We start from the raw sequence: 57,344 nt of genomic DNA on the forward strand, positions 1-57,344 counted from the left end.
AATGGCTTGTGGTCGAAGACCAATCACCGCTGATGCAATGCTATTAGTGCCTAGGTTTTGGTCACACCCAACGCTTCTGTACAGAGAAGCTAACTTGTTTTCACTGTGGCGAATGTCATAAATATGACATATGTCCCAACAAGGCGAAAGAACCAACATGTTCAAATTGCAGTGGAGGTACGAGAAACCACCGGGCAACAAATCCAGCGTGCCCACTCTGGAAGCTAATGGATGAGCGCTTCAGAGAAAGGGTAGACTACGTGGGCCACTGTTAAAGGCAACATAAAGGAAAAAAAATGTTTCAGTATACAAGAATACACTACTATAAATTCCTGTATGCGTATTATGTACATGAACGCTAGAAGCATCAGAAACAAAATAGACGAAATCGAAGAAACCCTCAAAAACATTACACAAACAGTACATATTCTCGTGATTACGGAAACCTGGCTACGTAAAGGAGAGGAAACTTTTTTCAATATTGCTGACTATTCTGAAATCTTTGCTTCCCGCGAGATGGACCGAGGAGGAGGAGTCGCCATCTACATGCATAATACACTCAACAGTAAGAAGATCGAAAAATGCTGCACCGAAAATACCTTTCTAGGAATTACAGTCACGTCAAAAAGTATTAAACCTCTAAATTTGTATGTTTTTTACCGTAGGCCGAACTCAAATATAACAGATTTCTTTGAATCTTTCGAAATAATATTAAACAATAACAAACAAGACACATTACTTTTTGGAGATTTCAATATCGATATCTCAAAAGACACTGATACTACACGAAGATATATTCACACCTTGAAATCATATAATTTTTATTTATGTAACACAATGTTTCCCACAAGGGTAACTAATAACACCAGCTCGTTGATAGATCACATCATTACAAATAGGACAAATGTTTCCGGCACAATTTCAAACATTGATGATCCCCTCAGTGACCACAATATACTTATATTGGATTATGAAAATTCCTTGAAAAACCTTCCCAATAACAGATCCGCAATAAACCTCACAAATGCTTACAAAATAAATTATCAAAAATTAAATACTTCACTTAAAACTTGTAAATTTGATCATTCGTCTGATGATGTAAACAAAAATTATAATAATTTCGCTGACTATCTCCAGAATGCTATAAATTCAAGCAAAACAAAAGTAAAAACATATACAGGGGACAAAAGACCGAATAATACTCCATGGTTTGATGCTGAACTTGATACACTTATTAAAAAACGAAATAGTATATTTAAATTTGGAAACAAAATCAAGAAAGTATTCCTTTGACAATAGAAAAAAATAAAGCTCGTAATACTGTCACCAACTATAGAAGATACATTAAATCTAAATATTATACGAAATTGATTAATGAAAACATTAATAAGCCACAACGAACATGGAAAACAATCAATTCCATTCTATCAAATAGCTCGCGAAACCCAACAATAGCTTGTAAATCTCTAGTCATAAATGACAAAGAAGTAAAGGGACCAAAAGAGATTGCAACTGCATTTAAGACATTTTTCTCTCAGTTGGGGAAAGTTTAGCATCAGTCATAAAAACCTCAAAAACTGATGTAAATACGATCTACACGGAACCTCAAGCAAAATAATCTTTTAACATGATCAGGACAAATATAAAGGAAATCTTACGGATCATTTCTGACCTTAAGTCTAAAGCAGCAGCTGGTTCCGATGGTGTAACCTCTCTCCTTCTCAAAAACTGCAAGGGTGAACTGGTGGATGACCTCGTTTACTTAATAAATCTCTCTCTATCAAAGGGTATATTTCCAGATAAACTAAAAATTGCAAAAATTATTCCTGTACATAAAGATGAATGTAAAAAAAAATGTCCAAAATTATCGTCCAATCTCTATACTTCCAGCTATCTCTAAAATTTTTGAATGTGTCATTAAAGAAAGACTATTGAAATATCTCGAACACAACAAAATTCTCACGTCAAAACAATATGGTTTCAGACGACGATCTAACACTAAATGTGCAGCCTTCGATTTTATTTCAAATCTGCAGAAACATATAGATGACGGTGATTTTACGGCGGCAATATTTATTGATCTAAAGAAGGCGTTTGACACGGTGGATCATAACGTATTGATCGAAAAACTGAAGCATTTGGGTATTTTTGGTACACCTCTAGAGCTTTTCCGATCTTACTTATCAAATCGCTTTTCGGCAGTAGAATTTGGAGGAGAAATGAGTGAATTAGGTAAAATAAAATGTGGAGTACCGCAGGGATCAATTCTTGGACAGTTGTTATTCCTAATCTACGTGAATGACATAACAAAGTGGGGTATTAAAGGAACTAATACAACTTTATGCTGATGATTCGGTAATTTTTTAAAATAAACTGAACCTAGCGGAGCTTGAAACAGAGATGAATGCTGATATTTCCCATCTCACAAACTGGTTGAGAATAAACAAACTAACTCTTAACGTAAAAAAACCTATTATATACTTTTCGGTAACAAGAAAAATTTCAGCCTCGATATTAAAATTGGAGACAACTGCCTCGAAAAGAAAATGAACACAAAATATTTGGGTCTGATCGTAGATTCCCAACTCTCGTGGGATCTCCATATAAATCATATAAAAGAGAAAATTACCCCTATAACTGGTGTACTATATAGGCTTCAAGGATTACTACCCATTCCTTTACTAACTTCAGTATACTATGCCATGGTACATTCACACCTTTCCTATCTCTGCTGTATCTGGGGTTTTGCCTCAAAGAAATTGATAGCTGACCTGCAGGTGGTTCAAAACCGAGCTCTCAGAAATGTGTTTGAACTCCCATGGGACACTCATGTTAGGGACATCTATTCAGTTTCTGGTATCCTTCCAATTACAATCCTTCCTAAATATGAAATCACAAGCACCATCCTACAAATTACCCAAAAATTAACTCACACCAACATCAAGCCACTTTACAATCAAGACATCCACAACCACAATACTCGAAATAACAATAAAATCCGCATTCCTCAAACACACACTACAAAATATGAGTTAAAATCACTGAACTATATTGCCTATACACTATATAATTCGCTTCCAGATATATACAAACACATCCACCATAATAAAAAATTGCAAAGCAATGCTTTAAAAGAATATTTTTTAACTACATTTAAAAATGAAAATATGTAACTGTGTTGTCATTTCTTGTTGTATCTTATCTATGTTTTTTTTTTTTTTTTTTTTCTTTCTGTACTTGTTTTCTGTTGTTGTTTGTTCTACTTAACGTGTCATTATTTTAATTTTTAATTTTTATGCTGTATTGAATGTGAAACTTATATTTGATATCAAAATACCGTTGTAAAATTGTACTTACTACCTCCTACATATGAATTGTAAGTTCCTCCTGTCCTAAAATGAGTTTCTGTAATTGCTCTAGCAAGAAATAAACACAATAAAAAAATTTAAAAAATAGCTAGAAATATCGAGGAGAAGTGGAGTTCACTTTAAATAACCTAGTTTCACTGCCCGTAGAGAAGGGATAAAAAATATCATTATTAATTTGCTAACTACTCAACTAGCGCCATCTATGTTCTAAATCAGTTAATCTATATTAATTTTATAATTGATTTGAAATGGCTCTAGTCGTGTTTGTTGACTAAACCTAGCCAGGTACTCCGTACGGTTTATTTTTATGTTGACGAATACATTTTCTGTAACGATTTATAATGTGGCATTATCGATTTTCCGCCTAAACGAGATGACCAATCGGCCAACGTTGGCGACGCCGTTCACACGTTAGCGAGTTGGCACCAGCGTGGACTGGGCCCTTTATGTTTTATAAAGTTGGAGCTTTGCACGAAACAATAAATGGTTGTTCATTGGATAGTGGAGGGTCAGAGTTCCAGGAACAGTTTTAAACACCAGGGGGACTTTTCTAAATTTATTGCACTGAACGAAAAAGTGCTCAAGTTGTGTGATTTATACTGTTATGAAAGAAAACTGATGTCGCCATTATACACAAGGGCTTTTGAAATCAAATGAAATTTATCATACTTTGTAAAAGAAATATATATGAAAATGTTTAATAAGTACCTACCCAGATGTAAGACAGTGAGTATGGAACTGGAAGAGGAATGAATGCTGTACAAATGAGATTCCTGAGGCGTGTGTGTGGCAGATCCATGTATACTTAGATAAGCCTTGCAAATAATGCAACGCTGATGTAAGCGTAATGAGTTAGATTACGATAGGGACGCTTAGATGCACGGAGAAAAAAGAGTATTGCTGAATTATTAAAAATCTTTTTAAATTATTCGTAATCTGGTTAAAAACGGGATTGAAAGCCATTTCCTGATAAACTTTTAGTATATTCCTCATATATCGGAACACGTGTTCATGCACCTGATGTCTTGATAATATTTAATGATGAAATTCGAAATATTACGATTTTTATGAAAACGTGTTCCGACATCGTTATAATACATTCCTCTTTGACTAAACGTGTAACAGGAAACCTATCAATTCGTTCGTTAAGAGCCTGTAATCCCGTTTTGAACCGGATATAATTGAATAATTTGAACAGATTCTTAGTACTCATTTTTCTCTGTGTGGTTTGGACGTGAAAATAAGGCAAGAATAATATTTGATGCGAATGCGAATTGTAGAAGAAGTCAAGGACACACGAGGAAGACATGGCTCGGAAAAAGAACCAAATATGTCAAGAGTCAGAATAACAGAAGGGTATACATGAGATGAAGTATGCATGTGAATGAAGCAAGAAGTGTGCGTCAAGACCGATTTGTTTGACGGTCCATCCTAATTCAAGATATTACCTAATTACAGGGGTAATATATGTATGTTAACTAAATAAGTATAAAACAGTTGAGTTCGTTCCCTTTCGGAAGGATTCGGGCAACATCGACAGCCGCCACACACTCCTTCCTACTTCCCGCACGGGAACAATATTTCACACTGATTGTACAAGAAATGTAGACTCTATTTATACATATATAACTCAATGATATTTACCGCGGGGTCTACTGTTCAAAGAACTACTAGTTTATACTCTTATCAATATTATAAAATATAGTCTGTTTGTGCGCTTTGTTCTTCTAAACTACGCAACGGATTTTGCTAGGGTTTTTTTCTTCAATTTAGAAAATTTCTTCTGAAAGGTTTATATATAAAACATGCATATTATATTTATAGAAAGTAGCGAAAAGTCGATGTTTTATAATCAAGTCGTAAAAATATATTTTTGGACGCTTACATTGCTAAAGCTGGCTAAACCTTATGAGATACATCAAAATGATGTAGTACGGAATTGTACAACTTAAAAAGGCCTACAGAAAAGTCCTTAACGGTATATGTCTATCTCCTAAGGATAACCCCTAGCAACGCCGGTTACACGACAGCTAGTAACGAATAAAATTTAATCAAATGCTAAGAATTATTTAAAAATTGTTATAATGTAGTCGGGACTCCAGAGGAAGACACGAAACATCCGAGCGAGTCAAATCTCTCCACACAGCATACCCAAAAATGACTAAGGCCCTGAGGTAACTAATTTCACTCGCATGGAGTTAATACAAATATAATCAAACCAGTAAAAAACATTTTTTACTACTTATAAAACAAATATTTTTATAAATACATGCATTTCAAAATATTTAATTTTTGTTTTTGGTTTGACTGAGAATTGAAATTTTCTCCTCAGGGACTGGAGTCAACCGCGCTAACAACTGAGCCAAATCCCGATCGGGTAGGTCCGACATTTTTTTCGTATATTAACTGTTATATGTCATGTAATCCATTTTCATAGAAATGTGTATACGTATCCGCGAGTGTATGAGCGACTATCACCAAAGTTAAAGGAATGCATTGTCATCGACAACTGGTCTATGTGCAGAGTTTCAGCTCGATCGGATGTCGGGAAGTTAATTAATTTCCATTTTGAAGATATGCATTCATTAATTGAATTTTGAACCAATTTTTTTCATAGCTCAGAAATTAATTCAAGAGACAATAATTCATTTATCCGCTTGTCCCTGGACATAATTTAATCAATCATTAATTTCATTTAATCTTTGAGATTTGAGACCTTGTGCAATTTTGTAGTAATGAATTTCAAAAAGGTTTTAACTAATCTTATTATTTAGTTAATTACATCTTTCTATAAATTTTAAGTCAAGATTAATTGATTTTGTCTTTGAAGTGTCGATTAAAGATTTTAAATTTATTAATTGATTTTGGCTCCGAAGTGTCGATTAAAGATTTTAAATTTATTATTTTTTGTCTCTGAAGTGTAGATTAAAGATTTTAAATTTATTATTTTTTTTGTCTCTGAAGTGTAGATTAAAGATTTTAAATTTATTAATTAATTTTGTCTCTGAAGTGTCGATTAAAGATTTTAAATTTATTTATTGATTTTGTCTCTGAAGTGTCGATTATAGATTTTAAAATGATTAATTGATTTTGGCTCCGAAGTGTCGATTAAAGATTTTAAATTTATTATTTTTTTGTCTCTGAAGTGTAGATTAAAGATTTTAAATTTTTTAATTGATTTTTTCTCTGAAGTGTCGATTAAAGATTTTAAATTTATTAATTGATTTTGTCTCTGAAGTGTCGATTAAAGATTTTAAATTTATTAAATGATTGATTTTATCCCCCTGATTTAAAGATTTTATATAATTAAATAATCTAATTACAGAATGCAATAAATTTTTTGTTTACTTTATTTTGAAGTTCAATTAATAAAACATAGTTTTGCAAGATCCATCCATAAAATAATTAGCAATTATATAATAAATAACTTTATAATCATCCTTCCTACTGAGTATATCTAAATGTTGTTATCAAAACACTTAGATGTAAAATTATGTGTATTATTCCAGTAAACCTTAAATTTTCCATCTGCGGGATTAGTCTATTTCGTTTTCCACGAATCCTTACGCGAAAATTCGCGATCCTTGCCGAAGAGTGACGGAAATTGCCGATCGTAAGGGGTGCGTCTACAAGGGGATGAATTCTGCGTTATTTCGTCCTGGGGGTGGGGCGAAAACCAAAACATTGAGCTGCATTCCATACCCGTTAACCTATATTCTACAACACGGAGATTAATCTCATTCCAGAGCAACCCCTGGTCTATAAAGAATACGCCTGCAAAGGTTAGTAAAAACATCCTTACAAAATCTTCAACATATTTCTTTATGAAAACAATGGTTTTCCGACGCTATTAAACGTTTTTCAGTATACATTTGGTTGTTGGCTAAATAAAATTAAGTGTAAACGGTTTATGCATATTTTTAATGTTAATTCGTATAGTAATTTTCATTATAAAATTTGTGTTGATGTTTAGTTTGTATAAACACGTGTTTGGTGGTGACAGTTTTTGAATCTGCGAGTGTTTGTTGACATAACAGAGAAGTCAACAAGTGAAATTTAACAACATTGAAGATAATTGCTGGATTCTATTGAGTGTTTTCATGAAAATAATTTAACAATATTGTGCAAAAAAAATGGTAGTGCCTGCGTTAAAATACGTAAAACAATTCAATTAAAAAATAGTGGGTAACCAAATTATTTTATTTTATTTGGTTTGGTTGTAGGTGGATTATACAGAGTTTTCCAATAAGAGGTGTTATTTTGATATTCAATCGTAAAAGATCAATGGTTTCGTTGCTTGTGTGGCATGTAGCGCCGTCTTGTTGAAAGTAAACGTTGTCCAGATCAATACCATCCAATTCCGGCCATAAAAAAATCATTAATCATCTCTCGATAGCGTAATTCATTCACCGTAACTGTTGCTCCAGCCTCATTTTCAAAAAAGTAAGGTCCAATGACTCCGCCGGACCATAAACCGCACCAAATAGTCACACGTTGAGGATAGAAAGGCTTTTCAACAATAACTCTTGGGTTTTCCGAGCCCCAGATGAAGCCACCGAGGTGGAAATGGGCCTCATCACTCAAGATGATTTGCATTTGAATTAAGTGAATTTTAATAACTTCAATGCGTTGTTGAAGCGTGTATCGTTCCATTTTTATTAATGGCCTAGTTTCTACTTGTCAAATGTTAAAAAATGACAGCTTCAATAGTAACATCTACCGAAATAGCGGGCTATTCAAAATAACACCTCTTATTGGAAATCCCTTTATAATATACCAACGGTACTATAATTTGTAGGATTTAACAAAGTGTTGGTATAGATTACGCTTAATTCTATAAATTGTCTATTAAATATGTCAATAGTACCCCCAAAACTAGTTGCCTATATATTGGTTGGTGAGTATGTCTGATAGTTGGCTGTGTATGTATTACAGAAGAATGTTACATTTTGTCTTGTGTTCCTAGTCGGTACATAGAATTTAATAGTGGCGACGGTGGCAGGGTTAATAATAGATTAGGTTTCACAATATGTCACCCTTCCCACATTTTACATTGCTATATTTTGTGTTAAAACATAATACATGTACTGTTTTTCACAATTAATTAGTTTAATTAATAATTTACTTATTATTCAGATAGCTTATTATATTTGGTGCAAATCCCTATATTAACTGAAATCAGAAAACGAAATGAAAAATGTACAATGTTTGCGATTTCCCTCTTAAATTTGTTTATATTATAGCGTCGGAACGCGAAACAAATCGTTTTGTATTGAAAAGGTATTATGCACATCAATCAGCAATGACTGACTTGAGTTCAACTGAGTATTCTCTGTGTGTGCATATACACACTATTCAATGTCGGCTTCTTTCTAATGATAACTATGACCTGGCACCTGTAACTGGTGGCCATATTATGGCATCTGTCACTGTTGCAAGAACCACTGGTATCAATAATATGAAGAAATTTTATGATCATTTAATCTTAACCATAAAGCAGATGAACCTTTTTCCGTGTATGACTTAAAACTATCGGAAATATTGTACAGCTTCTTCTGTTTGATAATTCTGGGTAACCACAACTATTTCCATCCCATTTACCTAACAGTACATTGAGATATGGAATTTTTTAAAATACACGTATATTTCAAAGATGAGCAAAATAAATCGCCCAAATGGTTGTTCAAAGTTTTTCGATTGTTCGGTAAGAAAATAATTTCTTGAAACTCGATCTAAACCGTGATAATACTACCTATTTCTTCTCCGGATGCCCTCTCCTATTCAAGGTGGGTTATCATCAGGTCAATATTTTCAACCACTGATGAATTATAAGTGGCTCTTTGATTCCAATATTACTATGTATAGATTGAATACCCTCGGTGACATTGCGCAGCCTTGTTTAACACCTTTTGTGATATTAAACCACCCCGTACAACCTCCGTTTACCCTAATACATGTAACGTCTCCCACATACAGATACGCAATTGCCTAAGTGAGATTCGTATTCACTCCATACTTGGAAAACACCTTCCATAGATTTTTCTTGTCGACTCGGTCGTATTCTTTTTGTAGATCTACATAAGCACAGAAATGTTACTGTTTTTTTGCCAGAAACTTCTCAGCGAGCATATGCAATGAGAAGATCTGGACCATGTACCAACCTTCACTCATAAAAGCACCTTGCACATCCCAATAGTTTATCCTTTGTTTCCTTTCTTACCATTTCAATCAAAATTCCATCATACGGCTTGCCAACTGAACTAAGCAGGCAAATAGCCCTATGATTCCCACATTCCATACGTGATTCTTTTACCTTTGAATAACGGCATGATCACAGCCCTTCTCCAATCTAAAGGCGTGTAACCCTCCTTTAAACACCGGTTAAAAAGATTGCACAACCATGTGAGAATTATACGGCTATCCCTTTTAAAACATTCTTCATACATTTAATCGATCTTTTTATCTCATCCATGCTAATTTCGGTAACATTCACCCCATCATCATTCATATCTGATTCGCCGCTGGAATTACTGTCACTCAGGTAGCTGTATAAATCTTAAATATCCATTAAAAAAAATTATGTTCGTTTGTTAATAATCTTAAATCTCCTAAAGTTCTTAACCGATAGCTTTGAAATTTTGACACAACGTTGAATTCAAATACGCGTGTATTTTTATATACTTACATGATATTGATGTCACCTGTGACAGGTGAAAACATGCCTTTTCTAAAAACAGTACCATCTGTTGGAAAAACATGATTTTTTTCAATAAAAACAGCGGCATCTGGATGTAGAAGCAGTTATTGTTTCTCTATCCGCACAGACAGACTGAGCTACAGCAAAGCGTGGGGGGCACAGTTGGTCCCCGAATAAAAGTTTTTTTTAATATTTTAAACAGAACCTAGTACTTTACAAAGTGTGTAGCATTTAGTGCAACAAGTATCACATTGAATATTGATTTCATCTGCCACTTTGAGCTTGCTTGCATGTGATCGGAAAAGCATATTGAACCATCTGCCAGGAACATAGGAAGCTCTTCATAATGTACGTACCAACGTCCGTTAGTCTTTCTACCGTCACACACACTGGGAACGTCGTAACAACGTCAATCCATCACCACTGCACGAGAAACGAAGCAATGGAATTGTTTTCATCCTTTCTGGGTGTAATACAGATCAAAATGTACCCAGAAATCAATCTTTATCTGTTTGACAGGCACAATTGTCACATACGTCACTTTGACAGCGATTTTGGCGGGAAAGGGAGGAACTTGCGCGCGCGAACCGATTCTGAGCTCTCTAATTGGGTGGCTGGTTTGTGACATGCGCAGTAATCACACGGACCAACCTAACCCTTCTAATAGAGCCGAACTGTCACAGACTCCAATGACAGTTGTATTGTAGGGAACTGCCAGACCATTGATCAGTATTCCTTCTCTCGCCGCGGTGACAGTTCACTTTCGCGGCGCTTCTTCAAACAAAACGAACGAATTCAAATTCAAAAAAAGAATTATAGTTTATTTTTTTTTAAATAAACTTTATGGCTGTTGAGTTTAAACCGCATTTACGTCCAGTGAAGTGAAATATCCACTTATATTTTATAGTGTAATGGAAAGAATTTGTTTTATGCTAAGAGAAACATGATTTTTTTGGAATTGTGTTTAAATTAAAAGTGGTGTTTTTTTTAAGTTCTTAAAGGCGACGAGAAGATTGGCATTTTAGTAATGTGAGTTCAATTTTAAACTATTTTTTAAATGATTAACTAATATTTATGAGGCAAGGTTTTTATGCATTTTTTCTCGGGGGATTTTTTCAATTTGTATGTTACAGGCAATTAATAATTGCTTACTTCTCATCAATTGTAAACGTTTTTAAAAATCTTTGATATTCTAGTCTATCGCTGAACAGATAATCCCCAAAGAAAAGTGTGATTGATACTGATTTGAACGAAAACTGATGTCGCTAGTTTACCCAAGACCCTTCGACTCCCAGACCACAGTTGAATGAATTATTTTGGTAATTATACAGAAAATATGGACACCTTTAATACGAACATATCATTTTAAAAACACGTTGTAGTAGTTGGATAATAATGTGAAGTATTTTAGTTTCCTGATTAGAAAATAATGTATTTTAATATTTTCTTTAAAATTAAAACCGATTATTATTACTTGGCGGGCATTGAAATTGATAAATAATAATATTTCGATGATTTGTATAGCGCTTTTTTTGTGCGAAATAACCTCAAGGGCGCTGTACAAATATATAATACATTTCTACCACGATCTATGCTATTACTAACTATATATGGAGATAATATTTAGTACCATACTTACCTGGTAGGTCACTTAAGATTAACACTTAATTAACATTAATTAATTGTTTATTAGCGAAATCTAGATACAGGATTTAGGTTTCAGGACATAATTGTTTTAATGTTACTTTATTTCTTCTCTTATTTAAACCAAAAAATTATATATAAACTAAAAATGGTTCTTCGGTTTTCAGTTATGGTTTAATTAAAACATAAGTAAAATAAAAAAAAAATTGCATAAAAAAAATAATTCAAAATTAATGTCAAAATGTGGCGTGAACAAAAGACGTCAAATTATAATTTTTTTAACGAAATTGGTACTAAAATACATTATTCTCCATTTCCAGGAACCCAAATACTTACTTCTCATTATTTTTTCCATTAAAAGTGAGTATTAACCGTGTCCCTATTTTATGTATTATTTCTTCGATAAAGAATTTCAAAATTTTGAGAAAAAAATTATGAATTACACTAAAGTCAAGAAAATTTATCCTTACTTTGGACATACGTTCAAACAACACACTTTTTTCGTTTTATCTCCTCATTTTAGTACCTAGTACCTAATATTATTATAATAATATTTCGTATATTTATAATAAGTACATACATTTTTATTTCTCATATTATTATTCAGTACTTTTATCACATTTGTTCAGTTTGTAATGTTTTCTGTGTATTTAAAACGCTCTATATACAACTTTTTTTTTTTAATTTTCCGTAAAAACAAATACTATTTTAGAAACAAGATAAAATTATATTTCCTGTGTATGCATTTAAAATAAACATTACTATTTCTAAATATGATTTTTTTTAAATGTATTTACACATTTTTACTTATTTTTTTACTCCAATCATAGAAACATTGAGCAACTTCATATTTTGAAAACACGTTCGATTTGTTTGAGGAATTTGTAAGAAAATTGTACCTTCACTTTTATCTCGTTCAAATAAAATAAAATAATTTTTAAGTTAAACCGATTGTTACGAAAGCGGTGCGAAATATTATTATTCATTTTAGCTAATTTTAGGATTTTATTAATGGATTCCAGTATAAATATTTGAGGCAAACTGGAAAAAAATATTAATTCTTTTTCTAAATGTGTATTTACGCATTATAGAAAAAAAGATGAAAAATACTTTTATAAATATGGATGCCTGGTCATATATGACCCTCAAATGCTGGAAGGGTTAATAACGAGGTTTGGATTTCAGGCCAATTCAGTTCAGACGGAGTGTATTCCTAGCTCACCTGAAACTTCTTGGAAAGCATTTTCTAAAGTAAGTTCCTGAAATTATTTTCTTTCTCGTAACTTTCCGATTTTTAAATCAGTAAAACCAGCGAAAATATCTGCAAGTATACCATAATATTTTTCCGTGCCGTGTATATTGCCTGGCAGGAGTTCTTAAATTATGCACGGCTTCCGTAAACTGGCAGTACAATCGGAAAATGACCACTCTGCATTACATAGAGAACCCATTTTTTTATCGATACTTTTTTTGGCAACTAAAGGGTTAAAACACTTTTGGAGCCGGGTCGATGCTTCGACGCATTTCAAAAGACACTAAACAGCTGATATTAACTCCCTAGCCACCATTTTTTTAATATGTCGTAATATGTATTAAAAAATTAATGGACTGTAAAATATTATATATTAAATCAAATAAAACACTTTGTTTATTACTAAACTTTTAGTTATATTTCACATCCTGATGAAGCTCGACCGTAGCGAAACCGGTAGATGTAATAATAATAAAGTCGTGGTTAATAAACAAAGTGTTTTATTTGATTTAATATATAATGTCTAACCACAAAGTGATTGCTCCCTACGAAAAAAAAAAAAAAAATGTAAAATATTAATTGTGAACTTTGAAGTTGACATAACTATGGTTGGAGATGGTGAACATGGAGTAAGGAAGGAATCCGATTTACCCCTTTGATGTTCTTCAATGATGATGATGGTATGATTTCACTCACAGGAGATATGATTTCTCGCACAAGCTTCCATAACATCCAGGTTGGATAAGAAACACACTGAGGGAACCGAATATGTTCACTGCACAGTCCTTCTATCCTGAGTCGATATTAATAACAGCACTGATCACAATAGATGTTCATCAAACAGGCTCCATCAATAAAACTGGTTTGGCAGTAACTTTTATTGTTGTAAAATGTCACACGCACACGTGGGTATAGTCAGATAGTGATTGGTACTTGTAGGTAAAAATAGGATGGAAAAAATGCAAGGACAATGTTAAAGGAAGATTTAAATCGACTCAAAATGTGATGTAGATACACCAGTTTCACGCTTGTTCCACCAGTTTCCAGATACAGTGTATATTTAATAATTTTCTTGTAGGATTATTTTTGTTGTTAGTTTGTTGAAAGTTCAGGACTCCATACATTTTTTTAAAATAGGTAGGTACAAAAAATAATATTTTTTTGTAAAGTTTTTATCATTTGAATTCATTCGAATCCAGCTATAGCATGGTCAGTTTGATAATGGCTTCGAAATCAGAAACGTTTAAAAAAAACAAACTAGTTATTTTTTAAGGTTTAAATCTACTTTTGTTCTTCTTAAAATTCACTTAATCTGAAAGATACCTGACCCTAAATTGCATAGATTAATTATGAAAATCATTACTAATTTACAAAGTCTCCAATTGAATCATACGAAACCATTTATTTACTGATTTATTTATTAAAAAAAATAGTTTTTAACTTAACGCACTCCCAATTTCTACCGATTTATAACAAGTTTTTCGTCAATTATTTAAGTTTCCAAAATTCCAAAAAAAAGTTATTTCTGAAGATAATATCCAATCAATTGTTATGCCGCAACGTAAATTATATGAAATTCCCTCGTTAGTAAAAAATCGCAAATTAAGCTCCGAAAATGATTAAAAACACGTTTTGTTGTGTTATTCAATATGTTATAGGCATGAGAAAACTCATAGTGTATCTTTTAATGCAACTAAAGCATTTGTCGAGAGATTTTTACTCTACTTCAAACAAGTCGTGTTTTATGAAATATTTTCGCCTTTGTAAATTAGCGCGCTCCCTCTAACATTCGTATTTACAAATTTCTCTTTCGAACCATCTTTGAACGCTTACTACGGGGCCTTAAATAGAAAATTTATTGTATGATCAGACTTGTACGGTACGGTTACGAAAAATTTAGCACCAATCCTTCTCTTTTAGCGTGCTTAATTTTTGGGTTACAATGCCGTGTTGCGCTTCCTGCTAACTAACTAACTAACTAACTAACCATCCCGACGTTTCTCGGCTGAGTTAGGCAGAGAGTATGGACAAACAAACAACTCGGTGTTTGCACACAATCCTTACTTCACTCACATTCATGCGTCGTCTCATATGTAGGTACTCATCTGTTATTCTGTCTCTTGTCGTTGGCCACTGATCAAAATGAGTATGGCTGATTTATTCAAATCCTGTAAAAAACGTGAAGGCAAGACATTTCTTAGTAAAATATTAGTCCATTCGGAATATATCGTAACACGTGTTATGCAGCTGCGCTTTTCCTGATAAATGTAATTACGAAATGCGACAATATTAGAATATTTATGAACCTCCGATATCCTCATAACACATTCGTGTTAAAGGTCTGCAGTCCCGTTTGTAACAGGGAATACGAATAATTTGAAAAGATTTTATGTTTTGTCGTGCAGTCTTGATGTGAGAACCATCTGGACCTTAAAACGGTTCGGGAAAGTCCAATATCGTCAACCTTTATTGTGATTGATTTTAGGGCATTATGCCGTGCTGTACATTTTTCGTTTTTAGCCAAGTGGTTAACTACGTTCGGTTAACGGTTGTCCGGGTTCACGTAATGAGGTTTTCCTTGACGGTGGATGCATGTCTGTCCACCAAATCAGGAGAGGCGGCCAGTTGAGGAAAAACCTTTGACCTCTCCTGCCGGACTCTATCGACCAACTGCCTTGTACCGCAGAGGGAGTCAATCCTGGACATACTTCCCCCAGATTCTTACCCACCCCTAATATATTTTTCCTTTTCAGAACTTCATCTCCTTAATTTAAAAAGACCTTAGGCATGGCATCATCGGAGTTAACTTTAAAAAAAATCTCGAAATGTCAAGTTTCTCATTCGATTCCATTATTCCTTTTCCTGCTAGTTCCCTTAAAAACTAAATCGACGTAGTTTTCTTTACTTTAGCTCCATACAGGAGACCCTGAATAATAAAAATTCACTCGGGGCCTGTCATCTTTGGGGATGCTGTGCTAAGGGTGTTTTTTGGGAAACGTGAAGGAAAAAGGTATGGTGGGTAGGAATTTGGGGGTCAATGTATCAGGAGTGACGGACGTATGAACCAATCCCTCCCACTGCGGTGCAAGGCGATGGGTCGAGAGAGTCCGGCTGGAGAGTGTAATAATCAAAAGGTCTCCCTCAACCAGTCTCTTCCGATCCTACCACAATAAGACCTAGACAATGTTCACCCCATGAACCCGGGCACCCCTGCTAAGTCACCAAACGTTGCGAATCACTTGGGGTGATTGGGTATGGATATGGTAGGGGTGTTGGTTATCCAATAAATGGTACCTGGGGCGGCGGTACCCATACACACCTCCGAAATTGAAATTTTTGGTGTCGATCTGTTATTAATAATTATAAGATTTATTCCAGAATGTATGCAGGGGTAGTGCAATGCAATACATTCCATATTTTGAAATAATATACATATAATTCGAGTAAGATCAATTATTATAGGCACAAAAAACGGAAATTAAGTGAAAAAAGAAAAAAGATAAACTCAAAAATGAGTGTTAGCAGCTGTTTATGGAGGATATTTCTCCAGAGGGCCATCAGTGGGGATTCCATCCAGGCAACCATTGCAGTGATGATATTGTTACTTGATTGGCGTAGTCTGTGCCATAAGCTTCCCATGTGATGGCGGAAAAGCGCTCTGAAAGAGTGTACTCGTTCCTCCAGGAACGTTTCCGTGGCGCTGCAGTATCTCGGTAGGCGGAATAGTTGGCGATAAGCATTATTGTAAGCGACTTTTAGCTTATGCCATTGGGATACAGTGTAAACCACCCACAGTTCTGATGTGTACAGCGGAGTGCAAAATGCGTTGAAAAATATATTTTTTACGTTTGTACTGCAAAAGTGAAAACGCCTTGACAGCATACCTGCTCTAACGGATATCGCTCTTCTTTGCCTTTCCATATCCTCGATGTCTTTCAGGTCGTCTGTGATAATATGTCCCGGGTATTTGACGCTACGACTAACATTAATCCTATTTGAAATTGGGTACATGCATAGACATATGAATTCCTATGTCTGTGGGTACATGAGTATTTAAAAAAAATTAAAGACCCTAAAGAATGAAATCAGAGGTCGGTGAACAACATAAATATATGTTTTTTTTTATAAAGCGGAGATGGCTTACCACAATTCCTTTGAGCACTCACACCATGCTCTCTCCCATTTCACGTCATTCTTTTAACAGTAACCCAGTATCTTTGATAAATTTCACCATGGTTGTCATTGGATATTTGGCTGTATCCTGATTTCAAAATATGTCTTCCCATGTATTTATCAACCTTTTTCCCATCAAGGTGGAACATTGGCTCCATTGATGAATTAGAGTCTTTTCATTAGAGCCTTCACGATTCCTGTGTCTACTGGTGTTTTCCACTCCTAACCAGCTGAATGTGTCTCAAGAGATGGCAGTGTCCTGTTAGTAGTCCTACCAATTCCCTTAGTGATGGCCTTGTCCATTTTGAGTAGTTGCTTGGTTCGTCCAGGACAGAGATTCCCAAACTTTTTTTGCCCGTAGACCAAATATTGAATTTTCCTAAACCTATTAACTTCGAACATGTTTATCATTTATTTATTTTTTCGTAAGAAAATTCCCTTCCCTTGCCTGCCCAACAACCGGGTACCGATATAGTTATCTTTTTTACACTGTGCAGACAGGGGCGCCAGTTATTCTTGTCATATGATGTCCGATTCTTCAACGTTCCATTTCTACAGTCAGAAAGTCATCAAACCTAGTTTTGAAGTCTGTGCAAAGTACGTTTAAATGTTAAACGTAAGCCAAAACGTACCATGTAACCTTGTTAACGATAAGTTCGCTCCTTTCAATGTGCAATGTTTTGCTTCAATATACGAGTATTATTAATTCAGACAAGAAAAGGAATGTAGCCTCTATTTACATAACTCATAAAACAATTTCACGAAAGACCAAATAAGTAATTTCTATGTCTATTATTAGTATTATGTAAACTATGTTAACTGTTAACCTAACTAAAGGTGTATTATGTCTTTTACGGAATGTTTATGATGACTTAATATAAATGGAAGTCCGCTCCACTTACATTTCGTGGACCTCCTAATTATTTTCTCGCTGACATGGACTCCTATGCCGAAATCGACCCCAAGGGTTCCATATAGACCACTCTGGAAACCTCTGGTCTATGGTCTGGTCTGTTTGTGAGCAATTTGGATTTGGATTACGACGGCCTCCATGCTCGAGGGGTAAGGCTCTCGACTACTCAAATAAATTTTATTGATTAATTTGTGTTATTTCACAAATTATTCTTTAAAATTAATATATAGTATATTTGCGGCACGTTCCAGAGTGGAAGAAACCGCCCTGGTGTAAGACCACCTTTCAGAATTGAAACGTTACCTGAAATGGCAGTGTTTGGTGACCAGATTTTAATGGTCAGGTTCTTCCCCACTTTTCTCTTCACCATCTACTTCAACTCCCCACTACCTCCCGCCTCACACAATACCACAATTGGAGATAGTCTCATGCTCCGGACGGTTGGGAGCAGTTTAAAAAGCTTAAGTTTGTGCATTCTTAAGAGGAAGCTACAAGCCAAAAATGTGTATATTCTTGGAATACCTTATATTGTAGGTAATAGGCATTTAAATCGCTTGACAAACTGAGTCTACAAACATTCGATTTCAAGCGCAAAACTGGTTTTTATTTATTTTGTAAATAATTTTATAAGAAAGCAAAAAGTTAATCAAGTGAAACTGTCACAGATAATCTTAGCTATAATACTGTATTTATATAAAGTTTTTACCTTTACGCGTTCATACATTTATATTGAAAAAAAAATAAAATTTAGTAGTTAACATTTATATTTTTTATTGAGTAATTTATTTTTTATTTGTATTCTACTCAAGCGAAACGATAGGAAAACTTTCAATTTATCTAAAGCATATTTTTTGGTATACATAATGTATACCAATTCGTTATAAAGATTAATCAAAATAGTGATTTAGCATTAAGTTTTTTTATTAAAAAAACACAAAGAAGTGTGATCTTTACCGATTTGAAAGAAAACTGATGTTTCCAGTTAAAATAAGTTCTTTAGACTCCTAGGCCTCATACAGGTCAATAAAATTGATCATATGTTAAAGCTGTCGTAAAATGAACCTTACGAATCAGATGCCTGGCAGCCGATTTGCAATCAGAAATAATTTCCCCGGCTGTGACTCAATTGATGAGATGTATAGAAGACGGGCCACGTATGATGTAGCTAATTTGATACATCCATTTGGAACTTATTCATACGAATGCCATTATGATCACAATACGTGATTCACTCTTTCTTCCTCCGACTATACATAGACTCCATGTGACTCTTTATTTAGTATTTGCTTATCTTGTACGAAACGAAAGAGTCCGAGATTATGAACTCTAAAAAAATGTAGATAATTATCGTAGGCCGCTCCCAGCTAGCAAATAAATAATTAAATTAAGCAGTCAGAAGGGCAAAATAAACAGTACAATAATAAGTAAAATAAAAAATAAATAAAATCAAGTTTTAAAAATAATTCACCAAAGTTTGGTAATTAAACATAACTCGATTGACTGCCGTAATATAGTACCATATTATGAATACGAACCAAATTCATTTTTAGAAAATTAATTTTATAAAATATATTATGATAAAACTATACTAACAGACCGAACGATTAGTCATAATAGACCCGATATAGTTTTATATGACAAAATTAAAAAAATAACTTATATCATATCAAATTCCAGTAATATTCAAAAATCTGTTTCTGAAAAAAATAAGAAAATACACAGATTTAGGAAATGAGATTAAAAGAATTTGGCATTCTCAGACTATAAAAATATTACCATTTGTTATTTCGGCTACTGGCATTATACCTAGTTTTCTCATTCATAATTTAGGCATATTAGATCTGTCAAAGAATTTATATATAAAAATGCAAAAATCAGTCATTTTAAATACATGTAGGATTATGAAAGATTTTTTGAATATTTATATTGAGGGAACAGTAGGATTTATAGGTCCAGTTAGGAGTTTTACCGAGCCGAACCCTCTGATATGAAAATATCTGGAGTCGGTGAATTATTTTCCCATTTGATCTTCTGGTGATTTGACGTGTTGTTCTTGTATTTATTATGCTTATATAATGAACTTGCATAATGTTGATTGACTAGATGATTATTTGTGGAAAAGTGTGTGGAAGGGTTTAGTTTTTCCTGTGGGGAAGATTTAACCCGTACATAAAGTCGGAAAATACAAAAAAATTCTCCATAATGTATGCTGGTGTAGTGGAATGCAATGTGTTCCTTATTATGAAATAATAAATATAAGAAGAATAATAATACATAGATAGGCACAAAAATGCGGAATTTAAGTGAAAAAAGATAAACACAAAAATGTGTGTAAAAAGCAGCCGTTTATTCTTTCACATAGCAAAGGAGATACCGATCAATGTATTTTTTTGCGTAGGGTTAGCTGGAGGACTGGGAAAGGACATAGGCAACATTTTATCCCGGAAAAATATTTAATTCCCGGTAATTTCTAAAAGGAATACTTAACACAATATCTCTGCACTGAAATGAGACACGGAGTCGAATACAAATCAATATAATGTAGTTTTTATTTTAAAAACTCCTATAACTTTGAAGTGGTCGAAGAGTTTGCCTACCTGGGCTCCATCATAACGCAGGACAACGAAGACCCAGTAGAAGTAAGAAAGCGCATCACAGCCGCTAACAACACTTACTTCGCGTTGCTGCCAGTGTTCAAATCCCGAAACGTCCATAGGAAAACCAAAATAACCCTGTATAAAACAATTATTAGAACGGTCTTGGCCTATGGATGTGAGGCGGGAACACTGACAGCAAAGTCCGCGGAACGGCTGGACACCTTCGAAAGAAAGGTACTTGGAAGAATCTTAGGAGCGGTGCGAGAGGGAGAGGCATGGAGAATCCGCCACAATAAGGAGCTATATGACATCTACCAAGCTCCCAGACTCTCTACTCATTTACGGCTCCAAAGACTAAGATGGGCCGTACATGTGCACCGAATGCCAAGCACACGTGTACCAAAGAAGGTTCTAACAGGACACCCGGGAGGCAAACGAAAGGCGGGCAGACCTAGGCTGAGATGGGAGGACGATGTCAGGAAAGATGCCAGAGGACTACTCCATGTTGCAGATTGGAAGACGACGGCCGAGGACAGAGGGCGGCGGAGGCTCATGTTAAAGGAGGCCAAGGCTCGAAATGGGCTGTAGCGCCATTGAAGAAGAAGAAGAAGAAGAAGAATAATGTAGTTTTTAACAGTAACATTGTGGTATACAGTAGAGAATGGTGGAAGAAGTCACAGAAGGACACTCGAGAAAGACATTAGCAATACCGAAGCATTGTGGGATCCACTGGTAACATATATTTTGTTAAGGACTTAAAAACGATAAGTGTCCAAGGGAATTATGTCATAATTAGGTAGAATTTCGGCCATCGAAACTTATAAGTTGTAAAGAAGGAAGACAGAAATGTTTGCACAATTTCAAGTTACCGTAGAATATACGATACGATCGATAGAAATAGTATGGTCTTTGTAAAACTTCCACTCTTGCATACATTCATACATAGCTAGAAGAATTTAGAAAACAATTATGACGTCAATTCATTCTTGAGGCTAGTAATTTTCTAAGGACGGGTTGTTTAGTAGAATTTGAACAATTCATCCAATTTCAGCGTTCATTTTAAAGTTCTGTTCTTTATTTCAGTTCTGTCAAGCAACTAGCCTATAATGATATAATAACAGAACTTGAATAGGGCTTTCACAGAACCCGAAAATGAACGATGAATTTTTATGAATTGTTCAAATTCTCCGAACCAACTCGTTCTAAGTCTTTGAGAACTGATATACTAGTTAATTATTGAAGACAATATTAACGATTCCTCAACGAAAATATCAAACAGAAAAATCAGAAAAAGATACGGTCACTCGGATCCTAATAATATAAAAATAAGATATGTTTATCTAAAGACACTGTCTAGATTGCATTTAGTTCTGGTTGAATCTGGCGATCATACATAAAGATAGTTGCCAATAAAAAAGTGCGGTGAGAAAAATGAAGACAGTGTTGGTAGTTCTTATTCCAAGTATGATACAGTTAAATATGACCGAAGGAGATAACGTCCCATTAGCTCAGTTGGTAGAACGGTGCCCCGGCAAGGCAAGGGTTCGAGTCCTAGATATGCCCGTATCTTTTTCTGATTTTTCTGTTTCAGATTTTCGTTTAGGAATCGCTAATATTGTCTTCAATAATTAAATATTAGAATTTGAGGTTTTACTCACTAAGTTATTCAAAAACAATAAGATATAATATACCTGAAATATATTATAAAAACCTATCTGTTGTTCACAATTGATATTATCATCTTCTTTTTTTTCTTCAAAATTATTCCTCCCACACATTCGTTTGTTTATCCAAGCAGGATATTTCCAATTCATTGTTCAAATACAACTTTACTCATAAGAGAAGTTGAAGTAAGCGTCCTTAGCAAACGTAATTTGCCTGAACAAATTAAGTTATTAGTATATAACTGTTCAGTGAATGGGTGATGGTATGTATTTTTAAACATTTACGATTATTGAAATAATAAAAAAATAATATTAAATAAAAATATTTAATTTTCCTTAAAATATACTAAATAAATTTATTTTCTTAAAAAAAGTAATACTTTCTCTTAGACAGAAATCTATCTTTTTATTTTAATTTAAATTTTAAGACTTGATTTTTAACAAATCAAGCGTAACTTAATTCCCGTCGGCGGCATTTATTTTTTCTCGGGAGATTTTTTCAATTTCTATTTGTGTTTCAGGCTATTGATTATTGCTTATAATTTTTTATTTTATTATTATTTTTTTTATTAGGTACAATATTTTTTACAATTCAGGTTTTCCAGTAATGTAGGCCTCACTGGGTGGCTTGCCCGTGCTGAGGCCTTCATTTTATAATATGAAATATAAAGTACATAATACATTTAATGAGAAAAATTATACATTTAAAATTAAAAATACATAATAATATATTTATAATTTAAAAAAATAGTACATTGAAAATAATCTTGTGTGTTTGTGAGTGATGTGTTTTTATATTGGTTTTGTGTGTTGCGTGAAGGTTTTATTTGTATTTTATGCTTTGAAATTTTGGTAATATTGTCTTTTTGTTTTTTAATCCATTTTGTAATTTTGTGTGTGAATTTATTTTTATTTTCCTCAATTTTAATTTCAAGTTTTAAACTGTTGAAAGCTTTTATAGCATGGTATTGGTAGTGTCTTTGTCCAAAGCTTGAATTTACTGTCGGAGTTTTTATGTTTTCTTTGTACGCTTGTCTAACTGGTCTGTTAGTGCTATTTTGTGTATGTTGAAATTTATTTTTTTTGTCAAAAATGTAGTTTAGTAGTGTTTTAACGTATAATTGGCGCATATCTAGTACGACACAGCTGTTGAATATTTGGTCTGTATCAGTCAGTCTATGTTTTTTTAGTATTACCTTTTAGATCGTTTTCTGTGCGGTTTCTATGTAATTGATAGCCGAGTTTGTTGCTTAATAATTTGTTATCCTTTGTGCTTTGCATAAAACCTTGTCTTGTAAACATATGTTTACCTTTAATAAATATTACTTGATTTGTAAACTCAAATAAGTCAATTTTACATCAGCCGTGCAATGTCTTACGTTCATGCCCTTGTTTTGTTTTCGTTTGTGTCAATAACACAATAATCATAAATGTACTTTTATAGAATGTTGTCTTTTTAAATACGTCCATTTGAATTTCACATTTGATTTGGCTAATAAATGAATACAAATCTTGTAAGCGGAAATTGACCTACTTCCCGACATCCGATAGAGCTGAAACTCGGAAGATAAACTTGTTGTCGATGACACTGCATTTTTTTAAACTTTTAGTAGCAATCACAGGAACACACGCGGACATATTGGCATTTCTCTGAAATTGCATGACATTACAGCAGTGAATAAACGAAATAAAAATCAGTCCAAACGATCGGCATTTGGCGAAGTTTGTAGGGTTGTCGACGCCAGTTCCTGGGTAGGATAGTTCAATACTCTTTGCATACTTTTTAAAAGTTTTAAATGGATGCATTGTAGTAGTAATAATGCTATGTTTTTTATTGCGGCCTGATTTAAATAAATATTTTTTTTTAAAGACAGAAAATTCCCGGGTTACGAATAACCTGACGATACTTGAAAATCTTCTACTACCACCACAGTAATCGAAAAACGTTGTTTGTGTTGTGATGAAGGACTTAGCCAGCTGAGGAATTGAACACACTACGCCTGAACCTCGATTCTCGACGAAATCATTTCACTCGAACAACGAGTGGTTCGACCCACTCGTTGTCCGTGTGGAATGACTTTTGAGGTTTGGCGTAAGAATGTCGAGCAATGTATGCACTTTCGATGGCGATTGCGAGCGGCCTGGATTGGAGAATCGTTACCCTGGGTAGGACCCAAATGCGATGTCAACTCAGCCAGCATTAGTTACTTATTTGTATGTTTTGGCTTAAAACTTCCACTGAAAGTGTAATATTATACTGTTTTTATTTCACTAATTGTTGTGGACCAAATGGACACTTTAGTTTCATGTATTTTTTTCTGCAATTATTTCTGGATTTCACCTTTCAAGGGTGTTTTAGGCCATCATTTCAAATTATGGAGAGACGGAAGTTGAATTAACATATTATTTTTATTCAAATGGGCAAATTTCATTATTATGTAGAGGTTTGGAGTCAAGTTCAGACTTAGAAAAGATGAGATTTTGAACAAAGGGAGACAATTTTAGATAAGGCTTGATAGAAGAGAGGATATTTGTTTAGAGAGAGACAACCGAAAAGCATGTGATCTAAGGTACCCACTTTTAGATCACAGAAAGTACAGACAAGCACCTGCATTATTAAAAAAAAAAAATTTTTTTTGGGGAAAAAATGGGGAATTGTTGAAACCACAGATTTGATGGGATACTCCTTTGTATCGAGCTTCCTTGGAATTGGAATAAGTAAAATTCTTAAATCATAGAAATTTGATAATAAAAACCATAACAACACGCACAGGGATTATTTTGATAAGGTATATGTTATTTCATATTTGTAATAAGCATTAACAACTTTGTGGCTCGCCATAATTTACAATAAAAATATATGAATTTGTTTTAGACCACTTTAATTTTAATTACACTCTACCAGTTTTGGAAGCACCTCTCCTTCGTCAGGAGAATATTGAAACTAACCTATGATACAAAATATTGACAGATTTCACATATTGACATTCTACTATATATTGACAGTGAATATTTTTTATCATAGGTTAGATTTAATATTCTCCTGACGAAGGAAGGGTGCTTCCGAAACCGGTAGAGTGTAATTAAAATTACAAATTTACATATGGTTTTCCAATAAGAGGTGTTATTTTGAATAGCCCGGTATTTTGGTAGATGTTACTTTGAAGCTTTTTTATATATATTTACTCCACACAGGAGGCCCTGAAGAAAATAATTTCCCTCAGGGCCTATGTCATCTTTGGGGATGCTGTGTGGAGGTTCTTTTTGTGGAGAGGAAGAAGTGAACATGGGTCTTGAAGAGTCCCATGTTGTAGGAGGGAGGAAACACAGAGGCCGGCAGTTCGTTCCACAGTCGAGCTGTTGAACTTAAGAACGAATCGTAGAAGCGACCCGTTCTCATGTGACAAGTGTCAACTGTGTACAAATGTTGGGCGCGCGTTTGGCGTGTATCCCGACTACGCACCGGTGCCGAAGGGATCAATGACGCTAGTTCTTCAGAGCATCTTCCATTGTAATACCGATAGAATAAGGACAGCATACCTACCTGACGCCTGTGCTCTAAAGATTGCAGTCCGTTTGTTAAGATTGGGGAATCTATCAAACGGACCGCCCGTTTCTGCACAGAGTCAAGGGTTTTTTTCAGGTATTTTGGGGCTCCAGACCAGAGATGGCTGCCAAATTCGACAGTAGGGCGCACTTGCGATTTGTACAGGGTGAGCAGTTGTGTACTATTAAAGTATCTGCGGGCCCTGTACAGTACGCCCAGCTTCTGAGAGGCCAACTTTACTCTAGCTTCGATGGAGCCCCCGTACCTGAGCTGGTCACTTATAGTTACACCAAGCATATCAATGGAAGGCCTGTTCGGAAGATTGCTTCCGTTGAAGGAGACTAGATTATCATTTGGATCCCTTTTAGACGTAATCAGACAGGATTGGGTCTTTGAAACATTAAATTCGACGAGATTATTTTTACCCCAGGAGGAAATACTCTCGAGATAACCGTCCATTCTCTGCTTCAAAGCCCTCCGAGCCGTTGGAGTTTGTGTGCCCTTTGGGGGCTTGTCAAACAAAAAGCTATCATGAACTGTACTGTCATCCGCGTAACAATGAATCGGTGCACATGTCAAAAGGTCATTGATGTGCAACAAAAACAAAGTTGGAGACAGAACCGATCCCTGTGGGACGCCAGCATTTATGGAGTGCGAGGAAGAGGTGAAACCGTCAGCAACCGCCTGAATCGACCTATCCCTTAAAAAGTCAGCAATCCACGTACACAGGGATGCGGGAAGTCCGTAAGAATGCAATTTGTTGACAAGTCCTCGGTGCCAGACCCGGTCAAAGGCCTTGGATATGTCTAGTGCGACCGTTTGGGTCTCACCGTGACGTTCCAGGCACCGCCCCCAAACATGCGTCACATACGCGAGAAGATCACCGCACGAGCGGTTCCGCCGGAATCCGTATTGACGGTCGTTGATAATTTTGTTCTTCTCGAGGTATGTGAGCAGTTTGTCGTTGATCACACGTTCCATCACTTTGGACAGAACTGATGTGATCGCTATGGGGCGGTAGTTGGCCGGGTTGGAGCGGTCACCTTTCTTGGGAATAGGGTGAATTACCGCTTTTTTCCAACCAGAGGGCACAGTGCCACACTTCAGGGACATTTTGAAGAGCTTTGTCAAAACTGGAACTATTTCCGCAGCACACCTCTGCAATACCAGGGCAGGTATTCCATCAGGTCCACTAGCTTTGTTAACATCGAGCCCCCGTATGACGTGGAGTACATCCCGATGCCGGATCCTCAGCTTTTTCATATAGAAGCCGCAGTGAGGAACCGACGGCGGAACAGCACCCCCGTCGTCGAGGGTCGAGTTTTCCGCAAACATTTTCCCTAAAAGGTTTGCCTTTTCGGTGGCGGTGTTTGCTAGTGAGCCGTCAGGTCTGGTAAGAGGTGGCAAACTGGGTTTGCAAAAATTTCGACCTATTGAGCCCGCAAGCGACCAGAATGCTCTGCTGCCATGCGGGCAGGCAGCCAGCTTTTTGCTGATCTGCAGGTCGTGTTCGAATTTTGACCTATTGATGATTCTCTTGCATTCCTTTGCCGATTTGTTGTATGCTGATCTGCTTTCGGGCGTTCGAGATGTTTTGTAGGCTCGGTAAGCCGCGTTTTTTCGTCGAACTGCTTCGGAGCATTGTCGACTGAACCACGGCTTTGAGCCCACACCAGTTTCTTTAGTAGTCGATTGTATGAAGCCATCCATCGCCGAATTGATGACTTCACCAATCTCCTGGGCACATCTTGAAGGGTCCGAAGTCCGAAAACAAACAGCTGACCACGGAAAAGCATTGAAATGGGCCCGCATACCGAACCAATCTGCTGACCTATAGTGCCACACTTTTCTCCTCAGCCTCTCATTGGTTGGTCTGAGGCTAACGGGGATTGATGTCGTCACTAGGCAGTGGTCAGATGATCCCAGAGGCGCTGTGACGTCAATCTTATAACCGTGTGGCACAGTAGTTAAGAATAGGTCTAACAGATTGGAGCGGTGAGTCTCGATATCAGGAACCCTTGTAGGCTCCTGAACCAATTGCTCTAATCCGTAGCAAATGGCAAAGGATTCCGCCTGTCGGCCAGCCGAGTCCGTTGGGCCTGAGAACTTCAACCATGGTTCGTTATGAACGTTGAAGTCCCCCAGAACAACAAACTCGGCCGAAGGGTAGCGGGGCAAGAGATCATCAATAGTATCGCTCAAATGTTTGAAGAGCTCGGAAGTGTCTGATTCGCTATGGTTCGGTGAGCGGTATAGACATGCGTAGAATCTTGCCGTACTGGCAAGATTGACGCGCACCCACATTACGTCGAATCTGGAGTTTTCCAGACTCAATAGTCGCACACAGTTGACGTCAGCTCGACTATAGAGGCAGACTCCTCCTTTCAGCCGGAATTTGCTTGCGAGGGTAAAGCCCGGGCAGCCCAGATAGGAGGAGTCTGGCGGCTCGGCTATCTGAGTTTCGGATAGGAAAAGAAGGTTGGGACGTTGGGACAAAAGATGGTGATGGACGGAATTTAAATTTGTGTGCAGGCCGCGAATGTTGGCAAAATTTACCAACAGTTTTGGCCCGCACCGGGGACGCCTGCTACTCGCCGCTGTAAAGATGTTAAGTTTGTTTTTATGTATATTCATGATTTTAATTTTTTTGTTTTTTTTTTGTTTTTTTTTGTTTTTAAGGGTATGAAGTGAAAGGAAGGTCTGGAATGGAAAGGTATGAGGGGTGGGTAGGAATATGGGGTTCAGGCTGTCCAGGAGTGATGAGCGTTTGGTTCCAGCCCACCCACTGCGGTGCTAGGCGATAGGCTGGGAGAGTCCGGCTGGAGAGGGCATCCAATGCGCCCCAAACGCTGCTGCTGGGTCCCCTCCGGTCACGAACCGGCACAACAGCAGTGGCGGGGTTTTTTCACTCGCTGATGGGGCAGCCCACCCTTAGTCGTGAGCCTGAGGGTCGGGCCCCTGTACTATCGAGCGGCCCGGACAGCGGTAACCGGTTGTAAAGGGTCTCCCTCAACCAGCATCTCCCAACCGGCCCGCCACGCAGAAGGTGGGCCGACGCACCCGCCACCAAGACCTGGGCAAACCTTAACCCATGAACCCGGGCACCCCTGCTAAGTCACCAAACGTAGCGAACCACTTGGGGTGACCTGTGGCAGAGGTGTTGGTCATCCAATAAATGGTTCCCAGGGCGGCGGTACCCATTCCCGCCTACCAAATTGAAGCTGTCGTTTTTTGACATTCGACAAGTGGAAACTACGTTATTAATAAAAATGGAACGATACACGCTTCAACAACGCATTGAAATTATTAAAATTCACTTGAGTGAATCAAATGTAAATCATCTTGAGTGATGAGGCCCATTTCCACCTCGGTGGCTTCGTCAACAAGCAAAACTTGGGACTGGGACTCGGAAAACCCAAGAGTTATTGTTGAAAAGCCTCTCCATCCTCAACGTGTGACTGTTTGGTGCGGTTTATGGTCCGGCGGAGTCATTGGACCTTACTTTTTCGAAAATGAGGCTGGAGCAACAGTTACGGTGAATGGATTGCGCTATCGAGAGATGATTAATGATTTTTTATGGCCGGAATTGGATGATATTGATCTGTACAGCGTTCACTTTCAACAAGACGGCGCTACGTGCCACACAAGCAACGAAACTATTGATCTTTTACGATTAAATATCAAAATAACACCTCTTATTGGAAAACCCGTATTTATTGTGTATGTTTTTTATTTAAAAATGTATTTTTATAATTGTTCCAATGACATGTATCGAAAATTCCTATTTATTTTTTAAATCTTTAAAACTGGCAAAATTAAGTACTGCAATAAGAACATGAAATGTTAAGTTCTATTATAAAAAATATGGCTTAGTTGCATAGAGCGTAAGGAAACATATGTGTCTAGACAGTGTGGAGGTGAGCAACGCAATCTTAGGCATAAGCAAAACTGTAGGAGACAATATAAAAAAGCTGCTTTCTTCTTGGAAGGCTGGAAATAAATTGCCATGATTACCATCGGTCGACCGACGACGTTGCGCTGACGAGCCGGACCGATGTTTCTCTTAAGCAGTGCGGGGCACTATAGCTCTTCATTCATTCATTCACTTACATTAAATAAACTCATCTCTTCTATCTTCTCATAAGTCTGAACTCGACTCCAATCCTCCATTTTAATAAAATTAATACGTAAATTCACCTACTCTTTCTGAATAATCTGAAATTATGGCCGAGAAAACCCTTGATGGGTGAAAGCCAGAAAAAACTATATTTGAAAAAAAAAGAAATGAAATTGCCTCTCAAAATTAGATATTTCGATGTCACTAATCCATAGACTCTAATTGGACTTTGCTTTCGAAAATTTTAAGTATAACTTCTCATTTTACTTCTAATCTTTTGCTAAACCGTGTCTCTTTCTAAGAATTTGTTTGCTGTATGAGTATGAGGAGATAATGAAGTCACAGTTTAAACATTGTTTATTTTTATACATAATATCAATTTAAGTAAGGGAATTTGATTGTTTAAGTGGCAACAAACATCGTTGCGAGTGGCGAGAATGTCGGATGGTAATGCTGATCATAACTTTAACCTCAAACGAGGGGGAGCTGTCAAAATCAGATGATTCTGCTCCGCCATTTTGCGACCATTGAGTCGTGGTGTTGTCATACGATAAAATATATGTCAGTAGGAAGGTACTGGATGACTTCAAACAAACATTGCAAAGCTGCATCTTAAAAACTGCTTTTAATATCTCAATGCATTTGAACGGATGTCTAAAAAGGAACGCACAAATTATCTGTGCCATTAAAAGTTCGCCATTGCTGCTACACTAAGAAGTTAGTTGAAATCTCTTTGGATGGAAAAATTCAGCAGCAAATCCCAGCTTCCTATCCATCCCTTATACCCTTTCCTTCCCAGAACTTCCTTTCCACACATAACCTTATAGAAAAAAAAAATAACAAAAAGAAAACAATAAAATCACGAATAAACAACAAATGACAGATTAACATCCCTACAGCGGCGAATAGAAGAAGTCCTGGATTAGGGCCAAAACTGTTTGTGGATTTCGTCAACACCTGCACACAAATTTAAATTCAGTGCATCACCACCTTCTTTCACAAAGTCCAAACCTTCTTTTCATTTCCAAAACCCACATGGTCGATAGACTCTAGACGCCTCCTATCTGGACTGCACAGACTTCACCCTCGTCAGCAAGTTCAGACCCAAAGGAAATGTTTGTCTCCTTAGCTGAGCTGATATCAACTGTGTGCGACTGCTGAATCTGGAAAACTCCAGATTCGATGTTATGTGGGTGCGCGTGGTCTTGGAAATACGGAAAGATTCTACGCGTGTTTATACCACTCACCGAACCTTGGCAAATCAGGCACATCACAGGTGTCCAGACTCACCGCTCCAATCTATTGCCTATTTTTAACCACTGTGCCACACGGTTACAAAATTGAGGTTCCTTTGTCTTTAATCTCAGACTCCCAAACGAGAGGTTGAAGAGAAAAGTGTTGCACTAATAAATCAGCAGATTGGTTCGGTCCGCGGGCACGTTTTAATGCTTTCCCGTGGTCATCTGTCTGTTTTCAGACTTTGGATCCTTCCATATGTGGCCAGAAAATTATCACTTATCACATCCGCGATGAATGGCTTCATACAATGCACAGTTAAAGAAACAGCCGTGGGCTCAAAGCTGTGGTTTAGTCGACAATGTTCCGAAGCAGATCGACGAAAAAGTGCGGCATAAAACAATGCAGATCAGAAGAAGTTAGCGTTCTGGTTGCTTGCGGGCTCAATAAATCCAGTCTACTACCTCTTATCAGACCTGACGGCTTTATTCCAGAGATTTGAATTGATTCCGGAGGAATAAAAACGTGTACGTGGAAGTATTTTTATTTTATTTTAATAATCTGATCTGATTGCGAAACTTTGACGATAAGTATTTTGTAAAATGTGTACAAATAAAAATATATTTTTTAAATGATTTAGCGCTAAGGGATATTGAAAAACAAGAAATGAAATTGCAGGGGTTGTGTTGAGAGATTGATTGGGACGAGATGAGTGAAAAATCTTATTCGGGACTTGTACACACTTTGTACACTGCTTTGGAAAAATTGCGATGATCACCTGAAGGAATCAGAGTCAGAGATATATTGATTGTATTTTTTTCCGTGACACCTCACAAGGGCGCCACTTCTGTAAAGACAGGAGAGCTATGTCGACACTCGGTTGGGCAGCGTTTCAAGCCGGGTTAAGGTATGGTTTGTAGAAAGGGATTTATTGAAGGGGATGTTGAAGAGAGTGGATTATTGAAGGAGGAAAAACAGATGCCGGTAGCTCGTTCCACATACGAGCCGTCTTACACAAAAACGAGTCGAAGAAGCGGCCCGTTTTCATGGATCCAACATCATCTGTGAAAGGGTGTTCCGCTCGTGTACGTCGAGTTTCACGCACGTGCACCGGTGTACTGGGGATCAATGCCGCTAGCTCCTTAGAGCAGGCTCCACTAAAATACCTGTACAGCATTCCCACATTGCGTCTGTGCATTAGAGATGGTAATCGGTCTGTTAACAATGGATTGTCAATTAGACGGACCGTCAAATCAAATTGCACCAGACAGTTATTGATCTCCCTGATCTGCCAAAATCAGACACGCTTGGGTTTTTGAGTCGTTAAAACTGACCAGGTTGACCTTATCCCAGGCACAAACCTTCTCGAGGTGGTTAGCTGTTAAGTAGAAGGGGCTTGTCAAGAAGATAACCCTCGTGAACGGCGCTGTCGTCAGCATAGCAATGAATTGGTGCACTTTCAAAGATCTCGTTGAATATGCAAAAACAGCGTCGGCGACAGCACAGATCCTTGTGGTACCCCGCATTGATTTGGCACGGAGAGCAAGAAGACCATCAACCACGGTTTGAATTGTTCTTCCTTTGAGAAAGTCCTCAATCCAATTATGCAGGGTTGGATGGATCCCATACGATACTTACTTCCTGACAAGCGCCTGGTGACAGACCCTATCAAAGGCTTCAGAGATATCCAACCCGACGGTTTGAGTTTCTCCACGTTTGACGTTGCAAGTACCTTCCCCAAATGTGCGTCAACATGTAACCGGATAATTGAAAAATGGATACAGAGAAACACATTTCTTTGGACCTGCTACTATATACTCGCTAAGAGGAAACGCAGACAGGAAACGTACATTACAAAACTGTTGCTGTCACTGTCTCTGTTATCTGTTATCCCCCCTTGAGCAACAGGGACAACTGCACCTCAGGCTGATTATAAGTAAATAAAATTGTTAAAATCGAGGCTTCGCATTTCCTGCTTTCTCCTCATCAAAATTAACTAAACCTGTAAGTTTTTTTTAAATACCACGAAATTTAAAGATTTTTGGAGGGTCCTAAGTCCTACAAGAAGGAAAAGGTGGAGGCACACTGGTGGTCGATATCTGAATTATATAAAAAAATATATTTGCACTAGTGTCTAAATCCAGCGAGGAAATAGGGGAATACTTTTTGTGAACAAAACGCCGCCCTCGTTTCCTCAACTTCATAGAATAAATAAAAATACAAGACATACGATGTGGGGGTGTTTCTTGATTCGAATATCCTTCTTTGCTTAACTTTCAAATACTGAAATTTGTTTCGTCATCATTAAGAAATTTTCATTTCGATAAAATGTACGACGATATATGATGTCAGGCATTGTTAGAGAGACAGAGCACGTGCTAAGTGTGCCAGAATTAACATATACGTCATTAGCAGCAAAACCTTAATAACGGACACAGGCGTTAAATCAAAATTCAAAAAAGTTGGCGTCTGGTTAGGTAGTACAGATAAAATGATTAAGCTCCCGCATTCCCAATTTCTACCGATTTATACCAAGTTTCTTGTTAACTCTTTAAGTTTTCAAGTTACAAATAAAAAGAAGTTATATTTGAAGATAATATCTATACATTTGTTATGCCGAAACGTTAATTATATGAAATTCCCTGGATAGAAAAAAATCGCAAAGTAAGTTCCGAAATGTATTTAAAACACGTTTTGTTCTGTTATTTAATATGTTATAACCATGAAAAAATTCACAGTGTATCTATAAACGCAACTAAAGCATTTGTCGAGAGATTTTTGCTCCATTCTAAACGAGTCGTGTTTTATTGAATATTTTGACCATTTTCGCTTAATTATTATCGTTTTTTAATATTAGCGCGTTCCCCCTCCCTTTCAAACATCTTTTAATGCTTACCTTAAGAGGAAGCTATACGCCAAAAATGTGTATATTATTGGTATACCTTATATTTAGGGGTACGTAAATTTCGCAAATAAAAAATCGTGATTTCGCATTTAAAAAAACTCAAAATAGAAAATTTCGCATTTATTTCGCAAAAAAAAAATACAGTGTTAAAAACTCAATTAAAGGCTAGCATTGTTGTAATTTCTACATTTTCATCTTTCATTGTTTGCCTGCGATCAGTTACGACAATATTGTAGATACTAAAGTACCTCTCGGCATCAACACTATTGACAGGGCAATTGAGACATGGAATAGCTGCTTTTGCAAATCCAGGGTAGCAAGATTTTGATGTAACTAAAACTTGCATTACATCCACAGGAGCTTCTTGGCCGACCAATCGAAGTAATTGTCTGTGAAAATGAGAGTACCCGTCAATTAGTTCTTTTTGTGGTACACTTTTAAAAAAACGGAATTTTCGCGAAGCTTAGAAAAAAACTTAGGGTCCTTTACCGGGACTTTAGGGTCCCATTAGCTCAGTTGGTAGAGCAGTGTCCCGGAAAGACAAGGGTCCTGGGTTCGAGTCCTAGATGTAACCGTATCCTTTTCTGATTTTTCTGTTTCAGATTTTCGTTTAGAAATCGCTAATATTGTCTTCAATAATTAAATATTACAATTTGAGGTTTTACTCAATAAAGTTATTCCGAAAAATAAATATTTATATTTTTTGTTGAGAAATTTATTTTTTTATTTGTATTCTCCTTAAGCGAAACGATAGGAAAACCTTCAATTTATCTAAAGCATATTTTTTGGTATTCATAATGTACACCAATTCGTTATAAAGATTAATCAAAATAGTGATTTAACATTTTATAGTACTGAAACAGGAATAAAAAATGGAGTACCACAGGGAACTGTGCTTGGCCCAATTCTCTTTCTAATATACATAAACGATTTATGTGATGTTATAATCCCTGGTAAAATTGTATCTTACGCAGATGATACAGTAATAATAGTGAATGGAAAATCCTGGCCTGAAACTTTTTTGAAGGCAACAAAATGTATTACATATGTCTCATCATGGCTAGAAAGTAATGGATTCTTCTTAAACTATAATAAAACATTTTACCTAACCTTTTCTAAAAATAGTAAAAATAAACCCCCAAATAACCTTAAAATTCGAATACATAACGTTAACTGTAATCAAGAAATATGCTCATCTTGCTTTGAACTCGGAAAAGTTGAAAAGATTAAATATTTAGGTATTGTTATTGATACAAAATTAAATTGGCAGTCACAAATTAATAATACCGTCTGTAAATTAAGATATCTTACATACACATTTTACAGACTAAAAGAAGTGCTCAATGTTGAAAAACTGAAAATTATTTATTTTTCTTTGGTGCAATCTTCACTCATATACGGAATAATAGGATGGGGCGGTGCGCTTAATGCACATATCAAACCTTTACAAATAATTCAAAATTATATCATCAAAGTTATGTATAGTCGGAAAAGAACATTTTCAACGGATGAGTTATACAAAGAATCTAAACTATTCTGTCTCCGTAAACTATTTATTTTGCAAACTATGAAATACATCTTTAAAAACAAAAATAAATTCGAAATAAATGAAAACAGAACCAACATTAGAAATAATAATGTATTTTATACTCCCCAAACGAACACAAAACAAATGCAAACACACTGCAGTTTCATTGGACCTCGTACTTTCAATCTTTTACCGAAAAATATTCAAGTGATAACTAAACTTCCTCAATATTTAAAATAATTAAAATTATGGCTTTTCGACACAGCAGTTGAAACTTTTTTTATTTAATTTGTATCAATTTATGTTCCTCATAAAATATTCACCATATATTACATATATTACAATAAACACTTATAACTTCACTATACACTATTATAAACACTTTTTATACAAAACGCTTATACAAAATGTAATCTTGTTTTTATTTTATATGCCCACAATTTGTTTATTTCTAGGTACAATAAAATAATAACTTAAATATATTACCCACGCACAGGCTGCGCCTTAGTGGGTTCCCATTATTCTTATTGATTTATATAATATTGTATGTAATTAATGTAAAAATTGGGAAAAATAAAGGAATTAAAAAAAAAAAAAAAAAAAAAAAAAACATTAAGCGCCTTAAGAGGAACGGCTGCGCGACCTTTTTCACACAAATCTTAAATTGGTATTTGAGGCGAAAAATAACTTAACCCAATTGAATAATATTTTTTTGAAATCAAAAGGCATCGCTAATATGTACTATGGATATGTGCTACTTTATTTTTTGTGTTTTGAATTATAAAATATGGGCCATTAATAAATGATTTTAGCATTTAGAACATTAACTTTTTAGCCTAAAAGCCACGCTGACCCCTCCACTAAGTCACACGGGCCATATTTGAAGATCCAAAGTAACTAATGAGCATTTGTCGCTGCTGATAATTTCCATTTGTAAACGTGATCCACAACTGCAAACAATTATCGTCAGTGGAAAGTTACAGCTACGTAAATCTCATTTATTACAATCATAATGTTTAATTTCATCTGTGGAAAGTTACAGCTACATAAATCTCATTTATTACAATAATAATGTTTAATTTCATCAGTGGAAAGTTACAGCTACATACATCTCATTTATTACAATCATAATGTTTTATTTCATCAGTGGAAAGTTACAGCTACATAATTCACATTTATTACAATAATAATGTTTAATTTCATCAGTGGAAAGTTACAGCTACATAAATCTCATTTATTACAATCATAATGTTTTATTTCATCAGTGGAAAGTTACAGCTACATAATTCACATTTATTACAATCATAATGTTTAATTTCATCAGTGGAAAGTTACAGCTACATAAATCTTATTTATTACAATCATGATGTTTAATTTGATTATGTGAATTACCCATGTATGTCATTTATTCTAAGTTTTTAGGATAAATCGCAAATCATTAATTACAATTAAAATTCCATTATGTATATCAGTTACTGTGTTTCTTAATTGGGCGTTAAATAAAGTTTAGAAGAGAAACAAATAAAATAGTGTAAAGTCAAAAGCAATGTAATTTATAGAACAGCTGATCGAATGCCAAGAAATAATAAATTCGTGTGGACTTTAGTCTTAAGTCTACATTTTAGGTAGTTCTTAGTCGAAGTAAGATACAGTTAAATATAACCGAAGGAAATAGGGTCGAATTATCTCAGTGGTAAAGTAGAGCTCCGGCAAGGCTAAGGTCCTGGGTTCAATTCCTAACGCGACCGTATCTTTTTCTAATTTTCAGAAAGAAGTTACAGTACACAGAAGTCAAAGGTTCCTGCCTGTCTGCTTGACAGACTGCAGTGGTCCGGTGACTCTTACAAACACAGCACATGTCAAAGAGACCATTTACTCGTTCTCCCCAGACATAAAACTGTTGCATTTGGGTGTAGTTACTATTATTCGTTAATTTTATTATTATTAGTTAATGTTATTCATAATCAAAACTATGAAATGAAATACCACCATCTATTCGAATATTGACATCGTTGCAGTGCTTCAAGAAGCTCTGCAACGAATGGTTGCTGACTGCACAGTCAACCGCACAATATCATAACTGATGGAATTTACAATGCAAGGTTCAACTACTTGTGTGTTGTGATTATATAATTTAATTTTAAACTTTATTTGCTTTAATTTGAATTTTGTATATTCGGTTTAATTTTTTTTATTTATTTTATATTATAGAAACAAACAGTACATGATTTACAGTGATGAAACAATATACAGGAATTAGATATTTCATGTGTTTCCTTGTAATGTCTGCTAAGTGGTATGTGTGTTCCTTAATTATCAGGTGACATGTGTAGTATATAGGTGTGTGTGTAATGTGTGTGTGAGTGTGTGTGTATTTGTATGCGCATTGAACAGTTTACATTATTGACATGATGCCACGTTTGAATTTGGGCAGTGAATTCGAAAAAATGACAATATTTGAGTTTAGACAGATATCATTGGAGTATGAAGATCTCGGTTAATTGGCGAATTAGATGCTGCATTATTTTGAATATATTATCTTAGAGGCACTGCTGGAAAGCAGTTGCATTTCGGAAGACATCCAGAATGTACAGTTGAGCAGTGACCCTTTTGTAAATAGTATCTATATAATGAAAGAAAATAAGATGTGTAAAAATGCAGGAATCTATTGTCAAATAAATGTTTTATTATGTATTTTGTTTCTGCAGAAGGTTAGGAGGGACATCCCTTCCTCTATCCGGCCCTGCCCTCCAATATCATGAGAATAGTTAAAATTTCTATTAATCTAAGCACTGAAGAATGGAATTAGAATTATCGACTCTCAAATGAAAATTTTAAAAAAATCGGTTGCATCTAGGAATTGAACTGGACCTCAGCCTTGCCAGGACTTTCCTCTACCACTGAGCAAATCAAACCCTATCCCTTTTGGTCATATCTAACTGTATCATACTTCTTTATTTTATTAACGCATTATGATAGATAGGTTGTTTTACAGTACGCGGATATTAACTAAACAACAGGACATAGAATAACAAATAGGACATTCACAGAACTTTATTATTTACTTCGAAAATTGATGAATTGTTTAAATTCTGTGAAACAAATGTCTCTTTTTAGAAATTCAGGATATCTTTCCCTTTAGCTTTTTAATGTGGAGGTCCGACAAGAATGCTGGTCGATGAAAGCGTAATTATGATATATGAACGTGAATGAATCAAGTAGTGTGTTATTCATGTGCTTATCCTACGGAGAAATGGCGCGATGATTAATTTCATTAAGTTAGTTTCATATTCCAAATTTATGTTTTCATATCCAAACAAATTACTTCATTTAAATATTTCGCGACCATTAATTCAATAAATCATCAGTCTATCAGACACCTAGTCCACCATCCCATATCTGCCATCAACTTCCAGTATATACGTTACAATCCACGGTATAATCCAAGGCTCCCCCTTGGAAACGTCGGAACGGTCCCAGATGATCCATTACCCTCCATACATCTGCACGGTGTGGTGTACAGTGTATAACTCCCCTCGCATCCTGAATACCGACAGGAAGCTCCGGATTGTCGGTCGGTTCGAGTCGCAGGTCGCACGGTTCAAATGCTCCTACAATCATAGGTGTTCTGATACTCCACTGATCGTGGGATTGATTGAGTTGAATGGATATATACACTGTACGTTCCACTCATTCGGAGTTTTAGTTTTAAGTGCGAACGTTCTTCTGACACGGTTAGTTTTTGCATACATTATTGCAGAGGAAATTTTGTGTAAAAGCGCGTTAGCGGTCACCGTATAAAAATGTTACAGTTCTAAGAAGGGTTGTTGTTACTTACCTAATTTCCTTATTCTTATTATTTTCGCGGAATTTAAAACATAGGCGATTTTCTATTCGACTTTACGATTAGTGTAATCTCTAGAATAGACTCCTAATACCTCCATTAGAGTTCATCTGGATTGGATTTGTAATAAAAGCGTCAACACCATAATTACGCTTTGATCCTGCTCGAAGGACCAAATCCTAAGTACAACATTTTTAAGGTAGGTCCGGACAATGAGTAGCGTTCAATCGTATATACAATCAATTTCAGTTATTTAGAAACACTATGGGGTGCGATGCACACCTATCTTCATGGAGCATTCTTTCTATAGGCATTCTTGCGTCCAGTTTTCCAATCTCAACATTTAATAATATTTTAGCCCATCCAAAGCTGAGGGGTCCCTTTAAATTGTCAGGCCATGTCTTCTATCTGTGACTACAGTATCAGATGATATTGAAAACCCTTGAGGTTTGATATCTGCAATCTTTGTCTTGATCCCGCTAAACTTCACTAATAAGTATTTGTATCTCTCAAGCTGTTTTCATTGATCTTTGTGAATGGCCATTTTGGTCCTAACGTTCTTGGTGAGAGTCCAAACAGAGTACTGGTAGCGCTAGTATGCATTTATTAATTGTAATTGATGTTGTTGAGGTCACTGAGATCTAAACAAACCTGAAAATATTTTAAAAATCTGAGCTACTATTTTTGAATAATTCGTCTTGAAATGCCTTTTTATCAACAGACTAACGATACATTGGGTATTCTAGAGAAAGTAATAAAAAATCTTTAACCTGAGAATTTAACGAACTTCAAAATGTACCTTTATGCGTAGATTTTTTCACGTTAAAATAAAAACTCTTTCACCTTTGAAGCAGCCATCTTGTCGACGTTGACATCAATTTTCCCGCCAAAATGCCCGTGTGATTGCGACGCCGGAAAGACCCCACTTCCGCCAGAGGAAAACGCGCGGTTTTAAAGCGTAACGGATGCGGCAGCCATAATTGCTACAACGAAGGTTCCTTTGAGAAGGTCGAAATAAGTAATGGCGAAAATGTCTAGATACCTATGGTATATAGACTATATAGGTGAATTTTTTTTTGTTTACACTTGACAGAATTAGGGCTTCGCATCAACTTCAACATTGATGTAAATGATAGCGAAATGATCGATAATAATAGAAACGGTATAATAACATGACTTGTCAGATGTGTGTAGCCATTTCATCTCACTTTTACATACCAATACTTTTTGCTGGTATATCACAACTGACGATGCTCTTAATAACCTAACTAAGCGTCAACTTAGGCACTGTTTTTTTTTACATTAGCTCCACACGGGAGGCTTTAAGGAAAATAATTTCCCCCGAGGCCTATATCATCTTTGGGGATGCTGTGTGAAGGGTGTTTTTTATGGAAATAAAGGAGAGGACTTTCTGGGAAGGAAACAGGTATGAGGGATGGGTAGAAATCTGGAGGTCAGTGTGTCCAGAAGTGACTCCCACTGCGGTGCAAAGCGATGGGTCGGTAGAGTCCTGTTGTAGAGGTCAAAGGGTCTCCTTCAACCAGTGTCTCCCGATCCGGCCGCTACGCACTAGTTTTGCAGACGACCTAGACAAACCTTATCCCATTAATCTGGGCATCCTGCTAAGTCACCAAACGTAGCAAACCACAAGGGGTGACATATGGCAGAAGTGTTGGTTATCTAAGCAGGTTAATAAGCAGGTTTTGCTTAAATTAAATTGTGTGAAGATTTTCACTTGCTTTGTATTTCAATATAAAATTCTAAATGACGCATTTGATGGTCCAGAATTGTTTGCATTAGGTAATATGTAGTAGAAGTCGCGATTTATTTCACTGCAGAAATTCTAGGACTAACTACCATATACATTCCTCACTGTCCAGAATATCAATGGAGGGAAATAATTATACCGACCAGTGTACATATTCAATATCTCACTTACAAAAAATTGATACTGAGGCAGTTTAGTTATGTGTTATAAATACTGTATATATTTTTATATTAATGTATAACAGCCCCTAAAAAAGGCATTGATAAATAAATAAATAAATGACAGGGATAAAATTTCGCTTCTGAATTATTAGAAACAAAAACGCCTTGATTTTTAATATCTGCATTACGATACAGAATATTTTATTTTTAATTTTTCAGACTGCCCAGAGAGGAACACTGTGATGCCTTGTCCATCGGGTCTCTCATAGAAACTCAGCAGACAGCAGGTAGAGGGAAGGATCAGGAAAGCAGTAAGAGGAAGAGCACCAGGTGCATCAGGACCAGAAAGCAAGAGGTGCAGGAATGACCCAGGAAGGGAGCAGTATGGCCGCAGCGCCGAGGCTGGAACTAAAATGTGACTCAGAAGACATAGAAATGACGGGGGCTCTTGCGAAGGCTGGGTAAGTTCACGATATTTTATACAATTTATGATAAAATACTCAAATTCACTTTTTAGTCGGCGGAAAACTACTTTTTCATATTATCATGATTCGTTTTTGGGTTATTGCGCCATGCTGCTCTTCCTTCTTCTTTAGCCAACGTTTCGGAGAGCAATACAGTATCCATCATCAGGACAGATGTGACGATGGTGGACCCTGGTGGATACTGGAGGTTATCCATCGTTTTCCCGCGGTGGATAAACTTCAGTGATGATCTTATCTAACCTTTCCTGATGATGGACACTGTAACGCTGCCTGAAACGTTGGCGTTAAAGAAGGGGGAAGCGCAACACGACATAATAGCACAAAACTAATCAATCAGGTCGGTGGCTAAGTTGGGTGAGTTCAATTTCTCGACTGGCTAAGTCCTCCATCACGATACAAGCAAAATTTTCCGCTTACTGTGATGGTAATAGGAGATTTTCAAATATTGTCAGGTTATTCGCATCCCAGGAATGCCTTTCTAAAATACAAATTTTGGCAGTGAAAATCTCAAATGCAGCATTCAATTTGCAATCGATTTGTCCCTATGTGTTTGCTGTTACCCCAAAACACCCATATTATGTTGTTTTGAACAACATTGAAAATCATGTGTAAATTTTCCTGAAGTATTTTGAAATCATTCACTGTGCATGTGTTGTCACAGTGAGTTTCTCATTACAAATCAATACAAATACTGTCTGTCTTTAGTTTTATCTATATTACAGCATCGTGTTTCATTATCTGTTCAGAGTGTCTTTTGTTAACCCTGTGTGTTTATATTGATTATTTTTGTTACAGGCAAACCCAGGTGGATGAACCTGACCCAGACCGAGGTTCCTGGGGGAGTAAGATGGACTTCATCCTCTCGGTCGTGGGTCTGGCCATCGGACTCGGCAACGTGTGGAGGTTTCCTTACCTTTGCTACAAGAACGGGGGTGGCGCTTTCCTTATTCCTTACTTCCTCACCTTGTTCCTGGCTGGTATCCCCATGTTCTTTATGGAACTGGCTATGGGACAGATGCTGACCATTGGAGGATTAGGAGTGTTCAAGATTGCACCAATCTTCAAGGGTGTGTTTTTGTTTCATTGTATATTATAAAACATAAAGGACTCCAAGTATGCTACAAGTTTTGACTAGGTTTTCTTCAGTTTTTTGGGACGTATTTAGCAATATCTAAAGGCAGTTTTGTCGCAATTATTACAAAACCATTATGTACTTTATTTCCTCGCCCATGTATGCCACCATAATTATAATAATCGCGCCCATGCGCGGTAATAAAGGTATGGTTTATGTGTAACGCGAACATGCTGATTCGTAGCCACCTAGTTATAGCAATTGCCCCGCGATACCTCAAAGTTTAAAGGTTAATTATGGTGATTGGATTAGAGCAACTGTCGAGAATCTTAAATCCCGCTTAAAATACTATTTAGTGTGTAAAAAAGCAAACGAATGTGTAACTAAAAAACAAATGTGTGTACGCATGATTTATAAATAATACAAAACCTTTTTACTTAATAAAAATAATGATCATCCTAATTTTTGTCCAGGTATTGGTTATGCGGCAGCTGTCATGTCCTGCTGGATGAATGTGTACTACATTGTCATCCTCGCCTGGGCCATCTTCTACTTCTTCATGTCTCTACGAGGAGGTATGTGTAACCATCTTTTGATGTTCAGCAAGGTCTGCAGTCAATAATAACAATACACTCCAAGATATTTCACTTTTTGCGATCTGAAAAACATTTCATAAAAAAATACGAGAGGCCGAAATAAGAGTCTTGTGGTACTCCGGGAAAACGCACTTCACACATTTATTTTGGTATTGTACATTTTATTTGCCATTGAAAATAATCAATGCGTATTTATTTTTATGTCTTTCACAAGTGTTGTATGGATTACCAATTGTATAAAATGTAATCACAATTTTAGAATTATTTCGCTAAAATGAGAATCAAATTCACCCAACTTATACTCTTCACTTACCAAATATTTTGAACTGTTTACACTCCACGATGTTTTTTCTTTTTTTAACTTCAATTTTATCTGCGTAGACGTACCATGGAGAAGTTGCGACAATTACTGGAATACCAACACCTGCGTCAACCCCTATGACCGCAAGAACCTGCCTTGCTTCGACGCCTTAAACGCTAACAGAACCATCACCAGGGTCTGCACCATCAATGCCAGGAATGTATCAACGTCCATGCTGAGTGACCCCGTCAAGGAATTTTGGGAGTGAGTTCTTATTTATATATTCCAAATGAAATAGGCACTTATTTACGGCTGATGGCCATGTTTTAGATTTCCTCCTTTCTTGTTTTCGACTTCCATGCCAAATAATCTTTTGCTCCCGCATTCTTTCTGCTAACTAATTTAAATCGCTCCATATAAGGATACTGACTAAAGAAATTAGTTTGTCTTCCATTTCATATTATTAATTAATATTGAAACTAGTGGCTTTCTAAAATAAGTGACACATCAAGCTCATCTGTCAACTCTAAAAACGGAGAAAGCACAGGATGACGATGTTTTGGCATTCATTTAATCCATCAAAGCTGAAACTGCTTAACAAATCTGCCAGCAATCCTATTCACACATTTCAAACCCAAATTTTTAATAATAATTATATTTTTATTATAATACACAAATCTTACGCTACTTTAGCAAAATTTTGACATAGATTGTGCGCAATTTTGTTCTTACATGTCATCTATCCCGCAGTCATTGATATACAAAAGTACGTATGTACAGTAATTATTCCCGCCAAGTCATGCCGAAAAGACAGATTATGGTCCTAACGGAAAATCATGTGTTGGAGCAGTGCAGATATATAACTCACCCCATGCACCATCGACACATGCGCGAAGCGCTTTGAAATAAAGCGAATTTTGCACAAATTTGATCATGCATAAACCAATGTCTGGAATGGACTCGTTAGAAATACTAATTTACAACGTTAGCGCTACAAAATTCACACACTAGCATTGATGTGTGGTGAATTTAAAAAAAATCGAGAGATTTTCAGTGATGAATTTCGAGAGATTAAATTTATGAACGCTGACGGAGCAGTATTATTTTACAAATGTATGTTAGTGGAGAGAATGAATTAATTAATTTGCTGCACGTATATTGTATACTAGGCAGATTTTAAACGTGAAAAGCACTGCTGTCAATTTTAGTCAAGAGCTGCATCTGATCAAAAGGTATACAGTTTCTTGTCTATTGATTATTTATGGTACTTAAGTAAACCCTTTTGTCTGCAGGCGTCGTGCCTTGATGATCTCTGATGGTATTGAGCACGTTGGAGGTCTGCGATGGGAGCTGGCCGGGACACTCCTGCTGGTGTGGATCATCTGTTACTTCTGTATCTGGAAGGGGGTCCGCTGGACTGGGAAGGTTGTATACTTCACCGCCCTGTTCCCCTACTTCCTGCTGACTATTTTGCTGATCAGGGGTAAGCAATTTTACTGTAATTGTCTGTCTTTTCTAAGAACACATACATGTTTCATGGGGTTTTCAAAAACTTGTATACGTTTCTGAAAGTGATTCATACTAAATTTCATACATACACTGGTACAGTTCATAAATAACTAGTTTTTACGACAACTGAATAAAAACATGCTTTGAAATCTTTGAGGTTTTTCTAGTAGGTATTATTATATAAAAAGCCTCCATGGTCAAGGGGTAAGGTTCTCGACTAAAAATCCGGAGGTCGCGGATTCAAATCCCGGCGTGCGCAAGTAAATTTTATTTGTGTTATATAATATATTTGCGCAATAATATTATAATAATCAGTGGCAGATACTCTCAGTATCGCCCTGGTGTAAGACTAATATTCAGAATTCAAGTGTTTCTTGAAATGGCTTTAGCTGTATATGGTGACCAGATCTGAATTGCCAGGTACTTTCCCACCTTCCTCTTCCCCATCTCCTTCCCCGCTCCACTATATTCAGCCTCACAACATACCCCAATTGGGGATGACATAGTCTCACTGGCTCCGGACAGCTTGGAGCAGTTGGTCCATTGCCAATTTTAGTGAGACATAATAATATGCCGCACAGAGTTTTGGCGGCTGATTGATTTTCATATAAAAAAAATAATCTGTAAAATTGAACCATATTCATCGACATCTCTTTCCTCCAGGTATCACCCTGCCTGGTGCTATGGAGGGAATTAAGTTCTATGTGATGCCTAACCTGTCCAAGCTGGGAGAGTCGGAGGTATGGATTGACGCTGTCACCCAGATCTTCTTCTCCTATGGTCTTGGTCTGGGAACGCTGGTGGCTCTTGGAAGTTACAACAAATTCAACAATAATGTGTACAAGTAAGACAAGAAAACTTTCAACTACTTATTTCATTGCAAATCTACAATATTTTAGACTCACTATCGACCAACCACAGTGAAAGAGTATCAATTTAAAAAAAAAATCGTATCTGCAACTAGACCCGACAGAAACCAAATTCACAATGCATCGCAGGTTTTTGAAATTTAAAAGAATGAACAATCCTGCTTTTGACTTCTATGTTTATTTGACAAAAAATAAGAACAATTACATAAAAATCGTATCGGCGTTCAAGAACCTTTTGATTTCACGAATAATAGCATTGTGACTGTCCATTTGGCAATGGTGATTCTTCACTGAAAGGACCAAAACTAAGCCTTGATTAACACTTATGGCAATGATCTTCCAACCCTAAAATTGCCTAGAGTTGTGAATCAGAATTGGACTGTTCAGAATGAGAAATATGGCATGTGATATGTAACAGTTTGACTGTATAACATTACACAATGGCCCACCAATCTAGAATAGCAGTAAGGCATTATTTATAGACTCATAACCATTGATATGTATTAATAATAGATTAGCTTTATCATACCTAATTTAAATCTAAAAATAATACCGCCTAAGAAAAATTTCATAATACAACTTACTGTCAATTTATCGGGCAATAGCGAGCCTGAAAATCACCGCGTTAAAAGATATAGAGAACTTAACAACTTAACTTGATGTAAACTTGTTTAAAATGTTTCTAAAAAAGTACGCGAAACCAGCGAAGTTAATTTATTTTGTGGCAAAAGCGTTGCCGTAATTTGTTGCGAGACGTAGTTGTTTTGCTAGAAAGAAATACTTACTTTTACTTGTTACTTTTATCAATATGCCATCTTAAAGCTATCTGAAAGTTTTTAAAATTGTTAATGATAAAGTTGCGAGAGCTCCCACCTAAAATACTTGTAACTCGTGTTTGAGAAATGAAAGCCTGTAGTTATGGTTGGGACGAACTTGCTCCGTGCAGACTAACCAAAGGTAAAAAGCAAATCGTCTTCCGATCTTTTGACTGCGAGATAATGCACTTTCTTTTTGATAAATGTTTCAATCCAAAATATTCTCGATTTTGATGTTAATTTTAAAATTCTCGCACCCTGTCTAGATAATTAATACTTCTCACAACAGTTGAATAAGAATATGTTGAAGCCAGTTATTTTGATAATATGTTTTTCCTCCATTTTTTACAGGGACGCATTGATAGTATGTACGGTCAACTCGAGTACCAGTATGTTCGCTGGATTCGTGATCTTCTCTGTTGTCGGATTCATGGCACACGAGCAACAGAGACCAGTTGCTGAAGTGGCTGCGTCAGGTACGAAATCAAGATTAATTTTTACGCACATCAAGATTTTCAAAGAGCAAATCCACTTGTACAACTGTATTATCAAATACAGGGAATTGTAGGAATATCTACTGAATCCTTAAAAGAAAAAATCTAATTTAAATTATTGAACACGAAAAATAGTTATTTGACACAAAATGCTGACAATGTAACAATGTAAAGACAAATAGTATAATTCACTAAAACGCTTTTGAACACCAGTCCGGTCAAATAAAGATTGCGTCAGAATAATTCCTACCGTCAGTAGGACTTTTTCGTCTGATTTGACTGAACTAACCGATTATGGTTAGTGGCAGTCAAGGTCGGACGTCCGCTGGGGCCCCAACATCTGGGGGTCCTCAGACAAGGACTTTTTTTGACAAATATTTTAATCCTTGGGGCCCCACTTCGGAGGGGGCTCCGGCTACGTACCAAAATAGTAAAAATTGAAAACACAGCACTTGAAAAGAAATATTTCAATAAATTTCCTAGGGCCATACGTCACAAGGAGGCCAATTGAAATGGTACAAATTGAAAACACAGGACATGGACAGAAATATATTAAACAAATTTCCTAGTGAGTGACTCTGTGAGTGCCTAGGTTAAGACCGGGCTTAGTAGCAGTCATTAAAAATGAGTTTCTATTGATTGCTACGGTTTTTTGATTGATTGCATTACTAATCGATGTTTTTCACAGGTCCTGGCTTAGCCTTTTTGGCCTACCCCTCAGCTGTATTGCAGCTGCCTGGGTCTGCTCTCTGGTCCTGTCTGTTCTTCTTCATGTTACTTCTCATCGGTCTCGACTCCCAGTTCTGCACAATGGAAGGGTTCGTGACGGCCATCGTGGACGAATGGCCAGTTCTCCTGAGGAAAAGGAAAGAGATCTTCATCGCCATCACCTGCTTTATATCATACCTTGTTGGCTTGACTTGCATAACCCAGGTAACTAACTGATCGAGAAAAATTTATAATCTTGAAAGGCGCCATAATAATAATATGAAATAATAAAACGTCTGTGGATATTAAAATGGACTTTATTTCCAGGGTGGAATGTACGTGTTCCAAATTCTTGACTCCTATGCAGTGTCCGGCTTCTGTCTCTTATTCCTAATATTCTTCGAGTGCATCTCCATCTCTTGGGCTTTCGGTGTGGGTCGCTTCTACGATGGCATCAAGGACATGATCGGTTACTACCCCGTGGGATGGTGGAAGTTTTGCTGGGTCATCGCTACACCCTGCATTTGCCTCGTAAGTTTATTATAATTTTTTTTGCTGATTCTGAATGTACTTTAACGTTGTTCAGTTCATAAAAAGTAAATCTTACCTTTCATTTCAATGTTTTTACTATGTAAATATTCAATTAGTTATAAAATCATATTTCGTTCAATTATTTATAAAGTGATTATTACAAAAAGTATTTAAATGTAATATACATATTTTTGCAGAGGTCTTAAATGGGAGCCTTGTGGTACGCTTTGTTTCATTTCTTTCAAATCATATATGGCTTTAAATATTATGAATTATTTGTATATGCTTCTATGATATTTGATATCCCGACAGTCCACCCCCTGACAGTTGATCTTCCAGACAGTTGATTCCCCGGAAAGTTGTCAGAAATTATGGGATCGCTTGCATTTGATTTTCTTTTTCAAGTTTTGTGATGACGTAAGACGCCATTTGCAAAATTGAGATCATCATCTGATAGGCGACACCTTTTGCGTCGCCATATATTATTAGGTCGTTCTTTTCATTCGGTTGTATATTTATTTGCTAAACATTGTTTTATTCTCTAGGGTGTGTTCATCTTCAACCTTGTATCATGGACTCCGGTGAAGTACCTTAACTACAGCTATCCCTGGTGGTCACACGCCTTCGGGTGGTTCTCTGCCCTCTCCTCCATGCTGTGTATCCCAGGCTACATGATCTACCTGTGGTACGTCACGCCCGGAACACGGGAGGAGGTCAGTCATCATTGATATGTTTAGAACTGCTTATGCAAAAATAGATGGATTGGACAAAACTATCCAGATCGCAGTTGGATTTTTGTTCTCTCTGCACCTAATTATTAATACAGGCATGCCACAAAGATCTCACCAACGCAGTTGTTGGATATATTCACATTGCACTGCAGACTACGCTGACAACAGCACCATTCACAATCTTATTTATATGTTGCCCTCCATTTTTGATATCCTAACAACTCCAAAAGTTTGGAAGCAGAAAGCTGACCACAACCTCGAGAAGGTTCATGCTGTGTTCATTCTTGCACCTAATATTCTTGAAAATCTCTAATAGTCTGCATCCAGCGTTGAATCCAGTGCGAATCAGTTTTTTTTTACGTACGTTCTTTGTATGAGATTTGGGATGGTCCGATGCTCTGTAGGGAATCTGCTTGCACAGTGCGGGTGTAAACTGTGCGCCTTAAAGTTTATGTTTAGACGGAATTCCATACTTTGTTGGTGTGAAAGCAATGTGAAACAATGCATGATTTTATATATATATATATATAAATTTAGACTACAATTTTTTTCAATGATTGTAGAATTGATCTTTTTTGATTGACCAAATACTGCCATTCCGCTTCATTGGGACACACTGGGCTCAAACATTTTGTCCCAAATAAGCGGCTGTCCCAATGGGTGAAATCTACGGAATTATTAACTAAAATACGTTTACTGAGACATATTTTGCATTAACTTCATTCAGATCTGAATTTGTCCCAATTAAACGGAATGGTGTCCCAGATAACCGAAGTAAGTTAGTACTAGTTTCTTTATTTGGTTTCTGTTCCATGGATTTAGGCCCAAATAAACGGCTGTCGCGATAAAGCATACCGAATAGGCGGAATCGACTGTATTGAATATTAGTAAAATCAAATTTGCATTCGCTAATGTTGGAAGGATTGTTTTGCAGAAATTCAGAAAGATCGTCCGTATTGAGGAAGACATCCCAACACTGCGACTGAAAATGCAAGCGGCAGCCCTCAAGAAGAAGAACGCCGTGTAAGCGCTGACCTGCCGACGTCAACACAAAGTCCAACCTTCATTCTAGGGTCCATTTGGTAAGGATTATCTAGATTATCTTATTCCTACAATAGCAAATCGACTTGCACAATGTTTGTGTATCAAGTAAGTCATTATACTGAGCTAGGAATTGAATCCGAAACCTTTTTTTTAGAGTTTGGTTTACCTGAAGTTTTCCCTTTGGTTACTTATGATTCTTCATCTCCTTCATAAGTTTTCTAGTGTCCAATTAGTTGCACAGGTTTTCCTCAAATGTATTCTGTATCGCCGATTTTTACCGCTTCTCACCCACTCGTAGCTGGCTCTTCCTTTTCTTAATGTGTACATCATCAAATATGAATTCAGAATCAAGAAAGATTTTTAGATCTCTTATGGAAGACACATTTTAAAGAACAGTAAAATAAAAAATAGTTATTAACATTTTGATAACATAGGAAAAAGCTATTATAGTTCTATTTCAAGTTAAGTTTAAAGTTTTTAATTTTCTACGTTTGAGTGCAATACCAATTAGAGGTTGTTGAGTGTGTGGAGGTCATTTTGAAGCAGTTGGTGATTTGAAACAGACTTAATTTAAGGAACAAAATCATAATCATTGGAGGAAAAAGCACAATCACAGTTTATTTTGAATCAAGGTCATTTATGAATATCAGGAAAAGCAGGGGGCCAAGAGTTGGCTCCTGTGGTATACCAGAAATTACAACAAGTTCGTTAGATTTATTCTGACCTTTTAAATAAATAATCCTCGATACGCTTCCATGATTTTGATCGTCATTCAAATAATGTTTAGGCTTTCACTTGACTTTCGTTGTTTTATTTCTTTATCCCATACTTTTACTGCTTATTTGATCTATGAACTAAAGGAATAACCAATAGACGATGATTCATAGATATTTGAAGACAATTTCAATAAGGACTTTCAATTCCCACATCCCAAACAGCCAGTGAAATGTTTGATCACATTTCACCCTGATGGGAACATTTCCCATACTTCTGGTGTATCAGACGTGCCAACACCACACTTCTATGGATTTATCTCTTCAGTGAACTACCTATTATAATTATCTGCATAACCGTGTGTATTTGTTTTCAGTTTGAACAAGTGCGACCATAACAGGGCGGCAACAAAAATCGTGAAAGGACAATATTAAAATCGACGATGTCAAACATTTCACGTTTAACAAAAGAATCAAAGTTTTACATTATAATAATTTTATTTAGAGGAATCTCGTTTAGTTATAAGTTTATCATTTGTCGAAGATGACATTAGACTATTAGGTTTGTAGCAAATTGACATTAGTAATAGGAATTTAATATCTCATTTTTTCATTTCACCACAAACACAAATATCAATGAATTTTTATGAATTTTCGCAGCTGATCTATTTTTCAAATGTATTTTCAACTCTTTTGTATCAAAAACTGCATAAGTTTGTAATTTATTTTTTAAAGATTTAATCCGAATATCCAAATGCCATGTTATAGAAAGTAAAACGTTATTTTTTTTCAAAAAATTTTTTCCTCCAAGTAAATAAAATATTTTTTAAATATGGTAAGTGGATATCTTTGGTTATAAGTATTTATTTATTTATTTTATTTTTAAGTTATTAATAGGCTTATTTTTATAATGTTTGTTTATCATTCGCTAGTTGTAAGAGTAGCGTTAAGATGCCATAGACGATATTGCATAAATAGTAAGTTAATATTTCAATTATATATGACACGGTATTTTGGAAACATAGATAATTTTACAAAATTAATTAAATTTACACTATAGGATATTATGAAATCCGAATTAAAATGAATATTTGTTTTGTCTATAAATAAAGCCATTCTATTTACTATTATATCTATCCGTCTAACTTACTAGGTTCTTATGCACCGGTTTAGCGCTGGGACTGTTAAACCAGTTTATATAAACGCCCGGTTTAACTCAGTTGTTATAAATCAGGCTTTTCATTATCCCGACCTTACGCTCTGCGTAATATTTGCACCGTGTTTATAAGTAAGACGGGTACGGTATACATGGGCTAAAAATCAATTAAAATTTGGGAACACTATAATAAAATGATGTTATGTAAGTATTCTATGTAGATTAAATTATAATTTTGCGAAATATGTTTTTAAATTGCTAATTATGCAGTATTTCCTAGGCTTAGTCAAATATTATGGTTAGTTTTCTTTGGTTCATGGTTTTAAATAGTTTCGGATGTTTGAGTTGAATAATAATTATGTAAAAAATTGAAGAAACTTTAGTTATAAGATTAATTTGTATTATTTTTTTTAGATACCAAATATTTGTGTGATTATTTAATAAGTACTAAAAATGTTTATAATCAATTTTATTATTTTAAAATGCTATCATTTGAAATTCAACATAAATTTATCATGATATTTTTTGTTTAAATAAAATTTTATACACTCATCATTTAACTAACTTTAAAAGCATAGTTTTCCGTGTTGTAGATTATTAAATATGTCTTCCATATAAATACATATGTTAATTATATAAATGTGTAGAAAATTTATTTCTAAATGTTAGTGGACTGTTTGTTTTCAAAGGCGCTAAATATAAAAACGTGCTTCCAATATGTAATATCAATGTATTTAGATAATTAAATATTATATTCCATAAATTAAATTTAAAACATGTATTTAATATCATTATACTAATAAGTTTAGTGACATTGTATCGAGAATTAAAAATGCTTCCAAGTTGTGTTCTCAAGTGTTTTCTTATTAAATAATTTATTTTATATTTTAATTAGTTAATATGTTGAATTAAAAATAAATGCATATAACCAAAGTGTCCATTTTCCAAATAATTTACTTTTGACCTTTTGAAATAAAATTAGTGAAAAAAATTATATTCGTGATTAAATTTTTAAAAAATGATATTAGTTTTTTTCCGTAAATAACAATTTAAAACAACATTACTATAAAGACAGCCCGACTGACGTTCAGAATGAAAGAGACGGCATGATAATTCAAGATGATAGGGCTACATAATATTGTGAACGGTTGTCCGAAGTCTCTTTTTATTTACTCAGATTTATTCTTTAAATTTCTAAGTTCCAAAAATAAAGTTATTTTTGAAGATAATATCAATACATTTGTTATGTCGAAACGTTAATTATGTGAAATTTCCTCGATAGAAAAAAAATCGCAAAATAAGCTCTGAAAATGATTAAAAACACGTTTTTTCTGTTATAATATGTTTTATGCATGAAAAAATTCACAGTGTATCTTTAAATGCAACTAAAGAATTTATCGAGAGATTTTTGCTCTATTTCAAACGAGTCGTGTTAAATTAGATATTTTCACCATTTTCGTTTAATTATTATCATTTTTTAAATATTAGCGCGCTCCCTCTAACATACTTATTTACATATCTCCCTTTCAAACCATCTTTGAACGCTTACTACGGGGCCTTAATAGATTGTGTTAATTACAGCCTGACTATTATTTCGCCATTCCAATTAATAGTATAAATAATGATTCTTGGTCTCGACCTTGAGGTTCCAATCGTATTTATTATAGTCTCAATTCCTGCATTATCAACAGCTATGTGCCATCTATGGGTAACCTCTTAAACTAATATCTAGGAAATCACAGTTCCCAAGAACATTATCGTACATTTGTGAATGTGGATATATTATATTAAGTTAAGTGTTTGAATTTCTGAATGAATGTTGTTATGAATAAATTTAATCTGAACGGATATTATTAACCTTTTTAGAGGTATAAACAGTTCATTTGACAATATTTTTGTGTATACCACTTTCTAAGGGGAATATATGAGAATGAATATCATCTAACATTGATGTAAAATTTTATTTTTAAAGCGTGTAAGACAATAAATCAAAGTTTTGTTTGAAAATAAAATGAAATTTCCTACCACAATAAGTATCAACCGTTGTTTGTGTTTTTCTTGGCAAGATTGTAGTAGTTGGAGTTAATGCCACACTATTTTATGATGAAAACTTTATGTTGCTCTCTTAAACTAAGTCGTTATTATAACTAAACCATACATTTATATGACATGTTTCAGAAAATTAATGGTACAAGAGCATTTTCAAATACAAACGATCAAGTTATATGATGTGTAAATAGATTAAACATAAATTATAGTTAATTTTTAAATCATACCATGTTTTAAGTATAATCTTTTTAGGGCTACGTAATCATTTTACCATATTTTACATACAACATACCACAATTCAACACACCACACTTTAAAACTTACAATTTTTCACAATTATCAGCATGTCATTACGTCATGTAACCTCCAATAAAAAGGGCATTTTACAATGTTAAAAACATTGTAATTGTGAAGAATTTCAAGCCAAAAACGCAGCCAGCTCATCAGATGTTAAAACTTATGACTTTTTGCAATTATCAGCATTTCATTACGTCGTGTCAATTCTAATAAAAATAGGTCATTTTACAATGTTAAAAACATTGTAATTATGAAGAATTTCAAGCCAACGATGCAATGGTTTTCGTTGGGTCAGAAGTCCAGGGCGTATTTCTATGGAATGTATGGTGGTTATAGTTCTTCCCAAATATGCAATGTAATAATTTAACTTGAGCAATTTATTCCTGATTGATATTTGAACATGTATATGTATTTCGTAATGATCAAATTCAATCAATCAATCAATCATCAATTGATTGAAACCTTCAATTCTCATTTACCCAAGTTTAACAATTATAAAAAGTATTATGATACCAAAAACATCAAACAATTGTAATATATTATAACAATTTATAATTCAGAGAAATATACAGTTTTCATCATCTGTTTATAATATAAAACGTTAAATTCTTACAATATCATAATAAATCTTAAAAACCATCACGCTTGTAATCTTCCTTACAATACATGCCAACCTAAATGTTGCAATCAATCGCACAATTCAAACTGACAAGAATTTTGAATTGGCTCTTACAATTCATACCAACCTAAAATGTTGCAATCATTTTTGTAACACCTGCATACTTACATCTGATTGTTGTTATAATTCATTATACCAAACCGAATAATTTTTACAGTTCATCATACCCAACCGAATAATGTAATAATTCTTACAGTTCATCATACCCAACCGAATAATGTAATAATTCTTAGAGTTCATCATACCCAACCGAATAACGTAATAATTCTTAGAGTTCATCATACCCAACCGAATAATGTAACAATTCTTACAGTTTATCATACACAACCGAATAATGTATTAATTCTTACAATTCATACCCACCTGAATGTTGTAATAATTGTCTAGACTCTCTGTATTTTGTGGTTAATAAAATGTATGTTAATCAAATGGCTTATTTTATTGCAGATTGATATCGTTCACTTATTTTTAATGTGTATCATTTTACTTCGAGGGCTTAGGATCACAGGGGCCTAGCAACAAAAACTGATGTTTTGAGTTAAGCTTGGTTTCAATAATGTCATAATCATATTTATTAGTGACACGGAGCTCTATATCGTACATACAGACGTTTAAGAGACACAGTTGGGCATGTGAGCATTCCAATCTTTATTTGCGTATATCTCAAAACTTTATTTTTGTAGATAGACTCCTGTGATCCTAAATCCCCGATTGTGAATTTATTTTCAGGGGTGGCCATGGAAATAAAATATTTTTATAAATTTAATTTTAAGGATTTATTTGTTGAAATATAAACATAATTGTAATATTAAGTAAATTAATTGAAAATACCTTTAATACAATAATTCACTAAAAACAGAAGTTAAGGGTATATTTAAAAGAATTCATAATCTGCTCTTTTAAAGATGGCGCCAATTTAATTATTTTAGGAAAAAATACCTTTTGTAAGTTATGCTGCAAAATATTGAACTGAATTATTATGAATAAATAGTTTTGTCCGTATAAAAACTCAATGCTTTCAAGAAAGGCATACTAATTCAATATTGTATCGGTGATTCAATCCTATACTGTATTTGTATGCCTCTCATAAAAGAATTGAGTTTTTATGCCGACAAAACTATTAATTTGTATTCATATTCCGCATGTACAGAAGCAAATAATTAAATAGCAAATAATTAATGTTGTGTAAATAGTTGTTTATCAGTTGTGTAAAATTTAAAACGCGTTTATTAGTTAGGGGATGAATGTATACTGAGTGTACAGCACCGGAAGGCGCGGAATTTTCTAGAATGGGAAAGGTTAAAGATTTATTGTATTACAGTTTTATACATTGATCGTCTTACTCTTAATAGATAATACGGGGAGATAAGAACAGATTAGTAGAAAACGTTACACATAATCAAGCGCATGCTTACTGCGTATACCGGTCGTAATACCGCAGATTTAACAAATTTTTAATCCGTCCGACCCCCAGGATTAAGGCGAATCTTAATGCCAAATTACTATTTTGATTATTCTTTATAACTAATTGGAGTACATTATGAATACCAAAAAGTGCTTTAGATAAATTGAAGATTTTCCTATCGTTTCGCTTGAGTAATACAAATAAAAAATAAATTACTCAATAAAAAATATAACTATTACCTACTAAAAAAAATATTTTTTCAATACAAATGTATTTTTTTTTTTTTTTTTTTTTTACAGTAATACCGCACAAGAGTCCCAACTGCTCCCGTCTGGAGCCAGTGAGACTATGGCATCCCCAATTGGGGTATGTTGTGAGGCTGAGGGTATTGGGGAGGGGAGGGAGATGGGGAAGAGGAAGGTGGGGAAGTACCTGGCTATTCAGATCTGGTCACCAAACACGGCTAAAGCCATTTC

General features: G+C 35.4%; 1 protein-coding gene across 2 annotated transcripts; it reads left to right on the top strand.

The window, feature by feature from the left end:
• Positions 1–10,809: 10,809 nt before the first annotated feature.
• On the top strand, positions 10,810–56,168 carry Gat (sodium- and chloride-dependent GABA transporter). 2 transcript variants are annotated; one of them, XM_089649373.1, is made up of 13 exons: positions 10,810–11,094; positions 41,634–41,875; positions 42,695–42,966; positions 43,445–43,546; positions 43,949–44,132; positions 45,161–45,351; positions 46,041–46,221; positions 47,413–47,537; positions 48,244–48,488; positions 48,591–48,794; positions 49,340–49,507; positions 50,460–50,607; positions 51,660–56,168. In XM_089649373.1, exons 2-12 carry the CDS (start codon positions 41,778–41,780, stop codon positions 50,550–50,552), a joined length of 1,863 nt encoding a protein of 620 aa, XP_089505499.1. In that variant the 5' UTR covers positions 10,810–11,094; positions 41,634–41,777; the 3' UTR covers positions 50,553–50,607; positions 51,660–56,168. The 2 variants fall into 2 exon arrangements, with proteins under 2 accessions (XP_089505499.1, XP_089505500.1); XM_089649374.1 differs by lacking the exon at positions 10,810–11,094 and adding an exon at positions 39,611–39,684.
• Positions 56,169–57,344: the final 1,176 nt, after the last annotated feature.

The sequence above is a fragment of the Hesperophylax consimilis genome, chromosome 29, assembly GCF_061612785.1.
Source record: "Hesperophylax consimilis isolate HC1 chromosome 29, BYU_Hcon_1.0, whole genome shotgun sequence".
NCBI classification, from domain to species: Eukaryota; Metazoa; Arthropoda; class Insecta; order Trichoptera; family Limnephilidae; genus Hesperophylax; species Hesperophylax consimilis.

Coding starts and splice junctions, on each gene's coding strand:
- Gat (XM_089649373.1), top strand. CDS start 41,778: ATGACCCAGGAAGGGAGCAGTATGGCCGCAGCGCCGAGGCTGGAACTA. Junction 43,547..43,948: donor CTTCATGTCTCTACGAGGAG/GTATGTGTAACC, acceptor TTATCTGCGTAG/ACGTACCATGGAGAAGTTGC. Junction 49,508..50,459: donor CGCCCGGAACACGGGAGGAG/GTCAGTCATCAT, acceptor ATTGTTTTGCAG/AAATTCAGAAAGATCGTCCG.